At 42.7% G+C, this 71899-nt stretch overlaps 2 protein-coding genes, 1 long non-coding RNA gene and 1 pseudogene across 4 annotated transcripts in view; all 4 read left to right on the top strand.

Moving 5' to 3' along the window:
- The first annotated feature begins 12879 nt into the window (after positions 1–12879).
- On the top strand, positions 12880–14091 carry LOC140593776 (uncharacterized). The gene is made up of 2 exons (XR_011994088.1): positions 12880–13058; positions 13275–14091. It is a non-coding gene; the product is annotated as an uncharacterized lncRNA (long non-coding RNA).
- Positions 14092–24486: 10395 nt separating this feature from the next.
- Positions 24487–32192, top strand: LOC140597790 (zinc finger protein 211-like). Its single transcript, XM_072747619.1, has 4 exons — positions 24487–24499; positions 25720–25940; positions 28872–28998; positions 30646–32192. Exons 1-4 carry the CDS (start codon positions 24487–24489, stop codon positions 30759–30761), a joined length of 477 nt encoding a protein of 158 aa, XP_072603720.1. The 3' UTR covers positions 30762–32192.
- LOC140597789 (uncharacterized) lies at positions 30840–31869 on the top strand (annotated as a pseudogene).
- Positions 32193–66997: 34805 nt separating the features above from the next.
- Positions 66998–71899, top strand: part of LOC112908787 (uncharacterized) — a 7065-nt gene continuing 2163 nt past the window's right edge. Inside the window, exons 1-2 of one of the 2 annotated variants that reach the window (XM_025984355.2) lie at positions 67101–67410; positions 71580–71679. In XM_025984355.2, coding sequence (XP_025840140.1) covers positions 71640–71679 — 40 coding nt within the window. In that variant the 5' untranslated portion in view covers positions 67101–67410; positions 71580–71639. Of the gene's footprint in view, positions 67411–71579; positions 71680–71899 lie in introns of both variants that reach the window. The other variant, XM_072767690.1, reaches the window with a different exon arrangement.

Here is a 71899-nt window from a genome sequence, read left to right as displayed (position 1 = left end):
CGTGGAGGTTAAAGAGCATCCTGCTAAAAGATGAAAGGGTCACCAAGAAATTAGAGAAGATTTAAAAAGATTCATGGGGCGGGCAGCCCCAGTGGCCCAGCGGTTTAGCACCACCTTTGGCTCAGGGTGTGATCCTGGAGACCCGGGATCGAGTCCCACATCAGGCTCCCTGCATGGAGCCTTCTTCTTCCTCTGCCTGTGTCTCTGTCTCTCTCTTTCTGTGTCTGTCATGAATAAATAAATAAAATCTTAAAAAAAAGATTCATGGAAACTAATGAGAATGAAGATACAACCGTTCAAAATCTTTGGGATACAGCAAATGCAGTCCTGAGAGGGAAATACATCGCAATACAAGCATCCTTCAAAAATTTGGAAAAAGCTCAAATACACAACCTAACTTTGCACCTAAAGGAACTGGAGAAAGAACAGCAAATAAAACCTACACACAGCAGAAGAGAGTTAATAAAGATTTGAGCAAACTCAATGAAATAGAGACCAGAAGAACTGTAGAGCAGATCAACAAAACCAGGAGTTGGTTCTTTGAAAGAATTAATAAGATAGATAAACCATTAGCCAGCCTTATTAAAAACAAAAGAGAAAAGACTCTAATTAATAAAATCACGAATGAAAAAGGAGAGATCACAACCAATACCAAGGAAATACAAACAATTTAAAAACATATTATGAGCAGCTATATGCCAATAAATTAGACAATCTAGAAGAAAATGAGAATTATAGACCAATATCCCTGATGAACACAGATGCAAGAATTCTCAACAAGATACTAGCCAATAGGATCCAATAGTACATTAAGAAGATTATTCACCATTACCAAGTAGGATTTACCCCCGGGATGCAAGGCTGGTTCAACACTTGTAAAGCAATCAATGTGATAGATCATAGCAACAAGAGAAAAAACAAGAACCCTATGATCCTCTCAATAGATGCAGAGAAAGCATTTGACAAAATACAGCATCCATTCCTGATCAAAACTCTTCAGAGTGTAGGGATAGAGGGAACATTCCTCAGCATCTTAAAACCCATCTACGAAAAGCTCATAGTAAGTATCATTCTCAATGGGGAAACACTGGGAGCCTTTCCCCTAAGATCAGGAACATGACAGGGATGTCTACTCTCACTACTGCTATTCAACATAGTACTAGAAGTCCTAGCCTCAGCAATCAGACAACAAAAAGAAATAGAAGGCATTCAAATTGGCCAAGAAAAAGTCAAACTCTCCCTCTTTGCAGATGACATGATACTGTACATAGGAAACCCCAAAGACTCCACCCCAAGATTGCTAGAACTCATACAGCAATTCAGCCACGTGGCAGGATACAAAATCAATGCCCAGAAATCAGTGGCATTTCTATACACTAACAATGAAACTGAAGAAAGAGAAATTAAGGTGTTAATCCCATTTACAATTGCACCCAAAAGCATAGGATACCTTGGAATAAACCTAACCAAAGAGGTAAAGGATCTATACCCTAAAAACTACAGAACACTTCTGAGAGAAATTGAGGAAGACACAAAGAGATGGAAAAATATTCCATGCTCATGGATTGGAAGAATTAATATTGTGAAAATGTCAATGTACCCAGGGCACACTTAATGCAATCTGTATCAAAATACCATGGACTTTCTTCAGAGAGTTGGAACAAATATCTTAAGATTTGTGTGGAATCAGAAAAGACCCCAAATAGCTGGGGGAATATTGAAAAAGAAAACCAGACCTGGGGGCATCACAATGCCGGATTTCAGGTTGTACTACAAAGCTGTGATCATCAAGACAGTGTGGTACTGGCACAAAAACAGACACATAGATCAATGGAACAGAATAGAGAATCCAGAAATGGGCTCTCAACTCTATGGTCAACTAATATTTGACAAAGCAGGAAAGACTATCCACTGGAAAAATGACAGTCTCTTCAATAAATGGTGCTGGGAAAATTGGACAGACATGTGCAGAAGAATGAAACTAGACCATTCTCTTACACCATACACAAAGATAAACTCAAAATGGATGAAAGATCTCAATGTGAGACAAGATTCCATCAAAATCCTAGAATTTGAATCCAGAATCCTAGAATTGCCAGGCAACACCCTTTTTGAACTTGGCCACAGCAACTTCTTGTAAGATACATCTATGAAGGCAAGGGAAACGAAAGCAAAAATGAATTATTGGGACTTACTCAAGCTTCTGTACAGCAAAAGAAACAGTTAACAAAACTAAAAGACAACCTACAGAATGGGAGAAGATATTTGCAAAAGACATATCAGATAAAGGGCTAATATCCAAGATCTGTAAGAACTTATTAAACTCAACAGCAAAGAAACAAACAATCCAATCATGAAATGGGCCAAAGGCATGAACAGAAATTTCACAGAGGAAGACATAGACATGGCCAACAAGCACATGAGAAAATGTTCCACATCACTTGCCATTGGGGAAATACAAATCAAAACCACAATGAGATACCACCTCACACCAGTGAGAATGGTGCAAATTAACAAGACAGGAAACAACAAATGTTGGAGAGGATATGGAGAAAGGGGAACCCTCTTGCACTGTTGGTGGAAAGGTGAACTGGGACAGCTACTCTGGAAAACTGTGTGGGTTTCCTCAAAGAGTTAAAAATAGAGCTACCCTATGATGCAGCAAATACACCGCTGGGGATTTACCCCAAAGATACAGATGCAGTGAAATGGCAGGACACCTGCACCCCAATGTTTATAAGAGCAATGTCCACAATAGCCAAACAGTGGAAGGAGCCTCGGTGTCCATCAAAAGATGAATGGATAAAGAAGATGTGGTATATGTATACAATGGAATACTACTCAGCCATTAGAAACAACAAATACCCACCATTTGTTTCAACGTGGATGGAACTGGAGGGTATTATGCTGAGTGAAATAAGTCAATCGGAGAAGGAAAAATATTATATGGTCTCATTCATTTGGGGAATATAAAAAATAGTGAAAGGGAATAAAGGGGAAAGGAGAGAGAATGAGTGGGAAATATCAGTGAAGGTGATAGAACATGAGAGACTCCTAACTCTGGGAAACGAACAAGGGGTAGTGGAAGGGGAGGTGGGTGGGGGGCTGGGGTGACTGGGTGTCAGGCACTCTCTGGGTGTCTCTGCCTCTCTCTCTCTCTCTCATCAGGAAGCCTGATGTGGGACTTGATTCCCGGGACTCCAGGATCACGCTCTGGGCTGAAGGCAGGCGCTAAACCGTTGAGCCACCCAGGAATTCCCTGACAGAAAAAATTTTAAGATTTTTAAAATTTATTTATTCATGAGAGACACACAGAGAGAGGCAGAGACATAGGCAGAGGAGAAGCAGGCTCCCCACATGGAGCCTGATGCAGGAGTTGATCCCAGGACCCTGGGATCATGACCTGAGGCAAAGGCAGATACTCAAGCACTGAGCCACCCAGGGGTCCCTATGCCAGAAAAATTTTATATCCATTAAGCCAGAAGAGATTCCTGGGTCCTACTAAATGTCACCCACAATCTAAAAATTCCCTTATTCCCACACAGAGATAAAGGAACATATTCTTGAACTTGTACCAGAGTATCGTGAGGAGTAAACTGAGATATTTGAAGGGGCTGGTAATAATAGAAGCAGAGGATTAAAGCATTTTAATTTTTTCTTTTTTTTTAAAAAAGATTTAAAAGAGCATAAGCTCTTTTAAGAGTCAGAGTTAGGGGAGGGGTAGGAGAAGCAGGCTCCCCACTGAGCAGGGAGCCAGCCCAATGCAGGGCTTAATCCCAGGACCCTGGGATCATGACCTGAGCCAGCCAGGCACCCCTAATATTTTCTTTTCTTACAGGAAACATTGTTCTTATATTTTTATTTAGAAAAATTTCAGACCTATAGATGTATCATAATAATACTTTAGTGAACACCAGTATGCCCTTGAACACTCATTTATCCATTCCCTGGATCGACCTAGTCTTCACACAGTAGTAACATGCTCACTCTCATCAACCTCCTAAAAATACTTTTGTGTTTACCTGCTAAGAATAGGACACTCTTTTTCATAGCCACCGTGTTGTTATTAAGTTTAGGAAGGTTCAGGCGCCTGGGTGGTTCACTGGTTGAGCGTCTGTCTACCTTTGGCTCAGGTTGTGATCCTGGGGTCCTGGGATCAAGTCCCACATGGGGTTCCCCACAGGAAGCCTGCTTCTCCCTCTGCTGATGTCTCTGCCTCTCTCTCTCTCTCTCTGTGTGTGTGTGTGTGTGTGCGTGTCTCATGAATAAATAAAAGTCCTACGTAAGAAGTACTCCTAGAGATGGGGAAAGAGACACATATGTCCTGTCAAATCCTCCTAAGACAGACTGCCAATCCAGAGTCAGAACGCTTAAGAAAAAAATGGCTTCTTCTTGTTGGAATGAATGTATTGTTTAGGTTTTCTTACTAGTTCACATCCATATTTGTCTTATCCTTATATAATATACAATTTTCTGTTTTATTTATTATTGCAATATCCTTCTGCACAGTGCTTCGGGCATGTGTCCTTTGCTGATTAAGTAAGCATTCCATAGGGTACTCTCTTATTTGTATTAAAATGAAGGAATCCAAATTATAACATTGGTGACCTATTTTATAGTAGGATAGTAACAGAATAATTCACCATAGGCAAATTATTATTATTATTATTTTTACCATAGGCAAATTAGATTACTTACTGTGAGTACAGAGCCATAAAAGGATGGCAAAGTCAGAGATACACTCTTGTTTCACTCAAATGCAAATGTACAATGGCTGGTACATCATATCTACCCCCAAACAATAAGGCATGCAAATTAAAATACACAACACTGTAAAGCAAAAATATTAAAGGATCTCATTTTTAGAGGATATAATTTTTATATGTAGAGAATTAATTCAAAATGTAGTAAAATTAATGATACCCAAATACAAGGAAAACATACACAAAATTAATAGCTTTCATATATCTCAGCATCAGCTAATATACATATATTTAAAATACTTATTTTACCACATCCTTACATTTTCATAAAAACTTTGAATAATGAAAATGAGAAATGTGCATTACCTAAATAGTGAAAACAAGTCTAAAGGTATTAGTAGAATCCATAAATAGAGACCTCAGGTCTGTTCTATATAGGACTATTGGAAGAAGCTGCAGTCTTAACAAATCCATAATGTTATTCAATTCTAATCAACTGCCAAGGTATTTCTAATTGTTACTTTTTAAAAAAGACTTCATTAATTAATTTATTTGAGAGCAAAAGAGAGCGAGTGGCGGGGAGGGGCAGGGAGAGACAGAATCTCAAGCTGAATCCATGCTGAGTGCAGAGCCTGATGCACTGTTTGATCTCACAACCCTGAGATCATGACCTGAGCCCAAATCAAGAGTCAGATGCTAAGATGACTGGCTGGGGCACCCAGGTGCTTCAAATTTTACTTTTTAAATTACTTATAATTAGACCAATAAATGTGAGCTGGCAAATAATAAAAATTATAAAAATTAATCTGAAAAGAGGGATGGTGCCATAACAGTTGTCAAATTATTATATTAAAATTTGGTGTTTATATAAGAATAAAGCACAAATACCAATACACTAAAGAATCCTTAGACGCTTTTTGTATCGTATTATAAACTTAAAGGAAGCATTCTGTTCCTATTGATCAAGACAGGGTCCAATTTGGGTAATGTCTCCTGGGAGGTGTCTTGTCAGATGGTGGCAGGAATAGTTTTGGGTTTGCTCTAAGAGTGATACAGGGGAGGGCAGAGTTCTGGACTGAGATAATAGCACTAGAACTGTTAAACATGTATTTTACAAATTATTCAGGATAGTGTCACAGCTCTATTCAGGTAACTTATGCTTATGCCAAATTAAATGAGATTTACAGTCTCCCAAGCATGTGGCAATTTGATGAACTATAAACATAAACTATATGGAATCTAATAGAATAGTCCCAGTTTCTCACCCATTAGCCAAATAATCCTAAGTTTTTTCTTTTTGGCAAAATTGTAGGGTTTGGCTTCATAGCCCTTTAATTTCCTCCCAGCCTATTCATTCCATTAACTACCATGTACCAGGATACATCTCTGCCCTTTCTCTACTGCTGAACTGAAATATGTCCTCCTCCCCTAGCAACACACACACACACACACACACACACACACACACACACACCAAATTCAACTCATCACTGAATAAACTAATAAAAGGATTCTGGAAGGCACGGAGAACTCTGGGTGAGAAAACTGAAAGAGCAGAATGTGAATAAATACACCAGAGAATGACATTAGAAAGCATCCATGAAAAACAGATCACAAGTAATAAGATCATGTGCTTGCTCAAAACACTGGATGTTTTTGCTCTTTGAAACCTGCACTCACAAAATCACCTTTCCCTTTTGAACTGCTTTCCATTCTCCAAGAGAACTTCTTTTAAGGACCATGGGTATTGTCTGTCACTGTGTCTTTTATTTATTTATTTTTTAAGATTTTATTTATTTATTCATTCATGAAAGAGAGAGAGAGAGAGAGGCAGAGACACAGGCAGAGGGAGAAGCAGGCTCCATGTAGGGAGCCTGACGTGGGACTCCAGGATCAGGACCTAGGCTGAAGGCGGCGCTAAACCGCTGAGCCACCCGGGCTGCCCTCACTGTCTTTTAATGAAAACCAGGGTTCACAGAGCAATAAATGTCCACATTCCAACAGCTGTCATTTAAGTACAGTACATGGTGGGTGCCCCTGATCTGAGAATTTATCAAATTTTGTTTCATCACTCCTTACATACAGAGATAACAATAGTATGACTCTTGCTGATCCTAAAAGTAGAGTCTGAAACTAACTCAGAATTATCATCTAGTCACTAGATGTAACTAGAAAATCAGATCCCTTCATGGCCATGTTCTACATCAACAACAGCAACATTGATCACACCAACTGAAATAGGAATCACAGATGGACATAGGGCTTCTTAGCTTCAGGCTGTACTCAGAACTGTAGTTCATGTTTTAGAAAATCTCCCTCCTTGGGTCACTGGGTGGCTCAAGGATTGAGCATCTGCCTTTGGCTCAGGTCGTGATCCCGGGGTCCTGGGATCCAGTTCGGCATTGGGCTCCCCGCAGGGAGCCTACTTCACCCTCTGTCTATGTGTCTGCCTCTCTCTGTGTGTCTCTCGTGAATAAATAAAATCTTTAAAAAAAAAAAAAAAAGAAAAAGAAAAAAAACCCCTCCTCTTTGTGTGGAAGCTTATGTCAATACTGGTCCCCACCCTGACAAGCAGTTACTTTGCAGATGTTACACTTCATTTGTTATTTCAAACGGAGCCTTTTTCTCCTGAACCTCCCCTTCTCAGACTGGTATATAGAGAGTCATCCAAAATGTCTTTTTTCAGGAAGCCAGGCCTATGGTGACAGTCACCAAAATCAGAGGATAGGTGGTAGGGAATCAGAAGAACCCTAACACATAATTTAAAATTCTCTGATCTCTCCTCAAATTATCCAATCACCTGGTGCAGTAATACAGTACCTTCTGGGGGATTTGAGAATAACTCTAGAAAGCATTCTGTCTCTTCTCTCAATTAGCAGAAACAGTTAATAGTGATTAATAATGCTCTTCCCAAGAAGTTGGGGAAACATTAGTGAGAGAAATTTTCCTGTGATCTGTGGAGACTGACAGTCTCCTTGGTGGGGAGCAATAGTGAGATCTGGATCAGGTCTGGAGATACTACAGACCAAGGACATAGTCTAGGTGAACTATGTGCTTCCATGATAAGGTCTCTTCCAAATTGAATATCAATATTAATGATTCTTCAGACCTCAGAGAACCATCCTCATTCATGATGTGGGCAGAAAAATAGAATCTTACAAAAGTACCAGAAAATGAGCTGTTGATAGATAAGGGGGAAAGGAAAAATGGGGGAGTGAAGAAAGAACCTAAGGGCATCAAAAAGGTACTAGAGTGGCTACTTTAAAAAGACGTGGAAGTGACCATCACATTTAGTGATCATAAACTTTTGCTTCCCAAGCTAACAGTAGGCCTGAAGGACTTGTAGGAGGAAGACCATTAGCAGTAGGTGGCAGCCTGCCATGAGACAGGGGCAGAGTGCAGACAACCACTTAGCTATTGAAGGAAAAGGCATGAAAAATCTCTCCCTCAAGTCCAACTGGAAAGCTTATTGAAATGTACAAGAAGTGAAGACAGAAAAAAATGGTCAACTCTTCAACTCACCAGTCAGCATTACTTTGTCAGTGAATGAGTCAGAAAAGGTCAATTTTTGGTTAAAACCTTGCAATGTTTCCCAGCTTTTCTGAGAAAATGCAAAATCCTTGCAGAGTCCTGAGGACCTTCATGGGACTTGGCCCCATGTCGTCTCCCTAACATCTTCTCTGGTAAGTTCCTTCTGCTCTCCTGCTCACCTGTGCCCTGGTTGCTTGTTTCCTCCCCTTTGATCTCACCTCCCCAACTACCCTTGTGAGCCTCCCCACCTCATCTTTTCAAGTCTTGCCTAACAGATCTCCTCGATATGGCCTCCCCTGATCATCTCACTCAACACCTCCTTCTATTCCCACCCCTGCCCCATTCTTTCCCCCGATGGTTTGGTCCCAGTTTTCTGGTTTTCGTCTGTGATCTTTCTCACATGCTGCGAATAATGTGTGATGCATTAGGTACTGTGTAGAGTTGATGCAAAGGGTGCCTAAAGGTTTCTCCACGTTCATCTCTAACGCCGGCAGTTCCTTTTCATTTTCCCCTCATTATTCTCCTCTTCCAGGTTGTTATTGCACGTGGTTCTCAAAAATAAAATGTAATCCCATTTGGGAGACACAACCCTCAGCTTGGCCACAAACACAGTCCTGCCTTGTTCTCAGCTTCCTTCTCCCCCTGCCTAGGTCTCGCTGCCCTCATCTTCCCCCGTTTCTTTCATCTGGCCATTTCAGGCACAGTGATTATGCCTTGCTCTCGCTGCTCCTGTCTCAGTTCTCTCTGGATAAGTTAATCAGTACTTATTAACCACATACAGCAATTTACACACTTCACAGATATTCTCAGAAGATTATCTCAACTCCCTATATAGGCATGGTCAGTGCAGTTACAGATGAGATGATAATTACTTCCCAGGAAGGGGCTGACCTTATGGTGGCCCAAACCTTTATCCTGAGGAAAAAAATCCCCTTTCCATATGTGCTCTGTGGCCATGATGGCCACTGTGCCTCCAAGGAAATGTAATTTAAACAGACCTCTTTAGGCAAAACACAGAAATAGGGTATTTGCTAGAAAACCTAGTACACCTGAAACTAATATAGCACTGTATGTTAATTACACTAGAATTTTTTTAAAAAGGAAAAAGAGAAAAAGAAAACCTAATAAATACCATGTGGAAATTTAATTATCTTGTTTCTCCTGAGGTTGCAATATGAACCCTGATAAATATTAGTAGGAAGCATATTTTCTAAGGGTTCCTGAAATGTTCAGTCCTTACCTTCCTGTCCTTAGGGTGCCTGATACTTAACCTCTGTCTTCTCTACTACTGATGCATCTGGAGTCTTCTTCCTAAATCACTGAACTCAAAGTCTTGATCCTCTTACATATAAGGTGTGTAAGAGCATGCTCAGCTCGTAATTTATGAGTATACATCTATTGTCCTATGATAGGTGAATGAATCAGTGTGTATGTGTGTGTGTATGTGTTGTCAATGGGGTAGTAAATACCCCTTGTGGGAACTTTAAGGATCACTCCAACCGTGTTGCAGAAATTATACTCGGGGAGGCATATGAAAGTAAGGGATTTATTTATTTTTATTTTTTTTAAAGATTTTATTTATTTATCCATGAGAAAGAGAGAGAGAAAGAGACAGAGACACAGACAGAGGGAGAAGCAGAGGGAGAAGCAGGCTCCATGCAGGGAGCCCAATGCAGGACTCGATCCTGGGTCTCCAGGATCATGCCCTGGGCTGAAGGCGGTGTTAAACCGCTGAGCCACCCAGGCTGCCCAAGGATTTATTTTTAAAAAACCATTTATTTGAGATGGAGAAAGAGCATGCACATACAAGCAGGGGGGGAGGGGCGGAAGAACAGGGAGAAGCAGACTTCCCTCTGAGCCAGGAGCCCCACATGGGACTCAATCCCAGGACCGTGGGATTGACCTACTGAGCCACCCTGGTTGTGGCTTAGTAGAGGATTTATTATACTCACAAGTCCTAGAGGAAGGAGGCACCATACCCTACTCAGGAAGCCATACGGGGAAGTACCCAAGGAACTGGCTCAAGCAAGCATGTGGGGCTCAAGCAAGCAAGAGAGTGAGGACCCCTAAGCAAGTGCCTTAATTGGGGGAGAAGGGAATACACAAGCAAAAAGTCTCACACTTTTTGGGATTTCACTGGTGTGATTGTCCCTAGGTCGCAGCTGGGGGAGGGGAGCAAGAAGAGGAACAGTGACCAGGCTTATTATCCTGGTGCAACTAGTCATCTGGGGGGTGCTCATAGCTTGTTTGTGGGGATACTGAAGCATCAGAAAAACTTGCGGTTTTATCAATTTACAATGCAATCTATTCTGTGTTGCCTCAACATCATTAACAATTCTAATTAGGGTGGATGCTACTTGCCATCTGGGTTGTGGAGATATTAAGAGTGAAGGGGCACTTGCGTGGCTCAGTTGGTTCAATGTCTGACTCTTGATCTCAGCCCATGTCTTGATCTCAGGATTGTGCATTTAAGTCCCATATTGGGCTCCCAAGAGTGAGGGAAGTCTGGTCAAGTGTGCTGTTCCTTAGTCCTACCTTTGTCAGGGACAACCTAGCTATGGAAAGCAGCGACGTTCCACCAGGCTTCATCACCTATGATGGTTAGCAATGTCCTTCACATAGTCTATCAAGTCCCATGTCTGTTCATGCAGTCAATCCCAGGGGGTTCCCAAGGGGTCTAGGGGAGAGTTGACCACTAGCACTCTGGCATCTGGAAAGGGACTGAGGATGGAAGAGGCCACCCCCTCTGACTAATGGAATATTTCAGATGGCCCAGGTTTGGTTCCATCCTATCTTAGGGAGGCCTCTGTAGTTGCCCAGTGCTTCCTAGAACATAATGGGAAGCTGATTTTGGAGGGTCAGAGGTTCTCCTGTGAGAGTCTCTATTTCCAGCAAAGCTCAGTAGGTAGCCAGTTATTTGTTGTTTTAATGATGTATATCCCAAGGCTGAGAAGGATGGTTTTTTTTTTTTAATCAGAGGCTCTGGGGGCAACTAATATCTATCATACTGGTTCAGACACTCCAAGAGGCATGAAAAGAGGTTGCCAAAGCCTCTTAGTGGAGTTTCTGAGGGCACTAGCCAAAGTGGCTGTTGAGTTTAACTTACAAGCTAAATTTGTAAATGAGGAATATGTTGTCACCAAACACCAAGGACTAAAAATGTCAGACTAAAGTGTCATTAATAAGTGCATCAACTGGGCAGCCAGGGTGGCTCAGCGGTTTAGCGCCACCTTCAGTCTGGGGCGTGATCCTGGAGTCCCGGGATCGAATCCTGCATCAGGCTCCTTGCATGGAGCCTGCTTCTCCCTCTGCCGTGTCTCTGCCTCTCTCTCTCTCTCTGTGTCTCTTATGAAAAAATAAATTTAAAAAATGTTTTAAATGATAAGTGCATCAACTGAATCTCCTTGGAGGAGGATGTCATCAGTGTAATGTCACATCTGTGCTTGTGGAGAAAGGTAGTTGTGCACAGATTATGTGTGATGGTAAAGCTGTTGTGATAGTCCAGGAGTGGATTGGAAAAGGTGTATTGGGTCCCTTTGGAAGTGAAACCAAACTGCATCTGAGAGGCTGTTAAAATAGGCTGAGCTAAACAAAATATGTTAAGCAAATCTATAAGTGCAAAATATCCACTAGTTATTGATTGAGTAGAATTGGTAATTTTAATAATACTGGGTATTGAGTGTGGGCCCTTGATAGATGGGACCACAGCTTCAAGGTTGTAGACATCCACAAGGAACATCCTCTCCCCTCAATCAAGATTTAATAGCAGGCAATTCTGGATTGGGGGCTCAGTGGAATAATTATCTCTTTATTAATTAGGTTTCATATAATAAATTTCAATCCTGAAGGCACTGGTTTAACTTATATTGGGTCATATTAACTATTTTAGCTGAGTGTTCATGGGGTCTCATGTGTCCAGTCAACTTATAAGTGTGAAAAATGCCTTTAATTTAATGTTTCTATTTATTATGTAGAGCATTCTGCCCAATATGAAATAATTTACAGCAATGGATACTATAACCTTGGAAAAGACTACAGCTAAAGTGAGGCATGGCCATTTTAAAAATTTTCTATTTAGTCACTTTCTTTAGTTTATAGGGGTACAATATTTAAACTGAATGGGACCCTCAGGTAAAACTACAATTTGAGCCCCAGTAACGATTATATCCATAATGTTTTGTCTATTGGTGCATTTCAGCAAATTTAAATTCTATTTTAGAGCGTAGATTGGGCAGGAAAGCCAATCTGCACCAGGTCAATCTGTTTTGTTATTGAAATTCTATAGTATGTAAAATTTTGATCCTATTAAGTCAGATTATGGAAACTTGTTTTAGTCATATATACATGTGCATGCACAATTTATTTAATCACCTTTTCTTTTTCTTCCCCTGCATTTGGGCGTCTGTTTTAAACCAATAAGTAATCTAGAGCTAGTATTATGCTTGGCACACCTGCATTTGCTTAGTGCCTGGAGTGTAAAGTTCTTTTTTTCCCTCCATCTTGGGCCTCCTAAAAGTGGCACACTCCCCCCCCCCCCCCCCCCCCCCCCCCCCCCCCCCCGCCACCTCCTCCCCTCGCGCCGCCCTGAGGCTTTGTTCCTGTCTCTGGTTGATAAGCTGAAAACGGGAGGAGAAAGAGCCTTGGTCTCTCCAGGCAGTTGCCTCCCCTGGGAAGGCCCCAACCGCGGAATAAGCAGTCCTTCCTGCCTTTTTACTTTTTCTTTCTTTTCTTTTCCTTCTCCTCCTCCTAGGAAAACCTTTTAGAATGGCTCTTATCTATCTGTAAGCAGCTAGTTGGCTGTCCATCTGACCATTTCTCCAAGCGGTAGGTTCCCTCTCTAGGGCGTCCAGGTCAGCCTCAGAGGGGCTGGGACCAAGAGCGACCACAGGAGGGATGCAGGGTGGGGTGGAGGAGGCCCCGGGCCCTTGGGTAGGATCGTGCGAGCGAGGCGCCACCGGCTCCCAGGGGAGAGGCGAGCGATCCTCCTCAAGGGTTACTGTAGAGCACAGAGCGCTGCGCATCCGTCTCCCTCCCGTCCAGCCCCAGCCCCGCGAGCGGTGTGGCTCCGAGGAGGTGCGTGCTCCTCCGCCGAGACATCTCCCGAAATCACCCTCACCAGAGGCGGGCTGAGAAGTATCGCTTCACCTGCCGGGTGGCTGGGAGTCCGGGAGCCCGAGGATCATGACCCCGAGGATCATGATCGCCCCTGGAGAGCCGCTGAATCGCCGCTGGAGAGCCGTATCCTGGATGCATTGTTGGGACGGGGACACCGTCTGCACCTTGAGACGCAGACTTGGCTGCACTTGGAAGGAAGGGGCATCTCAGAGTAGCGCCAGGCAGCGCCCTGAAGGCCGAAACAGGGAGCCTTCCCGGACGGTGCACACAGTCGGGGGTCGGGGCGGGGGTGGGGTGGGGGGGAGCCGAGCAGTAAGTGCGCCTCAAAGACATTTCTTGGGGACTTTCACCAGAGTTCAGAATCATCAAACGGAGAAGTAATTCCCCTTGTGGAGTCTTTAAGGATCCCTCCAACAGTAATTACACTTGGAGTACATGAAATTAAAGAATTTATTATACTCCCAGGTCCTAGAAGAGGGAGGCCAGGTACAGACTAGGGGCCAGATGGGAGGAGAGCCCAAGAAGCCGGCTCAACCTAGCAGGAGGGGAGCAGAGAGAGACAGAGACACAGAACAGAGAAAGACCCAACAGGAGTCAGGGGCAGGAGAAAGCAAGAAAGGGAATTTGTGTCGGGGGGCCAGCCTTATCAGGCGAGTACATTTAGTCCTCTGGTGTGCACAGCCTTTGTGGGGATGTTGAAGCTTCAGGAAATTATGAAATTTAAAAATGTTGGCATACAGAATGTGTGCATGTGTTTTTGATTGTTTTATTTTATGGACCATGTTGTGTTTGGGTGTTTGTAACAGCGTGTCTCTAAAAAAAAGTGAGTGATAAGCGTAAGACTGGAAACCTCCACCTTCTTTCTCTTTTGTTTATGGGTATAGGATTCTCTTTATTGTGCTTGTGACATTACATTTGTAGTAAATATCTGTGGCCAGTGCAAAGTAGATTGAACTTCATCTCCTGTTTACAGAAATAGAAGTCATGTTAAATAAAAAGTAAAAGAAAGGTTGCACAAGTTGGAGAGCAGGAATGAGCAGGAATTGTAGACAGGTTAAGTTCTCCATGCGACCCTGACATGGAATCACATGTAAAAGTGCTTTGATAGATTCTGAATTCAGCACTTACTTTGGATCTGTTGAATTCCCAGCTTAGACCCTAATTGCCTTCACAGTAAGTACTTTGATGGAGGAAATGAGATAGGACTTTATTTGTCCGTGAATGACTGCAGTTCCTAAATAGCGTGTTAATCTAGGATTCACTGAGATTCACCAAATGTAGACTCAGTTCATCTTTTTTATTTTTTTTTAAAGATTTATTTATTTATGATAGACAGAGAGAGAGAAAGAGAGGCAGAGACACAGGAGGAGAGAGAAGCAGGCTCCATGCTGGGAGCCCGATGTGGGACTCCGGGGACTCCAGGATCGTGCTCTGGGCCAAAGGCAGGCGCTAAACAGCTGAGCCACCCAGGGATTCCCCACCTTTTTTATTTTTACATTTTGTGATGACTTTCATCTTAGGGAAGTTGTATACTTTTATCTACTCTCATTTAATCAAGTTATTTTTAGTTTCTATTTTTGGCATTGCTTACTAAGTATTTGCCATAACTCCTGCGTGAAATACACACACTTCTAAGTGCTCAATACACACTTGGTAGAGCAGTGAGTAAACATGACACCTCGGATTCCCCGTTTATGTTTACTCTTCTGGCTACTCTAAATGCCCTCTTCACCTCTCTTTCCATGCTGGTATTGCTCAATGTGTTCCTGAATGAAAAAGAATCACCTTTTGCAAACAAAATCCTCAGTGTGACCAAGGTTCCAACACAGACACATGCTCAATTGATTCCCTCATACCTAAGTGACTTCTCAAATTCACTGAGGTCTTAAATTTTTTCTCCCTTCCCTGATGTTTCTCCAGAGCTTCCTGCCACTATTTTTAAAGAACTACATAAACATTATCAATAACTCTGTCATTTTTATTTCACTACTGTCTTTCTGAGGTAATCTGAATTCCCCTTGCAGAACTTTCCCATCAGTAACAGCAGAAATGATCATTATTTCCCAGCAAGATGATGAGATCATGAAGTTCAGGTGCTCCTTTCCTCCTGAGATTCAGATACCCCCATAATATTAGGGTTCAGATGCCCCTTTTGCACTTGTGCTACAAGTGTGAAAACGGCAGCCACTGTCCCATAGCAAAATAGTGTTTGTTTAGTTGCTCTCCATTTGAAATACATGTCACATTCCTGAAAGGACTTGGATACCTTGGAATATGTGGAAAGAACTATCCTGTGGATCGAACTGTTCCTCACTGGGTGGGACACAATCACAATATATAGGCAGGAGAGAGGTTTTCTGTGAGGAGAGACAAAACTTTACCCTTGTGCAGTTTCTTCAGGACAGCCCCATAACACTCTTCTATCTTTCTATCCTGAATCTATCTAGGGTCTTTTCCTCTTGTACCTAACCTAACATACAGAAACTCACAAAACTCACTTTAACAGTTGATGTTTCATGCATGTGAAGAACAGTAAGATGATGTTTATTAGTTTACAGCTAAGAATGTACATATTTTATGTCAAAATGACTTTATGGAATATGTCCACTTGTATTAGTAGCCTTTGGAGGCACCTAAAATATTGGGCTTTTTAAAAGATTTTATTTATATATTCATGAGTGTCGCACGCGCTGGGGGTGACAACCGTCCAGGGATGAGGGTAAGGGAATGAGGAAAAGAAAAGAGACATAAACAGAGTGGGAGCAGGAGGGACATATGGCTGGATTCAGCCACAATGCCAACTTTATTTGTATTATTCACTTTTTTATAAAGCAGGGTTGTTTAACAAGCAGGATATTTTAAGCTTAGTTCTCCAGACATGTCCTTTTACAGTAGATAGCAACAGTATGCGCCCTTGAATAGATAGCAATAGTATGCGTCCTTGAGCCACAAGCCTTCAACAACAAGGGTGAGACAGGTGGGCTGCGGGGTTGGAAGAGTCAACAGAGAGCCATTGCTCGATCCATTAACCCCTTCCTGGCACGCGGCTCCCAACATCTCCCCCTGTTGTTTTTAATTTGAGATTTTGAAAATAGAGATTTTTAAGGGCTTTGTGCTGGAAACTTTTAAAGGACGCATACAAGCATATTTCAATAGTTAAAGCAATTACTAAGGTTGTAGCGACAGCAATTATAATCCAAATGCCAGGGGAATTAAATTCAAACCATTGCAAGGGGTTAATACCTCGGATACCTTTTAAAAATTTATCTGCCAATTCAGCAGGGTTCTCAATAGAGAGATGAGCATTGTTAAGTGCAGCCACTTGCTGTTCCAGGCTTAGCAAATCTAAGCTTAAATCTGTATTGTTCCAAATCCCCTTTAAATCTTGCTGCACTTGCTCCCATGTATGTTCTGTCTCATTATAAGGTAGTGCGGTGACGCAGATATGCTGAAAGCCCGCATGACATTGCAATGATAACTGAGCTCGGAGCCGAGCATATTGCCCTCCCAGGTACTCCACAGCTTCTTCCAACCCTTGCAGACGAGCAACAATTTTTTGATCAATAGTCCCTTGTGTGGCAAGAGCCACAGATACGTTATGGGCCAAAGAATTAACATGTTGAGCGGTGTGGATGGTTTGGCTGAGTGCCACAGAAGAAACAGTGGCAGAGGCTATCAAAGACACAAAAGCAACTATTCCTGTCACCAATAGACCCAAAAATCTTTTTGTTCTTACCACCATATCAGTGAGTTGTTTAGCAAAGGAATACCCGTAACTAGTATACCACAGCCCTGTAATATTAACAGGGAGCATGACATACGGGGGTTGCTGTACTAACATAACTGTAACAGGGCGAGCATTTCCAGGGGGCAGATGAACAGGCAAACAATTAGTCAATACACAATTTTGGCAACTAGCCTGGTATTTGTCCTGAGAGGCTTGAAGCTTATTAATTTTGCCTCTCCCCACCACCAACAGGAAGGGACGCGGTACGCAAGCCTGAATATACAGATCAACATGAGGGGGGTAAATAGGTCCAGTAGTAGAGTTTGTTTTAAGGGGATGGAGAGCTGCAGCCAGCTTCCAAAGGTCCGAATGTATCACTCGTGGTGTTGAAAGCGGGCGGGAGGCACGTATCCATAATATTCATAGGCGGCACGGAGTCCTGGAGATCTCACTCTGACTCGCATTTCTTGCCAGGCTGCAGATTTTGATTTTGACCAGTCCGTTATACGCAAAGACGGTGTCATTACTGGGTGCAAAGTCTCAGGGTCTTGCACTCTGCATTCTCTCCAAACCGGGAGAGATGATTTCCAATTGGGCACTGTAGGGCAGTCAGGATAGTCCCAAGGGCTCATTCCAGGAGGAGAATCTCGAAAGTTAGAAGTAGCCCCTGGTGCGAAGAATGGTTCATTAAGCGCCCAATAATCAACCATCTCCTCCTCCCTTCGATCTCCATTATGTCTTTCGTCATCCCAATACCGACGCTTGACGGTGCGAGTCACCTGCTTAGTAAAAAGACACCCATAGGAGGGGGACTGACCATTTTCAGCGGCCTGGAAACAAATTGGAACCTGATCTGCCAACCCAGTCCAGCTGATGGGTCTTGCGACAGCCTCAATGGAATATGCCTCTAGCCCGCCCAGCACATCTGTTAGATTAGTACCTACATGAGGCGTAGGATTATCCCAAGTAACGGGCCGTACAAAAGGCGGGTCCACCATAAAAGCCCAATAAGAGGACGCCTCGGCTGTTTCAGTAGAGGCGGAGATGACTGCTAAAAGAGCCAAAAACAGGTTAGTAGGAGTAAGGGGGGCCTGGGCTTTCCCTACGGTTTGTTTGGCCTCACCAACCACCTTTTTTATTTGTCCCCGAGTAGGCAATGGGGCTCTCCTTTCTCTTCTCCTCCGGGGTTTCACCGTCTGGTCCTGTTGAGGAACTTGTGGTTGAAGGAAGAGGCGGGCCATTTTCTTTAGTAAATCGGACGCACCGCAACGGCAGCCACCGTGGCGTTTCCTCATTCTGTGGGAAAATACAAGCAAACCTCCGTCCTCGCCGGAGGACTGGATCTGGGCCAGACCACTGTCTAGTCAGCGGATCCTTCCATCGTGCATAAAGGAAGGGCTCCGGTTCTAGAGCCCAAAACCTCTCAGCTGCAGTTTTACCTACTGCATCAACATTCAAAAAATTTAAAACATATAAAGTTAATGCCAAATGCATATGTGGTGAATACTTAGTCTTTCCCTTAAGTATCTCCCACTCTTTTAATTTATGTAAATAAGTTTTTAGGGTGGAATGACTTCTTTCAACAATGGCCTGACCCTGTGAATTATATGGAATACCAGTGGAATGTGAAATGCCGAAAGTTAGGCAAAATTGCTTAAAAGAAGACGAGGTATAAGCAGATCCATTGTCTGTTTTAATAGCCTTGGGGAGGCCTAGTTGGGAGAATGCAGCAAATAGATGATTTTGTACATCAGTAAAGGCTTCTCCACTGTGGGCAGAGGCAAAAATATATCCTGAAAAGGTATCAACAGAAACATGGATATATTTCAATTTACCAAATGGGGGATATAATGTAACGTCCATTTGCCATAGATGATTAGGTAAGAGGCCTTGGGGATTAACAGTAAATGAAGGGAGATTGAGGGTTTCAGGGCAAGTCCGACATTCTTTTACTATTTGTCGGGCTGATTCACGTGAAATCTTAAATTGTCTTCGAAGAGCTGCTGAATTTTGGTGAAATTTGCTATGGCTTTCCTTAGCAGCATCAAGAGAAGAAAGAAAATTAATATGCGTGATTTCATCACCAATTGCATTTCCATAGGATAATGGGCCAGGCAGGCCTGAATGAGCTCGAATATAAGAAATGTAAATCAGATTATGTCTTTTAAGAAGACTGTGTTGAATAGACGAGAAGAGGATATATAACTCTTCATCATTACAACATAGAAAGGCAGAGGGAAGTAAGGGCACAGCTTGAGCAACATATAGACTGTGAAAAGATTTAATGGCTCAGGATATTTTTGTAAAGCAATAGCAACAGCTTTTAATTCTGCTCTTTGCACTGATTTAGTTGAGTAATGATATTTCTCTATATGTTCCTCCCTTTTTGAGACATAATAAATTGCAATATTGCCAGATTTGTTGGCGTCCACAAAAATGTTTGCAGCTTCCCTAATTGGGGAGTGAGAAAGGGAACCTTGTGGGATTGTTGAAACCTTATTTAGAAACTGCAGAAGTGGGATCCTTGGGTGGCGCAGCGGTTTGGCGCCTGCCTTTGGCCCAGGGCGCGATCCTGGAGACCCGGGATCGAATCCCACGTCGGGCTCCCGGTGCATGGAGCCTGCTTCTCCCTCTGCCTGTGTCTCTGTCTCCGTCTCTGTCTCTCTCTCTCTCCGTGACTATCATAAAATAAAATAAAAAAATTTAAAAAGGGGGAGAAAATATGCAAAAAAAGAAAATAAAAAAAAAAAAAGAAACTGCAGAAGTATATCTGCCGGCAAATGGAATTTAACTTGGCCCGGGTATGAGGCGAGGGCAATTTGCCAATCAAGGTCAAACTGTTGTAAATTTTCAAACTTCTCTTTAGTTAACATAGCACAGATTAAAAAATCAGGCTCCTTGCCTAGGAGTTGTAGGGAACGCATCCTTCCCCGAGTGATGAGTTGAGCCAGCATGCTAGGAAGAGAATTAATAACATGCAGAGAATGTAATGGGAGATGTATCCATTCTAAAGGGCCATGAGGTTGCCAAAGGACAGCCAAAGGCATGATTGCAGGGTTCAATAAAATTAAGTATAGTGAATCCACCAAAGAAACTCTGTTAGCCTGAGCTTCCGAGAGTTTATTATTGACCAATTCTAATGTTTGTTTGGCGCCCCCCGTCAACATTCTAGGAGAGGCCGGATTAGTCTCCTTTTAGTATATTAAAGAGGGGGCGTAACTGTTCCGCAGTTAAAGTTAACGTTGAACGTATCCAGTTGATATCTCCTAACAACTTTTGATAATCGTTTAATGTTTTAAGAGGGGCAGTGCGTATTTGAATTTTTTGTGGCTTAATAGTTTTTTGTTCAATAATATATCCAAGATATTCATAAGGTTCAGCTCTCTGAACCTTTTCAGGGGCCACTATCAAATTAAATTTTTGAAGGCAAGACTGCAATCTCTCGAATGCTCTTAAGAGAGTCCCTTCCTCATCAGCGGCTACTAAAATGTCATCCATATAATGAATAAAATATACAGATGGGAAAGCAAGTCTAAAGGGGGTCAAAGCTCTGCCTACGAATTCCTGACATAGGGTAGGACTATTGGCCATGCCCCGAGGCAAAACTTTCCAATGATACCTGGCATAAGGGGCTTGTAGGTTAGTAGTAGGAATTGAAAAGGCGAATTTTTCACAATCATCAGGAGATAGAGGGATGGTGAAAAAACAGTCTTTTAAATCTAAGATAAGTAATTGATAATTCAAAGGAATTGCTGAAGGAGCAGGCAGCCCGGGTTGAAGAGCTCCCATGGGCTTCATAACGGCATTAACCGCTTGGAGATCTTGCAATAATCTCCATTTTCCTGATTTCTTTTTAATAACAAAGATAGGAGTATTCCAAGGACTGTTGGAAGGAACAAGATGCCCCAACTGCACCTGTTCCTCAACCAGCTTTCTAGCAGCCTCTTGTTTATGATCAGGTAAGGGCCACTGGTCCACCCACACAGGGACATTGGTTAACCATTCAAGAGGCATAGCGTGGGGGGTTGTCAGTGGCCCTGGAGAAAACCCAAACCTAATTTATCAGGATTTCCCTCAAGTTCGACGGGTTGTACAATCCCTTGTAAGTCTTTCCCGAGTCCTTTTCCTGGAACATAACCCATTTGAGCCATCATAAAGGAAACAGCTTCCTGTTGTTTAGAAACAGGAAGTTTTTTTTGTTTCAAGGATCAAGCCCATTTCTGTAAGTACATCTCTTCCCCATAGATTAAGATCAATAGGAAGAACGAAGGGACAAAATCTTCCAGAGTGTCCATCCTCAGTCTCCCAGTAAAGCTGATTGGAGCTAATCCTAGGGGTATTTATAATATCCACTCCCTTAACTGGAGTGGAGGTCTCTTGCGTGGGCCAGGCATTAGGCCATTGATTTTGAGATATGACAGACATATCTGCTCCAGTGTCTACCAATCCTTTAAAAATTTTTTCCATTTGGGATCCCTGGGTGGCGCAGTGGTTTGGCGCCTGCCTTTGGCCCAGGGCGCGATCCTGGAGACCCGGGATCGAATCCCACGTCGGGCTCCCGGTGCATGGAGCCTGCTTCTCCCTCTGCCTGTGTCTCTGCCTCTCTCTCTCTCTCTCACTGTGTGCCTATCATAAATAAATAAAATTAAAAAAAAATTTAAAAAAAAAATTTTTTTTTCCATTCACCTTAAGGCAGAGATAAGGCTTATCCGCAGATATTAACTGCATCCAATGTACATCAGTAGATCCAAAGCCCTGGCTGCCTCTTTGAGGTTTTATTACTTTATTTTCAGTTTTAAACCTAGGTATTAATATTAGCTGGGCAATAGGAACCTTGGGTTCCAATTTGAGAGTCCCTTGGGAGAGACTAGCAAGAATTTTTAGCTCTCCCGTGTAGTCTTCATTGATCACCCCAGGATATACAGTAAGCCCTTTTAAAGTCCAACTGGATCTACTTAAAATTAATCCCCAACTTCCTTTAGGAAGAGGTCCCCATATTCCGGTAGGTATGGGTTTAGGGGGCTGCCCACCTTCCAAATATATATAGGAAGCAGGAGCTAAATCTAGCCCTGCACTGGAGGGGGTACCTCGGTATAATTTGTCAATCCCTGGGAGATCAGCTGTGTTGGCTCTAATTAGTTCAAGGGATCCTGTACTGGGGTCAGCGTCGCTATTGTTTGTCGGGGCTGAGACAAGCCCCGACCTCGGTTTCCCGAAAGGGGGTTTCCGAACCGTTCTGTCTTGGAACGGCATTCATTAGCCCAATGAAACCCCCGCTGACATCTGGGACAGAGAGATAAAGGTTTGTCAACTTGCTGCGGACTCACAGAATTCCCAAAACCGGCCTTCAATTGCGGGCATTGACTCTTAAAATGACCTGGTTTTCCACAATTAAAACAGGTCTGTGCTCCCGTGAAAATTTTTTGCCCACGTCTGCCACCTCTAGTTCCGTTTTAGCATCTGCTGTTGCATCTGTTGTGGGGAAATTCCCCTTAAAGCAGCAGCCAGTGTCAAGCCTTGCACATACGAAGGGCCTATCTCTGCACAAAGACGGACATAATCTTCAAGAGTTCCAGTTTTTCTCCATGGCCGAATTGCAGCCTGGCACGCACTGTTAGCATTTTCATAAGCTAATTGTTTTACTATAATAGTGCCGGCTTCCACATCAGTAACTATCCTCCCCACGGCCTGCAGAAGACGGGCTACAAAGTCTGAGTACTTCTCATCGGGCCCTTGTCGTATTTTGGACAATTCCTCTGTTCTGGCCCCAGAAGTAGGCAGCTTCCTCCAAGATCTAATAGCAGCCTCACTGATTTGAGTATAAGCCACATCAGGGTAATCTAATTGCTGACCTACATCATGGTAAGTGCCTGTCCCTGCAAGCATTTCATATGAGACAGGAATTCCAGTTCTCCTATTGTAATTAGCAAGATCATTACATCTGTCATGATAATCAGATTTCCAAATCAAATAATCCCCCCAAGAAAGGCATGCTTTGGCTACAACATGCCAATCTCCAGGGCACAGGGCCTCTCGACTCAAATTGTCCAGCATGGACAAAGTGAAAGGGGCAGTGGGCCCATACTGGGCACATGCAGTTTTTAATTCTTTCAACACTTTAAAGTTTAGAGCTGAATACATGCGCCGACCGGCATTATCTAAAGAGACAGGGAAAGCAGTAAATCCAGTGGTGTCCTCTCCGCGCCTTTCGGCTTCATACAGTGCCCTTTGTAAGGGGGTCACACCTTTAATATCAAACCCTCTGGCTGATTGTTGGTTAGTCATTATGGGGAAAGTCTGCCGGGGGACAGCAGGTGCTCCTTCCCAGATCTCATCTCTGTGGTTGGAGTTTGTAAGATATAAAGGCAAGGGACTAGTAGCTTGATCCCTATACCCGGGGACTGGCCCCTTTTTCTGTCCTTTATCAGAAAATTTTGTCATTTGCATGTATCCTTTCGGAGGACTTTCATTATCACTGTCCAAATATACATCGTCGTCCCCGAATTCATCTCCTCCCGATCTCAACAAAGGGGGTCCTCTAAGGCCTGCCTTATGAGACCCATAAGTTTTTGTTGGATCGGATATAGGCGGTGGGGCAGGGGGGATGACCCCAGGAGGCTCAGGAATAACTTCCCAGGAGTGATCCCCAGCTGGAGCGGGGGGGGGGGGGGGGTGCCAGGACAAAAAGAGGATGATAAGGCCATTTGCCTCATAGCTGCCGAGGGAGGCTGAATTCCCTCAGAGTCACCCTCAAACTTACTTTCAAATTGATCATTTTTGTTCTCGGTTTCAGATTTCAAGGAAATAATCTCAATCTTATGCAAAGGGTCAATGACTTGTTGCAACTGCTCAAACAATCTCATAGTCCCGGCTGGGACTGCTGTCTCGCCTCTAAGGGAAATTTGATTTTTCAGTTCCTGTCCAATTCTTCTCCAATGTTCTAAATCTAAGGACCCTTCAGTCGGAAACCACAGGCATAAATCCCTGACAGTTTTGAAAAAGCTTCTCAAGGCCTTATTAGGTACCTTGAACCCTCCTTCTCGGAGAAGGGTTTGTAATCCAGCTATAAATAAAACCTGATTTGCTGATTGCTCTTGTCCCATGATTTTACTCCCGCCGTCCCAGGACCCTGCCTGGTTCCCTTAACTGAATAATTCAATTCCGGAAACTTCTCATGTGCTTTATACTCAGGTCCCTGTTCGGGTGCCACTTGTCGCGTGCGCTGGGGGCGACAACCATCCAGGGATGAGGGTAAGGGAATGAGGAAAAGAAAAGAGACATAAACAGAGTGGGAGCAGGAGGGACATATGGCTGGATTCAGCCACAATGCCAACTTTATTTGTATTATTCACTCTTTTATAAAGCAGGGTTGTTTAACAAGCAGGATATTTTAAGCTTAGTTCTCCAGACATGTCCTTTCACAGTAGATAGCAACAGTATGCGCCCTTGAATAGATAGCAATAGTATGCGTCCTTGAGCCACAAGCCTTCAACAACAAGGGTGAGACAGGTGGGCTGCGGTGGTTGGAAGAGTCAACAGAGAGCCATTGCTGGATCCATTAACCCCTTCCTGGCACGCGGCTCCCAACATGAGAGACAGAGACATAGGCAGAGGGAGAAACAGGCTTCCTGGTGGGAGCCTGTGGTGGGACTCTATCCCAGGACGCCCAGGATCATGACCTGAGCCAAAGGCAGATGTTCAACCACTGAGCCACCCAGGTGCCCCTAAAATATTGTTTTTAGTCTCTGGGAGACTGCTAAACTTCATGGGGTCTGAAATCATGTTTCTTCTAAGAATTTTTGATCATTTGCAGACAGCACTCCCTATAAATCTGCATAAATCCCTTAAGGTTTCCCTTAAGGAAACCTCTGGAACCTCGCAGAATCTCTGAGCCTTTGGATGGTTCTGGTGGGGAACATCTTCCCTACCGCTTCTACTGCATTACCCAGAGGGCGCGGCTCCGAGAGGCTGCGGATGAAGCCCATGAAGGCCAGAGATAAGAGCTCTTCCGGCCTCTTATTTTTATTTTTTTATTTTTGTTGTTCCTTGTGTTTTTTATTTTAGCCATTCTGACAGGTATGAAGTGATTATCTCATTGTAATTTTGATTTGCATTTTCCTTTTTTAAATTTTATTTTATTGGGATCCCTGGGTGACGCAGCGGTTTGGCGCCTGCCTTTGGCCCCGGGCACGATCCTGGAGACGCGGGATCGAGTCCCACGTCGGGCTCCCGGTGCATGGAGCCTGCTCCTCCCTCTGCCTGTGTCTCTGCCTCTCTCTCTCTCTGTATGAGTATCATAAATAAAAAAATAAAAAAATAAAAAAAATAAAAATAAATAAATAAATAAATCTCTGCATCTAGCTTTAAAAAAAATAAATTTTATTTTATTATTATTTTTATTGGAGTTCAATTTGCGAACATATAGCATAACACCCAGTGCTCATCCTGCCAAATGCCCCCCTCGGTGCCCATCATCCAGTCACCACCCCCCCTCCCCCCCCTGTCCACTTCTCCTTCCACTACCCCTTGTTCATTTCCCAGAGTTAGGTGTCTCTCATGTTTTGTCACCCTCACTGATAATTTTCACTCATTTTCTCTCCTTTCCCTTTATTCCCTTTCACTAACGGTCTTGGGGCCTAACAGCGCTTCGGGAGTTACTTCCAGCGTCCGGTTGTGAAGGTGGTTTTGGGTGTTTCTGGGTTTTCCAGCACCTTCAGGCGGGGTCGGGACTGAAAAGGCACGAGGGGAGGCGCTGTTCCCACCGCACAGACGGGGGTCCACGGCTTGGACAGAGATCCCCCCAGCCCGGGTGTCCGCTCCCCTGCCCCCCGAAGGCGGCGGCCGCGCCCAGGGCCCCAGCGCAGGTAAATGCTCGTCCCCCGGGCCGTCCCCACCCTCCCCCGACCCAGACCCTCAAGGCGAAGCGCGGGGCGTCTGCTCGCGTCCCTGCGGCCCAGGCCCAGGTGTCCCGGACAGGGAGGCCCCGTGGGTGGGGGCCATATGTGAGCGCTGGTGCGCTGCGGTGCGGGAGCTGGCTGCAGGGGAGAGGCTGCGGGGGGGCCTGGGCGAGAGGGCTCTGCAGTCGGGGAACAGGGAGCGTGAGGCGGGGTCACGCCAGGACTGGCGGGCGGAGGTGTGGTACCTCAGTTGCAAGGACCCTGGAGGGTTGTGAAGAGAAGAGGGACACGGTCTTATTAGGGTTTTAAATGTTTTCTCAGGGCAGCCCGGGTGGTTAGGCGGTTTAGCGACGCCTTCAGCCCAGGGCCTAATCCTGGATACCTGGGATGGAGTCCCATGTCAGGCTCCCTGCATGGTGCCTGCTTCTCCCTCTGCCTGTGTCTCTGCCTCTCTCTCTCTCTCTGTGTTTCGTATTAATAAATAAATACAATCTTTAAAAACAATAAATAAAAGTTTTCCCAGAGCTGCTCAGAGGGAGAACAGACTGGACTGAGGGTGATTGAGTCCAGGGTCATAGAACTGGGAAGAGGGAGCACTGAGAACTGAAATACAGTTTTTAGCCTTTCACCCCAAGTTCTGGCCTCCAGGGCTGGGCAGAGGTACAGGGGAGGTTCGAGCCCATTGAAATACACTATGGTCCGCAGCCTCCATGACTAGCTTCTGCCCACAGGCCCCATAGGCTGAAGTAGTACTTAGGGAACACACAGTGAAGTGGAGGGTGTCCCTGGCCTACACTGGTTGGGATCCTGCCCATGTCATCTTTGCGATTGTGGTGTCCTGGGACTCTTCACCTGCTTTTCTGACAGCTCTTTTGGTTTGGGGATCTGGGAGAGACCATAAGGCCAGGGAGTAATCTCCTAGATTCATTCTGAGTCCAGGCTGAGAGTTATATGGAGTTCTTATTTCTGGCCACCAATGGAAAGAGGTGTAGACACTTATCCATGTGCAAATGTTTGTTAGTGTGGGAACAGGGCACAGCAGGTCTTCTTTCTCTTAGGAACAAAGAGCAGGGGGACTGGAGTTAGTTTTGGAAATGGCTGCTGGAGAAGTTGGGCAACTATACTGGATTTAATGAGAAATTTGGAACAGAGGAGGGAGATGATCTTATCCAGGTCTAAATAGGCTTCATCTAGTTGTAGAGTGGAAAACAGACTTTGGGATTGAGGGAGGAGGAAGGATGACCAGGGAAGAGGCTACTGCGATAGTCCGTGGACCAGAGTGCTGGTTGGAGATGGGAGAAGTGGTTGGATTCTGAATCTAATTTTTCAGGAAGGGCTGATTTTGAGGGTGAGAGAGAGAAAGGAAGGAGTCAGAGATGATTCTAAAATTTTGGTCTTAGCAGCAAGGGTGGAAGTTGGACCAACTGAGATGGGAAAATCAGTAGTCAGAGTGATTTTCACTGAGGATATCAGGAGCTTTGTTATTGGCCATGTTAAGATTCTGAGATACTTCAGAGAACAAATGAGTAGTGGCATCAAGTGGGCAAGTAGACATGGGTCTCAAAATCTTGAGTAGGGTTTAGGATGGAGGTTAGTGTGTGTACCAGGGTGGAGCTGTAGGTCATATTTAGAAAGAGGAATTCAACTCATGGCAGTAATGTTACTAGTGGGTCATAAAGAAGAGTAAGGGGGCACCTGGGTGGCTCAGTTGGTCAAGTGTCTGCTTTCAGCTCAGGTCATGATCTCAAGGTCGTTGCTTAGCAGGGAGCCTGCTTCTTCCTCTGCCTCTGCTTGCCACTCCCCCTGCTGCTCTTTCTATCAAATTAATAAATAAAATCTTAAAAAAAAAAAAGAATAAGAAGAGTAAGAGTTCTGAAGGCAGGATCTATTGTTTGGGCACCTGGTTGGGGTTATGGGTATCATAAACTCGGATGTAGAAGAAAAGTGGCCATGAAGGGAGTATGTGGGGAGATTGGTCTTGGCAGACGGCCAAGGGAAGAGTGGACGTGAGATAGATGTGGATGACTTACTGAAATAAGATGGGTTTACTGTTATTTTGTGGTGAGCTTTGGTGGGTTCTGGGGTATTTTCTTGGGGGGGGGGTGAGTTCTGGCTCAGTATGGTCATCTGTGAGAATCACTCTGGTTGGTATGAGTACCAGTATGGCTGAGCGTTGAATGAGGGTTAGGTGGAAAGAGTGCTGTGGCTGCTGAGGGGCTAGCAAGTGCAGCACAAAAGTAGAAGGTCACGGGTCTCTGAAAGCCACATATAGTTCCATACGACAAATATTGAAGCAAGGATTAGAGACAGGCAGAGAGGCCTTCAAAGCAGCATCCAGGGCTACCCCTTGTGTTGGGATCCATTGGAGGTCTGGGGTAGTACTGGATCATGTTTGAATTTGCCTAGTTCTTTCTGGACATCATGTACCAAGTAGTGTGGAGCAAATCCATGAAGATGTGTATGGTGTGGAACAGGGAGTTCGCAGTGACTGTGGGGATGCAACCATGGGCTCTAAAGATGTGAGAAGTATATGAGGAGAGAGGGAGTAGTCCTGGGCCCTAGTACTGGAGATTTAAGGGTAATGGTTAACCCCAAATTTTATTGTGAAGCATGATATGGAGGACTCCAGGGAAATTGCCTGGCAGTAAGAGATGCCGCCCTATAATCCAGTTCCTGAATGTAGATGGTGTCTCTTTGCCTACTTGCCTGCAATTGCTGAGGGCTGGGCACATTGGTTAATAGAACCAAGAGGAAAGCGCAGTACCAGTGGCTTCAGGTCCTGGTTTCTCTTCTGAAGTGGAAAGCTTGGGGAGGGGATGAGCATGGGGTAGGTGTGTGTGGGTCGATTGTGGGTCCTCAGGAGGGAGACCGTGGTTTTATCTCTCATCAACATGACAGGACAATGTGACTTTGGAGGATGTGGCCGTGTACTTCTCTTGGGAGGAATGGGGTCTTCTTGATGAGGCTCAAAGATACCTGTACCACGACGTGATGCTGGAGAACTTGGCACTTATAACCTCTCTGGGTAAGGTCATCACACCACCATAGTGACTTGGGTAGCAACTTTGCCTTTCTGCTTTTTCCCTAGGGACTGCTCTCTCCTTCCATCCAGACCATGGGCACCACGTCCTTTCCTTTTTCCCTGGGTAGGTGCTCTTGTTGCTAGGACTGAATTGTTGGCACTGCCCTCTTCTCTCCCTGCTACAATACCTGCTGCCCTGAGTTCTAGTGGGAAAGGATTCTATGTAATCCTTCTAGATAGTCTTGGCAATCAGGCAGATGGATCCCACCTTGCCTGCCCTCTCACTGGCTGGGTGACTTCTACAGATCCATGGTACCTACTTACATCAGGTTTTCTCCCTTTTTCTGATAGTTCTACATATCTGCATATGCCAGGAATTACCATTACTGACATGGACACTAATTATGTGCTGTTCTTGTGAGACCTTTATGTGAGGTTCTTTTTGTAATGTTTAGCTTTCTATGATTTGTCATGCGATAAGTTGTTCTGAGCGAGTACTGGCCACTTATATGTCCTGTCTTTCCCTTTGGACTTGCATTATCCAAGTCTCATGTAGTTGCTCAATTTGCATTGTCAGGGAGAGTTCTGGGCACTTCATAGGATGGTATCATTCTTGCCATGGTAGGAGGGGCTAGAAGGGGGATGGCCCTGCTGAGTGGCAATTGAGGCAGGAATGACATCAGAGCTATGTCCACATAATACCAGGAGTTTGTTCAAACTAGTGTTTTATATATATATGTATATATATATATATATATATACATATATATGTATATATATATATATATATATATAATTGGAGTTCGATAGCCAACATAGAGCATAACACCCAGTTGCTTATCCCATCAAGTGCCCCCCTCAGTGCCCATCACCCAGTCACCCCAGCCTCCCTCCCACCTCCCTTTCCACCACCCCGTGTTTGTTTTCCAGATTTGGGTGTCTCTCATGTTCTGTCACCCTCACAGATATTTCCCACTCATTTTCTCTCCTTTCCCCTTTATTCCCTTTCACTATTTTTTATATTCCCCAAATGAATGAGACCATATAATGTTTGTCCTTTTCCGATTGACAAACTAGTGTTTTAGTGCCATTTCCAAAGGCCACGTGTCGTTTTCACCTTTTTCTTCCCTATTCTTGATACTTGACTATTTTGTCATTTTTACTCTGACCTCTAGTCCCTGGCTGCTGCCAGCTTCCCTGCATCTATCATTTGCCCATTCCTTTCCACTGCTGCCTTTGCAGTGTTCCCAGCATTGGCTCATGATAATAGCTGGTGAGCACATATCCTCAATAGTCTTTGAACACCAGTTATTTGCTAGCAATCATTTTTCTATTCCTGGACAAAAACTACTCACATGTGAGCAACAGCCCTTTCGGAGGTCATTCTCAGAGGAGTGAGTTGGAAACTGCCTGCTTCTCACTGTGCTGCATCCCATTCTTAACTTCTTTCATCTTGTAAGGCTTCCCTATTTCTGTGACCCTTTAGAATTCCAATATTGCAGAGCAGTCCCTTGCTCGTCTTGCCTCCCAACTCCTTCATCCTAAACAGTCTGCTTTATTCATTCTATGGTATGTCAGGCACATATGTATAATGTGGCTGCCACCTGTCCCCAGAGACAACATGTAATTCTTGCATTTCTCTGTTTTCAGATTGTTTGTGTGGCATAGAAAATGAGGCGGCACCTTCTGGACAGAATGTTTTTCTGGGAAGAATGCCAAAAAATTCTAACTTCAGATCCATCTACCCAGAAGGTTCATCTCTGTGAGATGTGTGTTCCTGTCATGAAAGATATTTTGTATCTGGCTGAGCATCAAGGAATACCTACTGGACAGAAATCTTACACATGCGTGGCATGTGGGAAACAATTCTGTTTCAGTGCAAATTTTCACCAACACCAGAATGAGCACAGTGGGAGAAAACCCTGTAGTAGAGACATGGACAGGGCTTCCTTGGTGGAGAACTATAGAAGCCATTCATTAGGGAAGCCTTTCATCCGTGAGGAGGTTGAAAAAGGACTTCTTGGCCTGTGTGGGTCTTCTCCAGCATCAGGCCACTCCCAAAGCAGTACTGAATGTACACAGCAGTACTACATGTGAAGGGGCCTTTCACAACAGAAAAAATTCTTACAAATGTGAATGTGGAAAAGCCTTCTGTTGCAAATGTACACTTGTTCAGCACCAAAGAATTCACACTGGAGGGGGACTATTTGAATATGGTGGATGTGAGAAACCTTCAGCTACAAACCATACATTTGTTCAGCATAAGACAGTCAACACTGGAGAAAAGCCTTTTGAGTTCAGTGAATGTGGAAAGGCCTTCAGGTTCAAATATAAACTTGTTTAGCACTAGTGTACTCACACTGGAGAAAGGCCTATGTGTATAGTGAAGGTGGGAAAGCTTTTGGGTGCAAATCCAAACTTGTTTGGCACCAGAGAATTCACACTGGAGCAAGGCCTTATGAGTTTGCTGAATGTGGCAAATTCTTTAGACAAAGCTCCAGTCTCATTCAACAACGGAGAATTCACACTGGAGCAAGGCCATATGAATGTGATAAATGTGAGAATTCTTTTAGCCAAAGCTCTATCCTCATTCAGCACCAAGGAGTTCACACTGGAGAAAGGCCATATGAATGCGGTAAATGTGGGAAATCCTTTAGACAAGGCTCCAGCCTCATTCAGCACCAGAGAGTTCACACAGGAGCAAGGCCCTATGAGTGCAGTGAATGTGGGAAATCATTTAGCCAAAAGAATAGCTTCATTCAACACCATAAACTTCACACTAGAAAAAGGCCTCAGGAGTGCAGCCAACATGAGAAAGTTTTCAGTTAACAGTCTGCTCTGATTCAACACCAAGAACTTCATAGTCCACATTAAGTTTTATGAATCAGCAAATGTGGAAAAGCCTTCAGAGAATATGCTATCTCTTTGTTCAGTGAGACAGCATTAGAGAGCCTCTGTGAAGAGCCCTCTACATGCATTCCAATTATAAGAAATTTTCAGCAGCTGGAGTACCTGGGTGGCTCAGTTGGTTAAGTGTCTGCCTTCAGCTCATCTTATGATCCCAGGGTCCTGGGATCGAGTCCCAAATTGGGCTCCCGGCTCAGTGGGGAGCCTGCTTCTCTCTCTCCCTCTGCTCCTCTCCTGCTTATGCTCTCTCTCTCTTTCTCAAATAAATACATTAAAATACTTTTAAAAAATAAGTTTTCAGGAGCTTCATTTCATATTCTGACTAGCTCAGACCTTGCCAGAATTATGTCACTGCCTTTGGTGGCAGAAGTTATTGCCTCTGACACCTAGCAAGTCATGGCATGCATGTGACCTCAGCATGCTCAAAGACAGATATTTGTGCTCTTTCCCAATCTCTAGTGGAAATCATAGTCTGAACCCATGGCGGGGTGGGGGGTGGGGGAATTCCCATTCCCTTTTGTCTGACTAGTTATGGCATGGACCTGACCCTCTTTTTGCCCAAAGAACCCAGTCTAGGAACCACTAGTGTTATGTAAGTTTTACCTTCTTTATGGCATTGGTGGTCTTCTGCAATATTTTTTTTATGGATTTTTCCAGCCTCCAAGTCACTGATCTGGGGCCTGTCTGCCTCACATTTGCTCTGGATTGTGCAATAATAAACGGCTTATTCAGTCACGTTTACCCTTAAGATTTTTATTCATTGTGCGGGGTGGGCTGAAAACAAAATTGGGCTCTGCCACTGTGGAGAGGTGGACAGCTTTCTTGAGGACCTCTAGGGGACAGTATAATGTCAGAGACTATCTCTCACTATAGTTTTTACCTAATCTACATTCCTGTCTGTGGTTAAAAAAAAAAGAAAAAAAAGAATAAATATTTGGTGTCTGTCCCTACTTCCTGACACAGAGCTTCTAAAACCTTTGGGATTTACTGAATAAGAGTCTTTTGTATGATGGTGAAGTGGCTCAATATGGAGGCCAATAAAGGAACTTCAGGATGGGAGCTGGTTATCAGACTTTGGAGGGCTCAAAATGCCATCTGGCCAGAAGGGGGTACACATGGATTCCACTGCGATAGAAGTTCTTACTCTTGGGGTTCTTATGGAACTTACCCTATGTGCCTCTTCATCTCTTTGTTGATTTGCATCCTTTATAGTAAACTAATAGTAAATGTAGCATTTTCCTTAGTTTTACGGTTATTCTTGCAAATTATCAAACCTAATGGGGACTCAAGGCAACTCCAAATGTGTAGTCAGCCTGGTAGAAGTGGGGGCAGCCTACGGACCCCATTTGCAGCTGGCATCTGAAGAGACAGTTGTAGGACTAAATCCTTAACCTGTGGGGTCTGTGCTAACTCCCAAGTAGCTACTGTCAGAATTGAACTGAACGCTCAGTATTGAAACAACATATTTTGGTATCAGAGAAAGCCATATATTGCATAAGGCCTTCTAGGAAAGACTACAGGTATCTGTGGTCCTATTTTGTGGCCTGGATGCCAGGATTTTTGTAGGCCCAAAGATTACCCTGAGGAGGATACAGCTGTGGCAACCAACAATGTTTTTGGAAAAGGCTAAGACATGCTAATTCCTCCCAGTTATGGTGGTGGAAATCAGCAGCACTTGAATTATGGTTGAACATGACATTATTAAGCCCTGATTATCTAAAATTAATTAGGAAAATATAAAGTGCTTATGTTTTCTCTGACTGAAATTATTGAGATACCTGAGTATTAAAGCCAGCTTTTAAAAAATATTTAAGAGGCACCTAGGTGGCTCAGTCGTTGAGTGTCTACCCTTGGCTCAGGGCATGATCCTGGGGTCCTGGGATCAAGTCCCACATCAGGCTCCCCGCAGAGAGCCTGCTTCTCCCTCTGCTGATGTCTCTGCCTCTCTCTGTGTCTCATTAATAAATATATAAATAAATAAATAAATAAATAAATAAATACATACATACATACATACATACATTTATTTGAGAGAGTGTACATGCAAGCAAGAGGAGGGGCAGAGGGAGAGGGAGAGAGAGAATCCCAAGCAGACTCCCCACTGAATGCAGAGCCCAAAATGGGGATCAGTCTCACAACCCTAAGATCATGACCTGAGCCAAAATCGAGTCAGATGCTCAATCGACTAAGCCACCCAGGGACCCATTAAGACCAATTTTAACACTCTTCATCAGTAATGGAAATTTTAATGATATCCTTGATGATGACTTCCTCATTATACAACATCCACCTACACTTTTATCATCCTAGAGAACTTTTGTTGTATTCTCCATTTTCCATTTGCTCAGTCACCATCTGAAAAAAAAAAGTGACTCACTAGTTCCCTTTGGTTTTAAGAACACACATTGCAAAGCAGAGCAGAGGTGTTTTGTTGTTTTTAATACCCTAAATCTGCAATATAATCTGATATCCAGATGGTAAGGACTTCTTGAAATCTTATTTTTTGCTTTGTACACTAACCTCACTTCAATTCTTTTTTTTTTAAAGATTTTATTTATTTATTCATGAGAGACAGAGAGAGAGAGAGAGAGAGAGAGAGAGAGAGAGAGGCAGAGACACAGGCAGAGGGAGAAGCAGGCTCCATGCAGGGAGCCGGACTTGGGACTCAATCCTGGGTCATCCAAGATCAGGCCCCTGGGCGGAAGGTGGCACCAAATGGCTGAGCCACCCGGGCTGCCCCCCCCCCTTCAATTCTTATTTGGAATCAGTAGTATCTTTATTTTTTTTAATTATTATTTTTTTTATTTATTTATGATAGTCACAGAGAGAGAGAGAGAGAGAGAGAGGCAGAGACACAGGCGGAGGAAGAAGCAGGCTCCATGCACCGGGAGGCTGATGTGGGACTCGATCCCGGGTCTCCAGGATCGCGCCCTGGGCCAAAGGCAGGCGCCAAACCGCTGCGCCACCCAGGGATCCCCAGTAGTATCTTTATTATGTCATAGGCTATTTGTAGCAGAATACATAATTCCTATTTATGATTCTAATGAAAGCTTTCCTTACAGCAAAACTACTAGACCCAATCAATTAGGGAAGTGTACTTGCACTTTACTCCAATAGACCTAGGCCCAGTGGCACATGGCTGCCATTTACACATGGAGCATAAGCTGGTTGAGGAGCCAAATCCACCATCTAGGACACAAATGTGTTATTTACTCTTTAGAGCCATGTAACTCTCTGCACTCAACAATTACGGCTCTAACATTACACTGTTGTCATTGTCTAAAAAAGACTCCATATTTTGATTACTTATTAGGCTTGTTGCCACCACCTTCAAACCTCACATCATTTAGTTGGGAAATCCAGAAAATCAAGAACCTCTCTTCCATCCTGAATTATCCTAATAATTATCTATAAAGAGGTCAGTCCATCTACTCAAAGAGCTGTCATTACTGACCTGTCACTTAAAAGCTTCCCAAATCCTGCTCAAGGACCTAACCTGAATCCTCCAATATCCTCTACACTACTCTACATCAGTAGCCTCTACCTCTACTCCAGTAGCTGCTTTTGCTCTTCTGTTACTTGCCTGTCCATCTTGATATTCCTAGCTCATTATATTCACTAAAATCTCAAGAATGCCAAATCTATTTTTTACTTATAATGTTCCTCCAGGATTACTTTTGTCTATGTTAATACTCTGCCACCTTTATACAGAGAATAGAAAAATCATTATTTGGTATTGTTTAACAACATCCTCTGTCTCTCAAATCTAAAACAAATCTCTTATGGGCTCCTTGTGTTGAAATGGAAATGATGCTTCCCCTCAATTTAGAGTCAATCCTTCCATCCCACTCAAGGATGGCTTTCCCATGTCTTAGCTTCTGAGGGGTTTTGTTCTTGATTTATTAAATCTCTTGATGGGTAAACCACCCATCATTGATCTTCAGTCTCTTAATCTTGACAAGAAATATCAATAAAATTTGTACACTTCATAAAATAACTACCCTTCACTCTGAGCTAGTACATTTTCTTTTCTACCATTTCTTTCCCTCAGCCTTTATTGCTAAACTTTTACAAGCATTTTTTTTCTCTCTTGTTTCTATTACTTCAATTCCTATGTAGTTCTCTACTCATTTGTATGAAATTTTCTGTCTTCAGAACTCCATCCCCTTAATGAATTTAAAAGCAGAATAATGACATCTAAAATTTTCCTTGCTGTTTCTTTCAGCAGCTTTCGCACCATGGGGTTTTGTTGTTGTTGCTGCTGCTGCTTTGAATTCTTAACTGAATACGCTGGCTAAAGTAAGAAAGCATTGTTTTAGTATTGTAATGAATAAGACCCCAGTCAGCAGTTATTTCTTCACAATCCATCTACATTCTGTTGGTGATCTTATGCAGTGGCATGGTTGAAAATATCATTATAAGCTTAAAACCTTTAAGCCTGTATGTCCATGCAAAAATCCTATAATCCTCTATCTAATGATCTTCTTGCAGCCTGTTCCTGGACATCTAGTAGACATCACAGACTCAACACCTTTAAATGTCTCCTGAGCTTTCTTTAAAAAAATTTTTTAACAAATCTTATTTTTTTAGAAAAGTTTTAGGTTTGCAGCAAAATTGACAGCAAAGTACAGGATTTCACATATATCCTATGCCCTTACATATGCAGTCTCCCTCATCAGCATCTCCCACTATAGTGGTACATTTATTACAATTGATAACACTACAATGACTCATTATCATCCAAAGACCATGGTTTTGATAAAGGTTCATTCTTGATGTGCATTTTATGGGTTTAGGTAAATGTATAATGACATGTGTCCACCACTAAGTTCATACCAATTAGGGTTTTTTATTTTATTTTTAAATTTTTAAAAAAATATTTTATTTATTTATTCATGAGAGAGGCAGAGACACAGAGGGAGAAGCAGGCTCCTCACAGGGAGCCTGATGTGGGACTCGATCCCAGGATGCCGGGATCATGCCTTGAGCCAAAGGCAGATGCTCAACCACTGAGCCACCCAGGTGCCCCAATACAGATTAGTTTCACTATCCTAAAATTTCAATTTCACTGCCCTAAAAATTCTCCACTAATTGTCTCTCCTTTCTGCCTAGGCTCTGGCAACTACAGATATTTCTATTGTCTCCATAGCTTTGTCTTTTCCAGAATGGTATGGACTATGTAGCCTTTTCAGAATGGTCTCTTTGACTTGGTAGTATGCGTTTAAGTTTCTTCCACGTCATTTCATGACATGACAGCACTCTCTTTCTCTCTAAGTGCTGAATGATATTCCATTGTCTGGATGTACTAGAGTTTATTTATCCATTCACTTACTGAAGGACATCTTGGTTGCTTCCAAGTTTTGGCAATTGTGAATAAAGTTGCATGTAAACATCCATGTGCGGGTTTTTGTGTGGATGTGTTTTCAATGCCTTTGGGTAAATACCAAGGAATGCAATTGCTAAATTGCCTGGTAAGCCTATGTTAGTTTTGGAGGAAACTGTCAGACTGTCTTCCAGAATGTGCCATTTTGCCTCCCTACCAGCAATGAATGAGAGTTCCTTTTGCTCTACATCCTCACCAGCATTGGTGGTATCATGGTGGGCATTATTTTCACTCTGCTCTGACCATAGCTTTTGCATTCTCAGTTGATATCAACTCCATCCTTCCAGTTGCTGAGACTAAAAATCTCAGGCTCATGGTTGACTCATTCTTTTCCTCATACCACAGAACCAGCCATATAGGACATCTGATTAAGTCTGCTTTCAAAACATATCATAAATCTGACCCCTTTTCATCACCATGCCTGCCCTTAGCCTGAGAAGAGCCCACCATCCTGAATTTCTGCAATGGTCATCTAACTGATGCTTATCTTATGCTGCTTCTTTTCCAATCCTTTGTCAACTCTCCCGCCTACATGACTCTTTCAAAGTATGAATCAGGTAATGTCCTTATTTGACCAAAATCCCAGAAGCACTCTTCATTTTACTTGGAAAAAATTCAAAATTCTTACAGGACCTTGAGAAGCCTCACAGATCTTTACCCTGTGTTCCTCTCTGACTACTTTAAACCTTTTGCTTCACTCATCTACTTCCATGACCATAGACAGCTTGCTTTGCTTGGCACGTGACATTGGTCGATACCTGTGCTTTGATCATATGTTTGAAACTGCCACATGGCTTAATTGATCTTTATTCAAGTATTGCCCGAAGTTTCCATTTGCCATGAACTCTCCTTTCCTAGTCTATTTAATATTGCACCAGTTCAGTGTACAGATTCATCAAAAATAAAATCTTTTTTAAAAAAGTTGCCTCACTTTCTTCATGTTCATTTTTAACACTTTAGTGATTTTCACTTTATGGTTCTTTCTTTTCCTTTTTCAGCATACGATTGGGCAGTGTAAGTATCATATTTGTAGGCAAAATTCTCAGGTTGGCTAGAAACAGAAGTTTCTCAGTTTGGCTAGAAACAGAAGCTTCACTTCATTCTTTCACTTCATACATACATGAGAACATTTCCACCTGATAGTTTTCAGACAACTTAGCTTTGTTTTCCCCTGGCTTCCTGCTTTTCTTTCTTTCAAAATCATTAATTATTTTTATTAAAAAAATTTAAAAAAAACAAAATCATTAATTAATCATTACTAATAGCTTCTAGTTATTTGTCTATGTTACAGTTTTTTTTCAGAGATAATTTCAACTCTCCCTGAAGACACTCTCACTGCAATTATAGGTGAAATGATAATCACTTCCGAGCAAATGGGTGAGATCATAATGTCCCAACCCTTTTTTTTTTTAGATTTTATTTATTCATTCATAAAAGACACACACACACACACACACACACACACACACACACACACACACAGAGACATAGGCAGAGGGAGAAGCAGCCTCCATGCAGGGAGCCCAAAGAGGGATTTGATCTCAGGACTCCAGGATCACACCCTGAGCCGAAGGCAGACACTCAACCGCTGAGCCACCCAAGCATCCCATGATGTCCCAAACCTTTATCTCAGGGGTAAGATATCCCTTTTGCACAAATGCTTCAAATATGACCATAAAAACTGGTGTTTCGTGACATTTGGTAAGTAGAACTACCTTTTAGATAAAGAGAGATTCTTAGAGAAAAAATGATATTGCTAAGAAAACATTTTAAGAAATATGAGTAAATATAATCTTATTTTCCTGGGGTGAGAGCATGGACACAAATGTATGCAGGAGAGATATTTTCTGAGGGTACCCAAGAAGTAGAGACCCAATGGCTGATGTCTGTCCTTTGCGTCCTCTGTCATGACCCTCTCTGAATTTCTGGGGTTAGGGAGCAGGAATCATCAGGTAATATTACTCTGTTAAAATCTCCATGTGACTCTGACCTTTAACCAGATAAAGAAGTCCTTTGATATTCCCTGAACTTTTGCAGTTATTTGAATCTGTTGTGATTTCTAGAGTTATTATTCCTACTCAACCACACAAGCAATAATAACTTGGTCTGTTCTAACCACCAAGATCCTAGTCAGAGGAGCTGTTGGTAAGGGTTAGAATGCCATTATTCAGGAAGTAAAATGTGCCTAATATAGTTCCTAGTTGTGCCTCTACAGAAAGCAGTTTGCTCAAATAAATAAGATGGGGCTTTATTTGTACATGAATCTCTGTGTTTCTTAAAGAATATGTAGGACCAGTATTTACAGAATGTTAGTGCTACGTTATTTACCCAAACATTCTTTTCACTTGTGCTCAATTAAAATACCTAATTGTTAAATTCATTTTTATGATTTATTATAAGTTAATCTTTAGGATAATTATGATTGAAGGGCAATCTTCCTCTCCCTCGAACTTGGATTTTATTGTATGTTTGTTTGTTTATTATTTATTTATTTTTAATTATTTATTTATATATATATATTTAATTTTTAAAAAGATTTTATTTATTTGAGAGAGAGAGAGACAGGGAGAGACAGAGAGAGAGAGAGAGAACAAGCAATGGGAGGGGCAGAGGGAGACAGACTCCCCGCTGAGCAGGGAACCTGAAATGGGGCTCTATCCGAGGACCTTGGTATCATGACGTGAGCCGAAGGCAGACACTTAGCCGACTGAACTACCCAGGTCCCTTATTTTTTAATTTAAATTCAATTAATTAACATGTAATGTATTATTAGGTTTAGAGGTAGAGGTCAGTGATTCATCAGTCTTATATAATACTCAGTGCTCATTACATCACATGCCCTCCTTAATTTCCATCACCCAGTTACCCCATACTCACACCCCTTTTCCCTCCAGCAAACCTCAGTTTGTTTCCTATGATTAAGAGTCTCTTGCTGTTTTTCTTCCTCTCTGATTTCATCTTGTTTTGTTTTTCCCTCTTTCTCCCTAACATCCTCTGTTTTGTTTCTTAAATTCCACAGATGAGTGAAATCATATGCTAATTGTCTTTCTCTGATTGATTAATTGCGCTTAGCATGTTTACCCTTTAGTTCCAGTCACATTATTACAAATAGCAAGATCTCATTTTTTAAAAGATTTTATTTATTTATTCATGAGAGACACACAGAGAGAGAGCCAGAGACACAGGTAGAAGGAGAAGCAGGCTCCCTCCCCACAGGGAGTAGGATGTGGGACTTGATCCTGGGACTCCAGGATCATGACCTGAGCTGAAGGCAGTCACTCAACCACTGATCTACCCAGGCGTTCCAAGATTTCATTTTTTTGTGGCTGAGTAGTAGTCCGTTGTATACATATATCACATCTTCTTTATCCATTCATCTGTTGATGGACTTCAAGGCTCTTTCCATAGTTTGGCTATTGTGAATATTGCTGCTATAAACATTGGGGTGTAGGTTCTCCTTCAGATAACTACATTTGTATTTTGGGGGTTAATACCCAGTAGTACAATTGCTGGGTCATAGGGTAGCTCTATTTTCAACTTTTTGAGGAAACTCCATACTGTTTTCCAAAGTGGCTGTACCAGCTTGCATTCCCACCAACATTGTAAGAGGGTTCCCCTTTCTCCACACCCTCATCAGCATCTGTCATTTCCTGACTTGTTAATTTTGGGCATTCTGATTGGCTTGATGTGGAATCTCACTGTGGTTTTGATTTGTATTTCTCTGATGCTGAGTGATGTTGAGCAGATTTTCATGTGTCTGTTGGCCATGTGTATGTCTTCTTTGGAGAAATGTCTGTTCATGTCTTCTGCCCATTTCTTGATTAGATTATTTGTTCCTTGGATGTTGAGTTTGATAAGTTCTTTATAGATTTTGGATACTAGCCCTTTATCTGATAAGACATTTGCAAACATCTTCTCCCATTCTGTCCATTCTCTTTTGGTTTTGTTGACTATTTCCTTTGCTGTGCAAAAGCTTTTTATCTTGATGCTTGATGGAGTCCCAATAGTTCATTTTTGCCTTTGTTTCCCTTGCCTTTGGAGACATGTCTAGCAAGAAGTTGTTCCAGCCAAGATGACAGAGGTTGCTGCTTGTGTTCTCCTCTGGGATTTTGATGGATTCCTGTCTCACATTCAGGTCTTTCATCCATTTTGAATCTATTTTTGTGTGTGGTGTAAGGAAGTGGTCATTTTCTCACACCATAAGGATGCAGTTCCATTCTTTTGCATGTGGCTGTTCAATTTTTCCAACATCATTTGTTGAAGAGACTGTCTTTTTTCCATTGGATATTCTTTCCTGCTTTGTCAAAGATTAGTTGGCCATAGAGTTGACAGTCTATTTCTGGGATCTCTATTCTGGTCCACTGATCTATGTGTCTGTTTTTGTGCCAGTACCATACAGTGTTGATTACAGCTTTATAATCATCAAGAGCTTGAAGTGTGGAATTGTGATGCCGCCAGCTTATGTTTTCTTTTGCAACATTCCTTTGGGTATTTGAGGTCTTTTCTGGTTCCATATAATTTAGGATTAAAATTTGTTTTAGCCCTGTGAAAAAAGTTGATGGTATTTTGATAGGGATTGCATTAAATATATACATTGCTCTAGGTAGCATAGACATTTTAACAATATTCGTTTTTCCAATCCATGAGCATGGAATGTTTTTCTATTTCTTTGTGTCTTCCTTAATTTCTTTCATGCTTGTTCTATACTTTTCTGAGACGGATCCTTTGCCTCTTTAGTTAGGTTTATTCCTAGGTATCTTATGGTTTTGGGTGCAATTGTAAATGGAAGTGACTCCTTAATTTCTCTTTCTTCTGTCTCATTGTTAGTGTATAGAAATGCATCTGATTTCTGTGCATTGATTTTCTATCCTGCCACTTTGCTGAATTCCTGTGTGAGTTCTAGCAATTTGGGGGTGGAGTCTTTTGGGTTTTCCAAATAGAGTATCATGTCATCTGTGAAGAATAAGAGTTGCAGACTTCCTTGCTGATTCAGATGCCTTTTATTTGAAAGCCTGTTTCCCTCCCCAGATTAGGGAAGTTCTCTGCTATAAATTGGTCCTATATACCTTCTACCCACCCCCTCTTTCTTCTTCTTCTGGGATCCCAATTATTCTAATATTGTTTCACTTTATGGTATCACTTATCTCTGGAATTCTCTCCCTGTAAACAACAGTAGTTGTTTATCTCTCTTTTTTTTCTCAACTTCTTTATTCTCCATCATTTGTCTTATATATCACTAGTTATCTCTTCTAACTCATTTAGCCTAGCAGTCAGAGCCTCCTTTTTATTGCATCTCACTAATAGCCCTTTTGATTTCAACTTAATTAGATTTTAGTTCTTTTATTTATCCATAAAAGGATTGTCTAGTGACTTCTATGCTTTTTGCAATACCAGCTAGTATCTTTATAATTGTTATTCTGAACTCTACTTCTGATATCTTACTTATGTCCATACTGATTAGGTCCCTGGCAGTCAGTACTACCTCTTGTTCTCTTTTTTTTTTTCCTTTGAGGTGAGTTTTTCCATCTGTCCAGAGAAGAATGGATGAATGAGAGAACAAAATATTAAAATGGCAACAATGGCCCCAGAGAGATATACACTAATCAAGTTAGCAGAGACCCAAAACAAACAAACAAAAATTTAAAAAAAATTTTTAAAAAGTGAATATAATCAGACAAGTGAATAGAATAGAGTAATACACAGGATGCTGTGTATATCTTGGTCTGTTTGTTAGAAATCTAGATCCCAAAATTGTAAAGAGAAACTTATATAGGTACAAAAATAAAATTAAATACAATGAAAGGATAAAATATAGCTGTAGAAATGAAAATTAAAAGACAAAAAAAAGAAGGAATATAAACAGACTGGTGAATAAAGCAGCAATACACTATATTGTGAGTGTATTTTTTTTGGTTAGAAGAAACTACATCCCAAAATTGTAAAGAAAAACAGACACACACACACACACACACACACACACACACACACACATATATATATACAAAAATAAAATTAAGTACATTGAAAGGATAGAATGTAACTATAAAGATGAAAAATTTTAAAGTCTTTAATACGGATCCCTGGGTGGCTCAGCGGTTGAGCATCTGCCTTTGGCTTAGGGCCTGATCCATGGGTCCCAGGATGGAGTCCCACATCAGGCTCCCTGTGTGGAGCCTGCTTCTCCCTCTGTCTATATCTCTGCCTCTCTCTCTCTCTCTCTCTATGTCTCACATAAATAAATAAAATCTTAAAAAAAAGTCTTTAACAAAATGGAAGGAAGGAAGAATGAACAAACAACCAGAAGAGAATATGATCAGACAGATTAAGAGAACAGAGCCATACACTAGATTCTGGGTTTATTTTGGTCTGTTAGAAGAAATTGCATCCCAAATTGTAAAGAAATAAAAACTTATTTATATACAAAAATAAAATTAAATACAATAGGATAGAATGTAACTGTAAACATGAAAATTTAAAAAGATTTTTAAAGAATTTATAAAATAAATTAGTTGAAAACTGAAAGAAAAAAATAAAATTGAAAGACTAAAGAATCATGTGGAAGAAACCATGAATTCTATATGCTATATTCCCCTAACTCTGGGTTTTGCAGTTCTCTATGATTAGTAAACTTGGTCTTGGCTGGATGTTCTGGCTGATCTTCTGGGAGAGGGGCCTGTTGCATTGATTCTCAAGTGTCTTTGCCCTGGGTGGAATTGCAGCATTCTTTTCAGGCAGGCAGACTAAATAAGTGGCTCCAAATTGCTCTCTGTGGCTTTTGTTCCCTGAAAGCTTTCTGTACCACTTTAGAGGATGAGAGTGAAAATGGAGGCTTCCCAATCTCCAGCCCAAGAGAGAAAGTTCAGAGCCTCACTGCTCAGAAAGTTCAGTGCACCCTCAGGGAAAAGTAGTCAATCACTCCTATCTCCCTGTTCTCTGACCAAACTCCATGCTCACCTAGCCTGTGAATAAGTGTTCCTATCTCAGTCATGAGACCCGATTGGAGTCTCCAAACCCTGAGAACTCTTGTGGCCACTCCAGTGCCACTCCTCCCCCAGGAGAAAATGGGTTCCCACCCATTCTGCTGACTTTTGGGCCCCTGATCAGAGAGCAGTCACTTGACTGTGTCAGGATTTGTGGTTTATGGCAATCCTAAGCTAAAAGCCCAGCCCTGGGCTTGCTGATTGCAGCCAGTTTCCCTGAACTGATGCCTGGGAACTCTGCTGCATTCAAAAACCCCTGGTCTTCCTGTGACCCCGAGGATCCTGGGACCACACTGTCCCACCTAGGATTCCACCCTTGCTTCTGATTTTGTGCTCTACTGCTGTATCAGTAGCCAGTTTATGGAGGCTTCCTGGCCCCACAGTTTATCTTCCCATATATCACCTCAGATTCATTTCTCCATATCTCCTACTTTGTAGACAGTGGTTGCTTTTCTATTTGTAAAGTCGCAACTATTTTCTTAGAACTCCAGTTGAGTTTGCAGGTGTTCAGAATGATTTGGTAGCTATCTGGCTGAATTCCTGGGACCAGACGAAACTAAGATGTCCTAAACCACCGCCATCTTGGACTCTCCTCTCTTATTTGGATTTGTTAATCAGTTTGTAATGTGTGTTTTATTTAACTTTACCTGTGATTGCCTAAATTTTTCAACTAGTGTTATAAACCTTCTACCTTTTCCTCAAGAAATATATTTTTAAAATTTATTCATTCATGAGAGACAGAGAGAGAGACAGAGAGAGAAAGAGAGATGCAAGGAGAGAGGCAGAGACACAGGCAGAGGGAGAAGCAGGCTCCATGCAGGGAGCCCAATATGGGACTCGATCCCAAGACTCCAGGATCACGCCCTGGGCCAAGGCAGGTGCTAAACTGCTGAGCGCTGAGCCACCCAGAGATCCCCTCCCAAGAAATATTTTAACAAATTTGTATGCATATGCATAAAATAAATATTATTTTTTCTTCACTCGCCCAATTTCCTAAGCTCACGTCACTGAGTTTATGATTTATTATTAGTTATTGTGTATCCTTTCAGAAATGGTTTGATTCATTAGCATTTACTTTTCTTTTTTAATCCGTGCTTCACAAAGATTCCAATGTTTCCCAAATTTTAATGTCAGTTACATAATTTAATTTGATAAATTATTGCCTATTAATATAAACAACTGAAATATTATTGCAAAAATAATGACAGCTCTTCTTTGATGAATCCTAATCTAATTCTGTGGAAAACATCTAACATTTAGAAGGTTATAAAGAATTGCTATCTAATTAAATGCGGAGAACAGAGCTGAACATTTTTACCTAATAATATTTTATAAATGTAAAAAGATCCTACTTTTATACCATTATACAAATTTTCAAACTGATGGGTACCTGGGTGCTAGGTCAGTTAAGTGCCTGCCTTCAGCTCAGGTCATGGTCCTGGGGTCTTGGGGTCCTGGGATTGAGCCCCACATTGGGTGCCCTGCTCAGCGGGAAGTCTGCTTCTCCCTCTCCCTTTGCCCTCTCCCCTGCTCGTGCCCTCTCTCTCTCTCTTTCTCTCTCAAGTAAATAAAAATAAAATCTTAAAAATTGTTTTCAAACTGAGAAATCATAATTCATTTTGTATTTATCTAGGTGAGGTTATATGAGATTATCATATGAGTATGTAAAGTGAAGATGAGAGCATGAATTAAATATTTGGCAAATGAGTATATTTTTATATATAAATGGTGTCTCCTTTTAAATGATTATGCATTTGCATGATAATTTCTAAGAAAAAAACATTTAAAAATGATGTAAGAATTGCTTTTTTATATAACTTTCAATGTTAGAAAATATATAATTATTTATCCTACTGATTAGAGTGGGCATCTAGAATATGATTGAGACACCTGGGTGGCTGAGCAGTTGGGCGTCTGCCTTTGGTTCAGGGCATGATCTCTGGTACAGGGATCCAGTTCGATGTTGGGCTTCCTGTGGGGAACCTGCTTCTCCCTCTCTCTGTATCTCTGCCTCTCTCTCTCTGCCTCTTATGAATAAATAAATAAAATCTTAAAAAAATAGAATATGATCAATTGTCTCTCCTTTCCATTGTTCTTATGTAAAATATTTTCTATTATTTTGTCCTTCATCTTTAATTTTTTCATGCCTTTTGTCTTATATAAATTGCACATTTTCACATATTCCAATAAGTTTAAATTACTGTATGCTTCTGTTTTATGGAATGCCTACTAAATATTTATCACAAGCCATTATTTTAAAAAAATATATTCATTCCCATATTGTTTATCTGTTAGATTTAGATTTTTGTATTTATATACATGTTTTTATTTTTAAGATATTAAGACACTTAAGAAATGTTATATATATGTATATGTTTTTATTTGTCTAAATGGCATGTGGTAGAAATTTAGCTTTATTTTTTAAAATAGTGTGCAAAGATTTTAATAATATGTATTCAACAAACTCTTTTCCCCAACTTTTTAAAATTCATTTTTACACACACTAAGTTTCTACTATTTTTCATACCGAGAAATCTTTCTCTCTTTATTTTATATACAAAAAGATCTATCCAATTTTATTTATATTTGTCTGCCCACCTCCCTTCCTGTCAAATACTTTGTAACATTTTATAGTCTCTGTTTATAATGTATTTCATAACCTCCATTTTAGTCTCTGGTTATTGACTAAAACCAAGCTGTAATTGCATTAAAAAAAATAACCAACAGAAACAACTCTCTCATTAAGTAATTTCATTTGGGGATGCCTGACTGGCTTAGTTGGAAGAGCCACTCTTATTCTTAGTGTTGTGAGTTTGAACCCTATGTTGGGTAGAAATTATTTAAAATAAAATCTTTAAAATAAAATAAAATCCTTTAAAAATAAACAATTTCATTTGTTTTTCTTCTTCACTAGTATAGGAAACTTGTATACATTATTATTTGGTTATAAATAGATTTCAATGAACTCATATCTGAAAATGATAGGGTAAATATGCAAAATAAGAAAGTATGGTGTTGTAGACAATAAAAGAACAAAATTGTAGCATGGAAACAAATTTAGTATTTGCTGGTTATTGCAATAAATACTTTCCCACTTTATATTTTTTTAAGATTTTATTTATTTATTCATGAGAAACACACACAGAGACAGAGACACAGGCAGAGAGAGAAGCAGGCTCCATGCAAGGAGCCCGATGCAGGACCTGATCCTAGGAATCCGAAAGCAGATGGCCCTGAGCCGAAGGCAGATGTTCAACCACTGAGCCACCCAGGCATCCCAGTGTTGGGATATTTATACCTTCAGCCCAGGATCAGGCCCTGGGCTGAAGGCAGATGCTCAACCTTTGAGCCTTCCAGGTGTCCCTGCCTTTTCTTATCAGGTTGAAACTTCTACAAAAAGAAAAACTTTATATAGCATAAAGGTCTGAATCTTTTCCCTTTTTTTTCCCCTTTAGAGTGTGTTGATTTTAGCAGGCTCTATAGCACAATGGATAGCACTTTGGAGTTCTAGAATGTGTTGATTTGGTCTTCTATCATCATCCAAACATAAGGTTATTTTTTTTAAGTAGTGATAAAAATGCATCTTTAAAACATGTTTATTTGTTACAATTACTATTTGATGCTGAAAGTGTCCGACACTTTGTCATTGGGAATCCTTCCTGTCAACTCTTACATCCTGTTTACATAATCTCAGTAGTTTGCGGTGGCTTTTTTGTTTTCTTATATCAGAAGAAGTTCTGAGATAGTTTTCTATAACTTCAATCCCAGATGTGGATTCATTCACACGTACTATCCTGGCCCTGGTGAGCATATTCATCTCCTTTTATTTTCTCTCTCTCATTTTGTTTTTGTGGGTACCACTTATTGTGAACCCAAGCCACTGGTTAATGAATATGTCTGCACTGGCATCTTCTGGCTTCCCAACACTCAACCCTTTTGTGCTCCTTGGCAGTGACACCCATGCCTCTGTTTTTCTCTGCTTTCTGGGGAAGAAAATAATTTTTCCAAGTAGGTCTCTGGACAATAAGTTCCCTATGGGGCATCTGTCATTTATGTATTTAATTATCTCTTTATTTAATCACTCTTTTGTGTGTTTACACATAAAACACTCATGTTGTATGCTAGATGATCTGTTATCACATAGGGATCAGTGTAGAATAACAGCAAAAATAACCCTGGCCTCATATTGCTTATATTATTGCTAAAAATGAACACAGTGTAAATATAATGTTGACTTTCTACAAGTACATAAGCTATTCATTGGAGAATATCAGGCAACAGTGATAAGGACATGGGGGAGATTTTCAGTGTTTAGGAGTTCTGGAGTGGAAACTCACTGTTGATATCAACTTTGAAGTGACATTCAGAAAATTTATTGCAATGGTAAAGCATATGGAGTGAAAAATGTTTCAAGGGAAAAGAAAATGACTGAGGAATACCCCCAAATTGGTACAACACAGGTGGACTTCAAAGAATTAAAAGAAGTTCATGGGGATCCCTGGATGGCTCAGCGGTTTAGTGCCTGCCTTCCACCCAGGGAGTGATCCTGGAATCCCAGGATCGAGTACTGCATCGGGCTCCCTGCATAGACCTGCTTCTCCCTCTGCCTGTATCTCTGTCTATCTCTCTGTCTCTCTCTCTCTCTCTGTCTCTCATGAATAAATAAAATAAAATCTTTAGAAAAAAATTCATGATGTTTAACTAAAAGTGTGTAGTACACAACGTGGCAAGGCAGGAAATTAAGTGATATCTTCTGGCAGGTGTTGGAGGGTCTTGTCAATGATCAAAATCTTTCACAGGAAAGATCATGGATCTCTGAAAATTTTTGTCCAGTGAAATAATAAAAATTCTCTGTGATAAAAAATAAAATATAACTTAATTAAAATAAAATTAGTATACATTATAGTTTAGCACTCTTTTACCTTAGTTTACAATAGTATTTTCATTTAAAAAATAAATGGTAAAATAATGCGTATCCAATTTAGCAATATTTAGAAGTCAAAGCTGAGAAAGAGTCTCTTTGTGAGCAAACTTTAGCCAGGTTCCTCAGAATCCCATTCCCAACTAGACCTCAATATTTGGACTTCCATGCCCATCTTTGCATTGCCCAATTTTATCAAATTATCCATCCCCACTTAATAGGTGTTCACTCTTGATATCTGATCAAATTGCTCATCCTACCATCCCCCAGATGGCACTTACTGATCATCCTTACCTGTTTTTAGCAAGAATCCCCCTTACTCCTGAGGTTTCTTCTTAGTACTTTTCCATCCACTGACCCCCACTCTGCTTCTTAGCTATGAACCTCTGAGTGTTCATGCTATATTTGGAATTGAACCAAGTTCTTTACTGCCATCTCTTTCCCCCCATTACAACACTCTTGATGAAAATCTGCTTTTACTGCTCTAACAGTAGTTCTGGTTTTCTTCTTTTTAAGATTTTTAAAATTTATTTGAGAGAGAGAGAGAATGAATGGGGAGGGGCAGAGGGAGAAGGAGATGCAGGCTCCCCACTGAGCGCAGAGCCTGACATGGGGCTCCATCCCTGGACTCCAGGATCATGACCTGAGCTGAAGGCAGATATTTAACCAACTGAGCTACTCAGGCTACCTTCTGGTTTTAATCGATCTTGAAAGTTTTTATTTTTATGAAATGAAATTGATTTTTAGAAAATTTTGTCAGTTATTGATACTTAAAGGAAACTTTCAAAAGTTTTCGTTTCTATTTCACCTTTATTTTCCATCTTTAAATAATCAACTTGACTTTTATTATCACTAACTTCATAAATATATTTGGTCATTGAAAATATATACTAAGTATACAATTCTGCATTTTCATGATGTCTACCACTAAAATTGTATTAAAATTCATTTTACTTATTATATAGATATATATTTTTTTTCTTTTTTAGAGAGGGGATGGGAGGCGCAGAGGGAGAGAGAGAGAATCTTAAGCAGGTTCCATATCCAGCACAGAGCTCGACATGGGGCTCCATCTCATGACCCTGAGATCATGATCTGAGCCAAAATCAAGAGTTGGACGCTTAACTGACTAAGCCACTCAGGCACCCCTATTATATTTTTGAAAGTGTCTCATGTAAAATACAGTTTAATGTATATAAAAATAAAATGTGTACCTAAATTATCTAAATACTTTAATCCAATATATATAAGCAATTTGTTTGTTATGAAGGGTAAATCATAATGAAAAAAATTTCTAGCTTCTAGTCAACTCAAGAGAAACACTATGTCTCATAGAAAGAGCTGTTCTTTTTCTTCATTAGCCCACTGTCCTCTAATTGAAAATATGCATGTTTTCTTTAAGGAGTTTAACTTGTGTTAATATGGGCTCAAGGTTTTATATAAGTACTCAGTGGCATACCTTGAATGGGAAGCTTCACTGCCTAGGAATGTTGAATCACTTAAGTGTTTCCCAAAGAAAACTGCCTACCTTATATAATTCCAGGGCCAGATACTAGGAAACAAGAGGCCACTCCTGGAACCCAAAGCTCCCTGGAATTGTTCAAACCAGCCAATTCTCAGCTGTTTGCTCTGCTCTGCCTTGCCTTTCCTTTTCTTTTTTTTATAAATTATTTTTTATTGGTGTTCAATTTACCAACATACAGAAAAACACCCAGTGCTCATCCCATCAAGTGTCCCCCTCAGTGCCCGTCACCCATTCCCTCCCACCCCCCGCCCTCCTCCCCTTCCACCACCCCTAGTTCGTTTCCCAGAGTCTTTATGTTCTGTCTCCCTTCCTGATATTTCCCACACATTACTTTTCCCTTCCTTTATATTCCCTTTCACTATTATTTATATTCCCCGAATGAATGAGAACATACACTGTCCTTCTCCGATTGACTTACTTCACTCAGCATAATACCCTCCAGTTCCATCCACGTTGAAGCAAATGGTGGGTATTTGTCGTTTCTAATGGCTGAGTAATATTCCATTGTATACATAAACCACATCTTCCTTATCCATTCATCTTTCGATGGACACCGAGGCTCCTTCCACAGTTTGGCTATTGTGGACATTGCTGCTAGAAACATCGGGGTGCAGGTGTCCTGGTGTTTCATTGCATCTGAATCTTTGGGGTAAATCCCCAACAGTGCAATTGCTGGGTCGTAGGGCAGGTCTATTTTTAACTCTTTGAGGAACCTCCACACAGTTTTCCAGAGTGGCTGCACCAGTTCACATTCCCACCAACAGTGTAAGAGGGTTCCCTTTTCTCCGCATCCTCTCCAACATTTGTTGTTTCCTGCCTTGTTAATTTTCCCCATTCTCACTGGTGTGAGGTGGTATCTCATTGTGGTTTTGATTTGTATTTCCCTGATGGCAAGTGATGCAGAGCATTTTCTCATGTGCATGTTGGCCATGGCCATGTCTTCCTCTGTGAGATTTCTCTTCATGTCTTTTGCCCATTTCATGATTGGATTGTTTGTTTCTTTGGTGTTGAGTTTAATAAGTTCTTTATAGATTTTGGAAACTAGCCCTTTATCTGATATGTCATTTGCTAATATCTTCTCCCATTCTGTAGGTTGTCTTTTAGTTTTGTTGACTGTATCGTTTGCTGTGCAAAAGCTTCTTATCTTGATGAAGTCCCAATAGTTCATTTTTACTTTTGTTTCTTTTGCCTTTGTAGATTTATCTTGCAAGAAGTTACTGTGGCCAAGTTCAAAAAGGGTGTTGCCTGTATTCTCCTCAAGGATTTTGATGGAATCTTGTCTCACATTTAGATCTCTCATCCATTTTGAGTTTATCTTTGTGTATGGTGAAAGAGAGTGGTCCAGTTTCATTCTTCTGCATGTGGATGTCCAATTTTCCCAACACCATTTATTGAAGAGACTGTCTTTCTTCCAATGGATAGTCTTTCCTCCTTTATCGAATATTAGTTGACCATACAGTTCAGGGTCCACTTCTGGGTTATCTATTCTGTTCCATTGATCTATGTGTCTGTTTTTGTACCAGTACCACACTGTCTTGATGATCACAGCTTTGTAGTACAACCTGAAATCTGGCATTGTGATGCCCCCCGCTATGGTTTTCTTTTTTAAAATTCCCCTGGCTATTCGGGGTCTTTTCTGATTCCGCACAAATCTTAAAATAATTTGTTCTAACTCTCTGAAGAAAGTCCATGGTATTTTGATAGGGATTGCATTAAACGTGTAAATTGCCCTGGGTAACATTGACATTTTTACAATATTAATTCTGCCAATCCATGAGCATTGAATATTTTTCCATCTCTTTGTGTCTTCCTCAATTTCTTTCGGAAGTGTTCTATAGTTTTTAGGGTATAGATCCTTTACCTCTTTGGTTAGGTTTATTCCTAGGTATCTTATGATTTTGGGTGCAATTGTAAATGGGATTGACTCCTTAATTTCTCTTTCTTCAGTCTCATTGTTAGTGTATAGAAATGCCATTGATTTCTGGGCATTGATTTTGTATCCTGCCACGCTACCAAATTGCTGTATGAGTTCTAGCAATCTTGGGGTGGAGGCTTTTGGGTTTTCTATGTAGAGTATCATGTCATCGGCGAAGAGGGAGAGTTTGACTTCTTCTTTGCCAATTTGAATGCCTTTAATGTCTTTTTGTTGTCTGATTGCTGAGGCGAGGACTTCCAGTACTATGTTGAATAGCAGTGGTGAGAGTGGACATCCCTGTCTTGTTCCTGATCTTAGGGGAAAGGCTCCCAGTGCTTCCCCATTGAGAATGATATTTGCTGTGGGCTTTTCGTAGATGGCTGTTAAGATGTTGAGGAAAGTTCCCTCTATCCCAACACTCTGAAGTGTTTTGATCAGGAATGGATGCTGTATTTTGTCAAATGCTTTCTCTGCATCTAATGAGAGGATCATATGGTTCTTGGTTTTTCTCTTGCTGATATGATGAATCACATTGATTGTTTTACGAGTGTTGAACCAGCCTTGTGTCCTGGGGATAAATCCTACTTGGTCATGGTGAATAATTTTCTTAATGTGTTGTTGGATCCTATTGGCTAGTATCTTGTTGAGAATTTTTGCATCCATGTTCATCAGGGATATTGGTCTGTAATTCTCCTTTTTGGTGGGGTCTTTGTCTGGTTTCGGAATTAAGGTGATGCTGGCCTCATAGAACGAATTTGGAAGTACTCCATCTCTTTCTATCTTTCCAAACAGCTTTAGTAGAATAGGTATGATTTCTTCTTTAAACATTTGATAGAATTCCCCTGGGAAGCCATCTGGCCCTGGACTCTTGTGTCTTGGGAGGTTTTTGATGACTGCTTCAATTTCCTCTCTGGTTATTGGCCTGTTCAGGTTTTCTATTTCTTCCTGCCCCAGTTTTGGTAGTTTGTGGCTTTCCAGGAATGCGTCCATTTCTTCTAGATTTCCTAATTTATTGGCGTATAGATGTTCATAATATGTTTTTAAAATCGTTTGTATTTCCTTTGTGTTGGTAGTGATCTCTCCTTTCTCATTCATGATTTTATTAATTTGAGTCTTCTCTCTCTTCTTTTTAATAAGGTTGGCTAATGGTTTATCTATCTTATTAATTCTTTCAAAGAACCAACTCTTTCTGTTGATCTGTTCCACAGTTCTTTTGGTCTCGATTTCATTTAGTTCTGCTCGAATTTTAATTAACTCTCTTCTTCTGCTGGGGGTGGGGTCCATTTGCTGCTTTTTCTCTAGCTCCTTTATGTGTAAGGTGAGCTTTTGTATTTGAGTTCTTTCCAGTTTTTGAATGGATGCTTGTATTGTGATGTATTTCCCCCTGAGGACTGCTTTTGCTGCATCCCAAAGATTTTGAATGGTTGTATCTTCATTCTCATTAGTTTCCATGAATCTTTTTAATTCTTCTTTAATTTCCTGGTTGACCTTTTCATCTTTTAGCAGGATGGTCCTTAACCTCCACGTGTTTGTGGTCCTTCCAAACTTCTTGTTGTGATTAAGTTCTAATTTCAAGGCATTATGGTCTGAGAATATACAGGGGACTATCCCGATCTTTTGGTATTGGTTCAGACCCGATTTGTGACCCAGTATGTGGTCTATTCTGGAGAAAGTCCATGTGCACTTGAGAAGAATGTATATTCAGTTGAGTTTGGATGTAAAGTTCCGTAGATATCTGTGAAATCCATCTGGTCCAGTGTATCATTTAAAGCTCTCGTTTCTTTGGAGATGTTGTGCTTAGAAGACCTATCAAGGGTAGAAAGAGCTAGATTGAAGTCACCAAGTATAAGTGTATTATTATCAAAGTATTTCTTCAGTTTGGTTATTAATTGGTTTAAATATTTGGCAGCTCCCACATTCGGGGCATATATATTGAGGATTGTTAAGTCCTCTTGTTGGATAGATCCTTTGAGTATGAGATAGTGTCCCTCTTCATCTCTCACTATAGTCTTCGGGGTAAATTTTAATTTATCTGATATGAGGATGGCTACCCCTGCTTTCTTTTGAGGACCATTTGAATGGTAAATGGTTCTCCAACCTTTTATTTTCAGGTTTTAGGTGTCCTTCTGTCTAAAATGAGTCTCTTGTAGACAGCAAATAGATGGGTCCTGCTTTTTTATCCAGTCTGAAACCCTGCGCCTTTTGATGGGGTCATTAAGCCGGTTCACGTTCAGAGTTACTATTGACAGATATGAGTTTAGTGTCATCATGATATCTATTCAGTCCTTGTTTTTGTGGATTGTTCCACTGAACTTCTTCTTAAAGGGGAATTTTAAGAGTCCCCCTTAAAATTTCTTGCAGAGCTGGTTTGGAGGTCACATATTCTTTCAGTTCCTGTCTGTCTTGGAAGCTCTTTATCTCTCCTTCCATTTTGAATGAGAGCCTTGCTGGATAAAGTATTCTTGGTTGCATGTTCTTCTCATTTAGGACCCTGAATATATCCTGCCAGCCCTTTCTGGCCTGCCAGGTCTCTGTGGAGAGGTCTGCTGTTACCCTAATATTCCTCCCCATAAAAGTCAGGGACTTTTTTTCTCTTGCTGCTTTAAGGATCTTCTCCTTATCTTTGGAATTTGCAAGCTTCACTATTAAATGTCGAGGTGTTGAACGGTTTTTATTGATTTTAGGGGGGATCTCTCTATTTCCTGGATCTGAATGCCTGTTTCTCTTCCCAGATTCAGAAAGTTTTCAGCTAGGATTTGTTCAAATACATATTCTGGCCCTCTGTCCCTTTCGGCGCCCTTGGGAACCCCAATTAGAAGTAGGTTTTTCTTCCTCAGGCTAGATTTATTTCCCTTAATCTATCCTTATGGTCTTTTAATTGTCTGTCTCTTTTTTCCTCAGTTTCCCTCTTTGACATCAACTTGTCTTCTATGTCACTCACTCGTTCTTCCACCTCGTTAAGCCTCGTCGTTAGGACTTCTAGCTTGGATTGCATCTCATTTAATTGATTTTTAATTTCTGCCTGATTGGATCTAAATTCTGCAGTCATGAAGTCTCTTGAGTCCTTTATGGTTTTTTCTAGAGCCACCAGTAGCTGTATAATAGTGCTTCTGAATTGGCTTTCTGACATTGAATTGTAATCCAGATTTTGTAACTCTGTGGGAGAGAGGACTGTTTCTGATTCTTTTTTTGAGGTGAGGTTTTCCTTCTAGTCATTTTGCTCAGTGCAGAGTGGCCAAAAACAAGTTGTATTGGGAAAAGGAGAAAAAGGGAGAGAAGGAAAGGAAAGAGAAAAAGAAAAAAGAGAAAGAAGAAAAAAAGGGAAAAAAGAGAAGAAAAAGAAAGAAAAAGAAAGAAAGGAGAAAAAAGGGGGGGGTGGGGGAAGCAATCACAAATCAAAAAGAAAAGAAAAGAAAGAAAGAAAGAAAGAAAGAAAGAAAGAAAGAAAGAAAGAAAAAACACAAAACAAAACAAAACAAAAAAACACGTGGGAGTATCTTCCGATTCTGTATACTTTAAGTCCCTTGACTTCCTCTGGAACTGGTCCGTCTAGCTGGTCTTCTGAGGGAGGGGCCTGCTGTGCTGATTTTCAGGTGTTAGCACTTGGGGGAGCTGCTCTGCCCCCTGCCTGGTGCAGGGCTCAGTGGGGGTTGTTTACCCCGTGAGGCCCAGGAGGAACAGCCACAGTGGCGGGAGAAGTTCTAAAAACCTGGATTCATCTGATATGTCGTTTGCAAATATCCTCTCCCATTCTGTAGGTTGTCTTTTAGTTTTTTTGACTGTATCCTTTGCTGTGCAAAAGCTTCTTATCTTGATGAAGTCCCAATAGTTCATTTTTGCTTTTGTTTCTTTTTGCTCTGCATCACTTGCCATCAGGGAAATACAAATCAAAACCACAATGAGATACCACCTCACACCAGTGAGAATGGGGAAAATTAACAAGGCAGGAAACAACAAATGTTGGAGAGGATGCGGAGAAAAGGGAACCCTCTTACACTGTTGGTGGGAATGTGAACTGGTGCAGCCACTCTGGAAAACTGTGTGGAGGTTCCTCAAAGAGTTAAAAATAGACCTGCCCTACGACCCAGCAATTGCACTGTTGGGGATTTACCCCAAAGATTCAGATGCAACGAAACACCAGGACACCTGCACCCCGATGTTTCTATCAGCAATGGCCACAATAGCCAAACTGTGGAAGGAGCCTCGGTGTCCATCGAAAGATGAATGGATAAAGAAGATGTGGTTTATGTATACAATGGAATATTACTCAGCGATTAGAAACGACAAATACCCACCATTTGCTTCAACGTGGATGGAACTGGAGGGTATTATGCTGAGTGAAATAAGTCAATCGGAGAAGGACAAGCAGTGTATGTTCTCATTCATTTGGGGAATATAAATAATAGTGAAAGGGAATATAAAGGAAGGGAGAAGAAATGTTGGGAAATATCAGGAAGGGAGACAGAACATAAAGACTCCTAACTCGGGGAAACGAACTAGGGGTGGTGGAAGGGGGGAGGAGGGCGGGTGTTGGAGGGGAATGGGTGACGGGCACTGAGGTGGACACTTGACGGGATGAGCACTGGGTGTTTTTCTGTATGTTGGTAAATTGAACACCAATAAAAATTAATTAAAAAAAAAAAAAAAAAAAACCTGGATTCAGCTCCCGCAGTAACTCCGGGGCTCTCCGTCTGCAGGGCCTGGGGGCTCCGGGGCGGGGCCGCTGATCTGCTCAGCTCCAGGCAGGAGCATCCTTACTGTCCTGGGCCCTCCCGGCCTCTGCCTGTCCCGAGGGGAGGCCGGATCCTGGGCTGTGTCCCGGCGCCCTGTGCTTTGGCGCCTGTGCTCTTGGATTCGCTCTCCCGGCCGCGCAGCCCCCTGCGCGGAGCCGCCGCCGCCGCCTGAGCCCCTCCGAGCTGCTCACGGAGCCGCGCAGCCCCCTCCGCGGAGCCGCCGCCCGAGCCCCTCCGAGCTGCTCCGGTCCCTTCGAGCTGCTCCCAGAGCCGCGCCACCCCCTCCGCGCAGAGCTTCTTCCTCTGCCCGAGTCGCTTCCGCCGCCCATCTGCTCCGGGAGCCCCGCAGCCCCCTCCGCGGAGCCGCCGCCCGAGCCCCTCCGAGCTGCTCCGGTCCCGCCCCTTAGGGAGCTCGGGGCACTCTCCTGTGCGCACCGCAGGTGTCTGTTAGTGTCCCAGGGAGCCCGAGGGCGTCCCCGCCCTCCTGGGTCCTGCTCTAACTCCCTACGGGCGCCTTTCCACTGGGAAGGTTGGTGCAGCTCCTGCTCCTCCAGGATGGGGCTCTCCTGCCCTGGGGGCACTCGCCCCAGCCTCAGCCCGGCTCCTCGCGGGGCCCCTCCCCCTTGGTGCCTTTTGTTTCTTTATTTCTTTTTCCCCCCGTCTTCCTACCTTGATAGAAGCGCGAACTCTTCTCACTATAGCGTTCCGGCTGGTCTCTCTTTAAATCTCAGGCCAAATTCGTAGATTTTCAGGATGATTTGAAGGTTATCTATCTAGGTAATTTGTTGGGGACAGGTGATTTGGGGACCCTACTCTTCCGCCATCTTGCCCCTCCTCTATCTGCCTTGTCTTGCCTATAGAAAACACAGTAAAGTCTCTTGGCTCCTGCTTTTGTGTCCTAACCAAAACCTGGTGTTGCATCTGTAGCCTTTTGTGTTATGCTGTGCCTCTCATTTCTAGGGAAATGGTAACATTAAACTTTTCTCTCAATGGCATTGACCCATCTATGTTGTCACTAAGTCACCTTTATAAACGAAGACATGGGCCCAAATCAACCTCCCTTGGCTATATAATACTATATCTCATACACCATTTCTTGGCGCCCTCATCTTCTTTTCTATTGTGCCTACCACATTTTAACATTGTACATAATTGAGTTTATATTCATATTTCTTCCTCTGTCTTTTTTGAATACTGTACAGTGTAAGCTCTTTGATGGTTGGGGTCTTTGTCTCTTGTTTGCAATTTGTTTCATGCACTTAAGATAGTGCCTGAAATGCAAGCGGTGTTCATTGAATGTTTGTCATAGCTATGAATAGGCGTGGTATTACAGTGTAATTGTTCATCTTCATCATTCTGACACTTTCTAAATGTTTTAATTCTCCCTCAAAGTAGACATTCAGCATTTTCAAGAATGGAAAAAGATCACATTTTGGAGACTACACCCTGTTGTATTCAATGTTTCATCCTCCGTGTGTATTCAGCTTCATTCTCTCACTTCTCAGACTTTGGTGTCTCCATCTCAATTTTTGCTGACATCTTAACCATTTTCACTTGTCACAGATATACCCCCTGGAGCCATTTTTGAGTATATCTATGCATAACTACAGAATTATATTGACAGCTTTCAGTAATTAAATAATTCTTTTTATAATTCTTTCTTCCTTGCCTTCCTCTCTCCTTCCTTCATTTTTCTTTTCTTCCTTCCTTTCCTTCCTCTTGTTATATCTAGAGCAGCAAGTTATACAGATGGACACCATAAACAGAAGGCCAAATTAAGGAGTCTTTACTAAAAGCCAGCGGCTGCAAGGTGGCTCATGCACTCCAAAACCTCACAGCCCTGAGTAAGCTCAGGGATAGGTTAATAAAGGCATAAACCTATCCTGTTGACAGTTTCTGTTGAGTCCTAGTAGCTTGCTAGGCATTGTACAGAAGCCAAAAAGCTGGGTGAAGCAAATGTCTATGGTATACTTCCTGAAACCTTGGGTATTGGGTATTGCAGTTTAAACAGACATAAGGTCATAAAAACAGCAGCTATCTACAAGAAGGTGTTTTTTATGCTAAGATTCTGGTATCTCATTCCCCACTGGTTTCAATATTATGATTCAAATCATTGATTCATCAATGCTTGGTAACAGGTCATATGTTGGCTTTACTATTAGTAGTTTTACTGAGTTAATTTGTCTTTTGATAAATTTACAATCCAATTGATGATACAAGGTCCTACTCTTATGGCTAATAATAAGAGGATGAGGGGTCCCACAGTGGCTGACACAAAGGTGGTGACCCATGGTGACCAGTTAAACAATTTTTTAAAAGATTTTATTTATTTATCCATGAGAGACAGAGAGAGAGAGAGAGAGAGAGAGAGAGAGAGAGAGAGAGAAGCAAAGACACAGGCAGAGGGAGAAGCAGGCTCCATTCAAGGAGCCTGACATGGGACTCGATCCCCAGTCTCCAGGATCACACCCTGGGCTGCAGATGGTACCAAACTGCTGTGCCACTGGGGCTGCCCTAAACAAGTTTTTTTTTTTTTTTTGCCCTAAACAAGTTTTTAAATGCATCCATTTTTTTGTAGCCCTTGTTTAGCCTTTTTAATTCCATATTTTTAAGGTGCCCCTCATTCTTGTCCTATACCTATTTTTATGTAATTTTTAAACAAGGAGCAAAGGTCTGGTTTTAGATTAGTCTCTCCCCAAACAGCTTGTGTAACACTTGTAAATATTTCCTCTGTAATCCCATTTCTGAGTTTTCATATAGTTTGGGGTTTAGGTTAGTGGGGATTTACAGATTTACTTGTACAGAACATGGTAAGAATTAGGATTAGGGAACACTCGAGAGTCTTATCTTTAGAGGATCCTGGGTTTCCTGGACCTTTTGTGTTGTTTTGTCCTTTTTTGACATGGGAGTGGTGTAGCCAGGTGAGGATGCTGCTGACTTTAATGGCTGTTGGTGTGGTTAAGACGACCGTGTATGGTCCCTTCCAAGTGGGAATTAGTCCCTGGGTGGTAAACTTCTTTATCCAATCTGAGTCCCCAGGCTGGAAAGGGTGTACTGGATCTGTTGATGATATAGACTAAGCTTCCAGACTTGTTTATGAATCACCTCCTGGGTGAGTTGTAGGGCCTATAAAACCTTGATTAGAGAGTGATTATGAATTTCAGCCTTTAACTCCTTTTGGAGTTTGGGGAGAATGGGAGGGGGACTGCCAAACACAATTTTACAGGGGGTGAACTCCTCCTGATAAGGGGTACATCTTGCCCTCAGGAGGGCAAGGGGGAATAAAGTGGTCCAGTTTTCACCAGTTTTTAGAGTAAGTTTCGTCAAAGTTTTTTTTTTTTAATTTTTATTCTTTTAAGATTTTATTTATGTACTCCTGAGAGACACAGAGAGAGAGGCAGAGACACAGGCAGAGGGAGAAGCAGGCTCCATGCAAGGAGCCCGATGTGGACCAGAACGTGAACCTGGGAATCCAGGATCACGTCCTGAGCCAAAGGCAGGCCCTCAACTGCTGAGCCACTCAGGCATCCCAAGGTTTGTTTGTTTATTTGTTTGTTTGTTTAGAGTTCTATTCATTCACTCTACCTGCCCCGAACTTTGGGGGGCAGTAATGTAATTTCTAATTAATATTTAGGGCTTTAGCAATGTCTCAGGAGATTTTAGCTGTAAAAACAGGGCCATTATTTTTTTTTAAGATTTTATTTATTTATTCATGAGACACACACACACACACACACACACACACACACAGAATGAGAGAGAGAGAGAGAGAAAGGCAGAGACACAGGTGGGAGAAGCAGGCTCCATGCAGGGAGTCCGATGTGGGACTCGATTCTGGGACTCCAGGACCACGCCCCAGGCCGAAGACAGGCACTAAACCGCTGAGCCACCCAGGGATCCCCAGGGCCATTATGTGAACCAATAGTTGTTGGTAGGCCAAATCTAGGAATGATTTCCTGGAGTAATTTCTTTACTGCCATTGTTGCCGTTTTCACCCTTGTGGGATAGGCTTCTGCCCATCCAGAAAAGGTATTTACAAAGACCAGGAGATATTTATATCCTGCTGCTGAGGATTTTATTTCTGTGAAGTCTATTTCCCAATGTTCCCCTGGGGAGACTCCCCTTAACTGAATTCCAAGAGGAGCTTTCTTTCCCTGCTTTGCATTTACCTGTGCACAGATGATATATCTAGAGACAAGGTGGTCTATTAAGCTACTTAGGTTAGGAATATAATATCTATATTTTTTTAACAGTTCACTGAGCTTTATTTGACCTAAATGTGTTGATTGGTGCAATTGGTTAATTAAAGTCTGACCTTGAGTCTCAGGGACCAGTAACCTTCTGTCTGGTAGGATTCACCATCCATTTGTTTCCAGGCAGGCCGCTTTCTGTGTGGCCAGATTGTTTTCTGCTTCCATGTAAGTAGATGAGGTAGGTAGTTCCAGATTGGATACAGTCATTAAGATCTGTAAAAGATCCACTGGTTTTTGTGCTACCTCTCAGGCTACCTGGTCTGCCATTCAATTTCCTCTAGCTTCAGTTGAGCCCCCTTCTGATGTCCCTTGCAGTGGACTATGGCAACAACCGCCTTGGGCAGCCATATGGCCTTTAGTAAGGCTAGGGTTTCTTTCTTGTTTTTAATGTTATCACCTGTTGAGGTTAGCAGCTGCCTTTCTTGATATATTGTGCCATGGACATGTGCTTGGCAAATGCACACCTACTATCAGTATAGATGGTTACAATCTTTTCTTTTGCATATCAGAGAGCCTGGATGAGGGCAACAAGTTCAGCCTTTTGAGCCAAAGTTCCTCTGTTGGGGGATCCCTGGGTGGCTCAGCAGTTTGGCACCTGCCTTTGGCCCAGGGCGCGATCCTGGAGTTCCGGGATCGAGTCCCACGTCGGGCTCCCGGCATGGAGCCTGCTTCTCCCTCCTTCTGTGTCAGTGTTTGGATTAGGACCTCTTTCACTATTCCCCGCCTTTCATGTATATAGAGATGGAAAGGCTTTGTGACATCCAGTAAGGCCAGTGCAGGGGCTGAGGTCAGAGCCCCTTTTAACTGTTCAAAGGCCTGTTCATGAGTTTCAGTCCATTCCAGTGGCTGGGTCCCCCCTGCCCCACCTTGCTGGAATATAGGGGCTTAGCAATCTTAGCAAACCCTGGAATCCATAGGCAGCAATATCCAACCACCCCCAGGAATTCTCGTACCTGCCGCTTAGTTTTAGGTGTGGGAATTTATAGAATGGCTTTGATTCTACTAAGAGAAAGGGTCCGTTCACCATTGCTGATATTGTATCCCAGGTATGTAACTGAGAGGGAGCATAGTTGTGCCTTTTCGGCTGAGACATGTAGCCCAGAGTCTGTAAGGTTTCTAAGAGATCCTCAGTAGCTTTTTGACATTTAGCCTCATTATCAGAGGCCAATAGGAGGTCATCCACATACTGGAGTAGGGTGCATTTAGGATGTCCTCGTTGGAACATGTGGAGGTCTGAACTTAGAGCCTTGTCGAATAGGGTGGGAAAAAAAAAAAAAAGAATAGGGTGGGAGAATTTTTGAATCCCTGTGGCAACCTAGTCCAAGTCAATTGTCCAGAGAAGCCTCCTTCTGTATCTGTCCAAAGGCAAAGATAGGCTGACTGATGGGTGCCGAGGGAATGCTAAAAAAAAAGCTCCCTTTAAGTCCAGAACTGTATAGAATTTGCACTCTGGAGTTAGGAGGCTTAATAAAGTATAAGGGTTAGGGACTGTGGGGTATGTAGTCTCTACCATTTGTTTATTTCTCTGAGATCTTGTACTGGCTGATAGTCATTAGTTCCTGGTCTCTGGACAGGAAGTAGAGGGGTATTCCAAGACAACTGGCAAAGGACTAGAATTCCTGCTTGTCTCAATCCAGAGATATGTATAGTGATGCCTCTTCTTGCATTCAAACTTATGGGGTATTGTTTTATCTGGACAGGAGTGGCAGTGGCTAATAGCCGTACTATTACTGGGGTCTGATGACATGACTGGCCAGTCCCGGAGGGTTGTCTTCTGCCCATACCCAGGGAAACTTTTCTCGGAGTTTGGAAAGATATTTGGAAGGCTCTGGAAGGCCGGTACTCACCCTTTCTTGTAGCATATACTCTTCTGATAGTGGACAGGTGAGGAGGATCCGCGTTGGGGGTTGAGGAGTTTGTTCTGTGGGTTCTAGTCCTTGCCCGATTGATCATCAGGATGGCCTTTGTCTTTTCTAATGAAATAGTAGCTTAAAGTTTTTGGAGGAAGTCGCACCTGAGCAGGGGCTACGGCATCCTGGAATGAATGAGTAAGTGACTGTGTTTTTTTCCTAGATCCACAGTCCATAGGGTGGTCCATGGGCATGAGACAGATTATCTGGTGGCCCCTTGAATGGAGGTTTTATGAGAGGTCAAAGGTCCCATCGGCTCGGTCAAGACTGAAAGAGCTGCACCAGTGTCTACTTTTTGGATTTCAGCTGGCTTCTTTTCCTTTTTTCAGATGTGAAAAGAGTGACTAGGAGCTGTTGACAGTCATCTCAGGTGGGCTGATGTGTATGAAAAACTGATTCTAAGAGGCTAATCAGAGTCTGTGGTTTTTCTGAGAAAGGGGGATTTGGGGCTTTTCAATTGTAAAGGTCGCTCATGGAGAATGGTACAAATACGATGTCAGTTGTCAGTCGGGGGAGCTTCCCTGAGGGGAAGGAGAGCTTCCCCTCTATGGTTTTCTTGTTTATTTTCTTTCTGAGTGTGACTTTGGATGTGTGGGGGTGAGATCACAGACTCACTCCTGTCATTTTTTTCTTCCCCCTCTTGGCCTATCCCTGGTTGTTTGAGGGTTGTAAGAGGGCAGGAAGTCAGCCTCATCAGGAGACAACTGGAGGACAGGGGCTCCCTCCCGTGGACCCCTCCTAGTTGTTGACTTTTGCTGCATTACGAGGACACAGGTTTCAGTTTTTAGAGCGCATGTTTTTAATCAAAGAGGTGGATTTTGGACCAGAGCGAGCCATTGGTCAATAAATGGGAACTGGTCTGGGTGGTCCGGCCTTCCTGTCACAACATTCCAAACAGTCTGTGCTAGATGAGGATCAAAAGATCCCACATCCGGCCCACCAACTCCAAAGATGGGTCACTCAAGTTCGCATAGTGTTCTCAGAGTTCCCAGGGTTAACTTAACCCCATAATCACAGTTTTTCTTAAATGCTTTTTTTTAATGTCTTAACATGTACCCCAGTTGGGTTTTAGCCGTGCTGGGGCACCCCCCCCCATAAAGACTGAGATCAGAAGGAGAAAGAGTTTGAGGTTTGTGGGGAGAGCCAGACTAGTCGGTCATCCAGCACAGGCAGAACAACGTCCTGCAGGAATTATATTAAAGTTTTGATAACATTCATAAAGAACCAGAAGAAGAACCAAAACAAAGATCAAGAAGATTTCAATAGGCTCAGTCAGTTCATGAATAAGGAGAGACAAAAGAGGAGAGAGAACAGAAGGAGGAACTGGGTTCAGGTAGGGCCAATATTCCCTTCTGGTGGGAAGGGAGATTGATTGAACCCTTGACCAGAAACCTGTCACCTGAGTCTTAAGACTGGCAGCCGTGCTACTCACTTTTAATGGCTGACAGGTGCCCAATGTTTTTTTTTGAGGTTGTTCGTGTGTGTGTGTGTGTGTGTGTGTGTGTGTGTGTGTGTAAAGATGTCAGCTGACAGAAGAGAGTAGAGGAATTGGCCAAAAAGTGTAAAACTAGGAGGGACCCCCACTGGGTCCCTTAACCAGAAACCAGGAGGGACCCTCCCTGGGTCCCCCAAACAGAAACCAGGAGGGATCCCTGCTGATTCCCCCAAGCAGAAACCGGGAGTGACCCCCGCTGGGTCCCTTAAGTACAAAACAGGAGGGACCCCCTCTGGGTCCCTTAACCAGAAGCCCCTTCCTAACATCTTAGGGGGAGCCTGTGGAGGGGAGTTCAGACTAGGTCTGGTCCTCCAGCTTCCACCCAGATGGACCAGTCTCCAGGTAAACAGGTGACACTCACCTCAGGAATTTACAGGTGACTCCGTGGGTATTTTGGGGGTTGGACGTCGTCATTTCTCTCATCAGGCTGTCATAGCCTCGTAGAGAAGCCTCCAGGGCCCTGGAATGTCTCAGGGGGCGCCTCCCCTAGAGATTTCTCGCAATCCCGGCAGCACTGGCAGAGAGGACCTCCTCCCAATAGGCGTCAGAACCCCGCGACAGAGATCACTCGGGAATCTCCCTGGGCCTCCAAATGTTATAGCTAGAGCAGCAACTTATATAGATGGACGCCATAGTCAGAAGGCCAAATTAAGGAGTCTTTATTGAAAGCCAGCGGCTGCAAGGTGGTTCATGCACTCCAAAATCTCGGAGCCCGAGTAAACTCAGGGATAGGTTAATAAAGGCATAAACCTATCCTGTTGACAGTTTCTGTTGAGTCCTAGTAGCTTGCTAGGCATTGTACAGAAGCCAAAAAGCTGGGTGAAGCAAATGTCTATGGTATACTTCCTGAAACCCTGGGTATTGGGACATTTTGCAGTTTAAACAGACATAAGATTACAAAAATAGCAGCTATATACAAGATGGTGTTTCTTATGCTAAGCCCCTGGTATCTCACTCTTTCCTTCCTTCCTTCACTTCCCTGCCCCGCCCCCATCCTCCTCCTGTGCTTCATCATTTACCAAAAATAATCTCAACTCCCAATTCAGACACTGTCACGCTAATTGCAAATGAAGTGAAAAGCACTTCCTAGCAAAGAAATGAGATCTTGATGCTCCAAATCTTTATTTCTGGGTTTGGATAGTCACCTTTGCACATTTACTGCCACCAGTACTGGCACTTTAGAAAGCATTTATAATGACCCTTTTCAGATAGTCGGCATATTCCTAGAGGGAAATCAATATATCTTAGCTTTGGGCTAAGAAGGATCATTTGAATTACAGGGTGCTGCATGCTGGTTTTTAAATCCATATAGATTGGGACGCCTGCATGGCTCAGCGGTTGAGTGTCTGCTTTAGCTCAGGGCATGATCCCGGAGTACCAGGATCAAGTCCCATATCGGGTTTCCTCCATGGAGCCTGCTTCTCCCTCTGCCTTTATCTTCTCTCTCTCTCTCTTTTTTTTTTCTCTATGTCTTTAATGAATGAACAAAATCTTTTAAATATTTAAATAAAAAAATAAAAACTAGCAAGGAAATATACGTGGACTGTGAGTGGACTCAAAGTAGTTTGACAAGATATGTCCATGTGGTTTTGTGGCTTTGGGGAATACCTACAAGAAAGTTACCATTCTGGGATCCCTGGGTGGCGCAGCGGTTTAGCGCCTGCCTTTGGCCCAGGGCGCGATCCTGGAGACCCGGGATCGAATCCCACGTCGGGCTCCCGGTGCATGGAGCCTGCTTCTCCCTCTGCCTGTGTCTCTGCCTCTCTCTCTCTCTCTCTGTGACTATCATAAAAAAAAAAAAAAAAAAAAAAAAAAAAATTAAAAAAAAAAAAAAAAAAAAAAAAGAAAGTTACCATTCTTGCGCCCTCCCGAAGACTATACAAGCACGGAATCTGGGCGTGCGCTCTTTAAGAGGACTGAAGCCCCGCCCAGTCCTCTGACTCTCGAGGCACAGTTTCCCAGAGCCCAACGGTGGACGTCGCAGCCTTAGCACCCTCAGGGAGCAAGTCCAAGAATCACTAGGGCCGATTGATCAGGAAAACTACATTACCCAGAAATCCCTGCGCCGCGCGGTGGCGGCATTATTAAAAGTGCGCGGAAGACGCTGGGCGGGATTTCCGGTGTCTTCCTCGCGGCGGACATTTTGTCCGCTCCTGGTGTAGCTTTCGGAGTAGAGCTCCTGGAGTGCTGGTTGGGTTCGGAGTGACAGACGCCGGAAGGCGCGGGAGGAGACCCTGTGTCTACCGGGGAGAGGCTTGGCGGTGGCAGCACCCGCGAAGGCTCCGCGGCCAGGGCCTAGCCACGGCAATGCTCGGGTCCCGAACTGGGACTCTTCACAGCTCCGTGTGGTCCAGATTGTGATGGCGGCGACCGCGGTGATGGATCCCGCGTAGGTGGGTACTCTGTTCCCCGGACCTTGACGCGTTTTGGGTCCTGAATCAGGAAGCCCTGAAAGAGGGGCACCAGTTGAAGTCGTTGCAGCCCAGCCTCCGATGTCCTGGGCCACGGGGGCGTTTGCAGGGGGAGCCCCCATTTCTAACAGCCGGTGGGATGAGCCGTCGAAGTGTTTATTCCTGGCCGTTCGACTAGCACGAGCACAGGCTTGGAGGCGCCACTGAGCCGGGAGGATTCAGGAAATCGGAGTGCTCGTGTTTGCAGGGAGCATGGCAAGGGAACCTTATGCCTTCATGGCGAGGACTCTTGGAGCGATGGAAGAACAGATGTGGTCTGGCTTGGGGGAGTACACATTACGGCCGAGTGGGTGGTGGACTTGGAGGCGAGGAGGCCGCAGACTTTGGAGGTTTTGTGGTGCTTGGATCGGAGCCATGGCGGGCAAGTTGGAGGTGGAGAAATGGAGTTTTAAAGGTAAAACCAATAGGGTTTCCCGCTGTCAGATAATGGCTGTACGTGAACGAAGGAATGAGAGACCTTCACAGTTTTGTTTTCCCTTTTTCCCCCCTTGAACTTCGGTGGGAATGGGTCCGTTGGAGCAGGAAGCTCCTTTGAAGGAATCAGGAGTTGTATTTTGGATGTGGTAAAAGCTAAGGTGTCCCTAGGGCATTTGGCCATGCAGGTCTGGACTTCCAGGGAGGGAGCTGTGTTGGAGACCAATGAGGGACGAGGCCTCAAGTCAAAGCCTGGAGAGCAGATTCTGAGGAAGAATATTAAGGATGTCTTTATCTCACGTAGTCCTTGAGGTGAGAGATTGGAGGGCAGGGAAAAAGAGGTGACATTCTTCATTACCTTCAGAAGGAAGCATGTGAAAGAGTTCTGGCTGGTCTTAGCTGGAGGAAAGGGCTGTAGGGTATAAGGAACCTGACATGAGATACAGAGGCAGTATCTATAGCAGTGCTATAGATTTGCCACTCTGTGGGCTCAGCAAAGACACTGCCTGAAGAACAGAGGAAAAGTCAGCCTGGCTAGTGGAGCAACCTCAGCCCAATCCAGGACACTGGCACATCAATTCCCCAACTCTTAAGTAAGAGAGATTATGAACATCTCTAATAAGGGCCTCCAGCAGGCTCACCTTCAGAGGAGTATGTTACAGTTAGGCTGGTTTGGCGAAAGGCCAGTGTGCACATGGCTGGTATACATAAGCAGATGTATGGATATAAGTTTCTGTTAATGCTTAATAATTTGCTTGCCTCTAAGTGTTTGATTATGATGAAAGTCTTAAATATCACATCTTCTTAAAAGCTTAAAGCTTAAAAATAAATAGTATCAAAAACCTGTCCCTTCATTTGTAGCACAACCAATTGGAAAAATGTGAAGCTTGTGGAGAGGAAAAACTAATTCAAAGATCCTTGACATGTATTAACGTGTTGCTACAAACTGTAGCCCTGTTAGGTGTCTACTGCTATTATCCCTGCTTTACAGATGAGGACACTGCAACACATCTTTGTTCATGGACACCTAGCTGGTAGAAGGCAACACTGGAGTCTTAGTATTTGAGATTAGACATTCAGAAATTATCCTCACCAAAGGGCAAGGGATAGGGGAATAGTTCAGTCCATGATACCTCACTCTGGTTACCTGCCACTCTCAGCTTCCTCCTTCTGCCAGGTTGCTTTGATGGTAGAAGCACTTAGGATCTCTGCATAGGTGAGTGCAGAGTATGCAGGTCCTGATTCATCATGCCCCACTTGGCCATGATCTTGGCAACCCACTATGGGAAATGGTGGTGTCTCAGGAGTCTTCGCTTATCCTTCTACTTGCCTTTGAGTTTGAGAGTGCCAGTTTTACTAATGGTCTTTTGCCTTGAATCCAGTGCAGTGGGATGAAGTGTGGAACGGTGCTCCAGGCACTAGAACCAGCAGGTGCAAAAACATCACTTGAGGCTGAACTAGGAGTATTTAGGGAGCCTCAGGTCTCCATTATGTCTGGTGTGATCAGAGAGCAGGGGACAGGCAGGATTCAACCCCAGAATGGCAGCCTGTGGAGCTGGGCTTCTGTTGGGAGCCATGAAATGTTTGGAGCAGAGGAGGGAGTGAACTGACTGGTCTTAACAGGCTTTCTCTGGCTGCATGGTGAAAAATGACTGGGGTCAGGAAAGATCACTTTTGATGATGGCTAGACTGGACTGGTGGCTCTGGAGGTGAGGGACAAATGCTTGGATTCTGGATTTTTTTTTTTTCTTTAAGTAGGGCCAACCAGATTTTCTGATGTGGATGGTGAGAGAAAGAATGGGAAGAGTCAAGGATGACCCCACAGCTCCCATAGTTTTTGGCCTGAGAAAACATAAGGATGGAAAAACCTTCAATTGAGATGGTGAAGTTGGTGATGGGAGTAGCTTTCAGAAGTAATATCAAGAATTAGGCTTTGACCATGTTGAATCTGAGTGGAGGTACTGGTAGATAGCTGGACACAGACGTTTGGATTTCAGAGGAGGGATTCAAGTCTCAAAGGTGGCAGCCACTATATGGATTAAATAGAGCTGCTTATCAGATTTATAGAGAGAATCTTTACATCATAGTGGCAGTGCCATTAAGGGTCTAGAAGGGGGTGGACACAGCAGAGTGGGATAGGAGTCACCCGAGGGACAGGAAAAGGGAGGTTAGTGTGCATGGTTGGGAGAGAGAGGAGGATCTGGCAGGTGGGGAAGGCTTCTAGAGAGAGCATATAGACGTGAGATGGATGTTGGTGTAGAGTAGTATTAGAGATGAGATGAATGTGAGGCCAGAGCAAGTGCTTTTCTCTTCTCTGTGTGGTTCCCACATGTTCGTGGTGACCTTTAATGGGATGTGGGGAGTTTAAGTCACGGTAGATTACCTCAGGAGCAGATTGGGTCAGCTGGCAGAGTAACTATGATTGAGGTAGAAGGACAGTGGGTGCGGGCTTTGCATGAGAATTTAGTGTTAAGCCTATGACTATTGAGAATATAGCATCCTTAGTATGTAACAGCAAAGTGGGTAGGAGGCTGGGTTTATCTGATCTATATGTTGTTCTGGATTGCTGAAGTTGAATCAAGGAATAGGGCCTGGAAGGAAGGATTTAAAAATTGGGTTCAGAGTACATGGCCGTGGGGACCATCAACTGGAGCCAGGTAGGATCTTGGATGCATTAACCAAGAATTCTTTGGGTGCTGTGTGCAGATTTGCATGTGGGAGATGCCTATGTTGTGGATATGCATAGACATGAGGGAGCTCTGGTCTAAAGAACAATATGTACTAGAGATGGGATCTGAATTCATAGCCTGGGGGCTCTAGGGAGAATTCCAAGCTCAAATATGCATATGAGATGCATGATCTCTAGACCCCAGGAGAACTAGCTGACAGAAGTGTCTATCTGTCCCCTCCCTGTTCTGGGTTGGACAAAATGATGACTAGAAAGTGGGAAAAGAGTGGGTAGGCACCAGTCACATGAGGGCCTGGTATCTGAGTTGGGGAGCTGGGGAGGAGGGTGAATTGTGGTGGGTAGACCAGGAGTCCTAGGGAGAACTGCTGCCTCTGTGTTCAAGTTGTTGACTTCATACAGGGTCATGTGACTTTCAAGGATGTGTTTGTGTCTTTCTCTTGGGAGAAATGGGGGCTGCATGATAAGGCCCAGAGATTTGTGTCATAATGCAGTGTTTTCTGTGCTTTGCATTTACGGTCTTGCCGGGTAAGGCCCTGTATGCCCAAGTTTTCTGGGCTGTGCTCTACTCTTTCTTCCCTCAAAGGTTGCCATTTTCTTCCCATAGCTGCCTGGGCACTGCTATTTTCCCTCACTAACCTAGGTTTTCTTAGGTACTGGAGCTCAGCTGTGTATTGCTTCCTTTATTCCTTGTGGTCAGCCCAGTGGACTACCCTGCTTGCCCTTTCCCTTACTATATGGCTCTGCCCACATTCATGATACCTCTGCTCCACATTCTGCCCCTTTCTTATAATAAGCATATTCTTTGGATCTACTTGTGTCATGAATTGCCATAATAATCACTGCCATGGGGCCCAGTGCGCTGATCCTACAAGATGCTTCTGATACTCATTTTGTAATATTTAGTTGTCTTAATCATTTGTGGATGGGTTGCTCTAGGTCACTGCTTTCCTACTTGCCCTGTCTTTCCTCTATGACTTGTTTCTTCCAGATGCTTTGTGGTTGCTGAACTTAGCAGGGGAAAGAACTCTGAGTGCCTGACTGAGAGGTCATGACTCTAGCCATGGCAGGAGGGACGTGGACAGGCCCTGGTGAGTGGGAGCTTAAAGTGGGTGTGACTTCTGGGCTGGGTTCAACTAGCACCAGAATCCTGTTTGGTGCCCAGGTTGTAGACTATACTTATTTCTATCTTTTTCTCCTTGTTCTTATCTTTTATGTTCTGACCTCTGACCCAGGGCTGTCCATGCCCACTTTACCGGTGCTCTCTACTATTCCTTCTGCAGTGTTCTTTATTGGACAGTGCTAATGTGT

The sequence above is a fragment of the Vulpes vulpes genome, chromosome 1 (genome assembly GCF_048418805.1).
Source record: "Vulpes vulpes isolate BD-2025 chromosome 1, VulVul3, whole genome shotgun sequence".
Classification (NCBI taxonomy): domain Eukaryota; kingdom Metazoa; phylum Chordata; class Mammalia; order Carnivora; family Canidae; genus Vulpes; species Vulpes vulpes.
Note: the sequence above shows the minus strand (reverse complement) of the source record. Positions and strands in the feature narration are given on the sequence as shown.

What these genes read in the sequence shown, in the direction of transcription:
- LOC140597790 (XM_072747619.1), top strand. An exon ending in CGCCCAGGGCCCCAGCGCAG is followed by an intron (nt 25,941 to 28,871) that starts GTAAATGCTCGT and finishes TCAACATGACAG; the next exon opens with GACAATGTGACTTTGGAGGA. An exon ending in GGCACTTATAACCTCTCTGG is followed by an intron (nt 28,999 to 30,645) that starts GTAAGGTCATCA and finishes CTCTGTTTTCAG; the next exon opens with ATTGTTTGTGTGGCATAGAA.